The sequence below is a fragment of the Aegilops tauschii genome, chromosome 2 (assembly GCF_002575655.3).
Source record: "Aegilops tauschii subsp. strangulata cultivar AL8/78 chromosome 2, Aet v6.0, whole genome shotgun sequence".
Classification (NCBI taxonomy): domain Eukaryota; kingdom Viridiplantae; phylum Streptophyta; class Magnoliopsida; order Poales; family Poaceae; genus Aegilops; species Aegilops tauschii.
The window spans coordinates 49,964,833-50,036,921 of NC_053036.3; the positions used below are offsets into that span (position 1 = coordinate 49,964,833).

General features: G+C 46.1%; 1 pseudogene; it reads left to right on the top strand.

Annotated features, from left to right (window-relative positions):
- Positions 1-10,182: 10,182 nt before the first annotated feature.
- On the top strand, positions 10,183-34,893 carry LOC109761866 (mugineic-acid 3-dioxygenase-like; annotated as a pseudogene).
- Positions 34,894-72,089: the final 37,196 nt, after the last annotated feature.

A 72,089-nucleotide genomic window follows, 5' to 3' on the forward strand; every position in this document is an offset into this window, starting at 1 on the left:
GATCTCGTTTAATTCGAGATGGCTACTCATTTAAATCCGAGAATAATGGTTGTTCTATTTATATGAGAGATATGTTTTATGGTTATGCCCCGCTGGTTAATGGTTTATTCTTAATGAATCTCGAACGTAGTGTTACACATATTCATAGTGTGAGTACCAAAAGATGTAAGGTTGATAATGATAGTCCCACATACTTGTGGCACTGCCGTCTTGGTCACATTGGTGTCAAGCGCATTTAGAAGCTCCATGCTGATGGACTTTTAGAGTCTCTTGATTACGAATCATTTGACACGTGCGAACCATGCCTCATGGGTAAGATGACCAAGACTCCGTTCTCCGGAACAATGGAGCGAGCAACCAACTTATTGGAAATCATACATACTGATGTGTGCGGTCCAATGAGTGTTGAGGCTCACGGTGGCTATCATTATGTTCTCACTCTCACTGATGACTTGAGTAGATATGGGTATGTCTACCTAATGAAACACAAGTCTGAGACCTTTGAAAAGTTCAAGGAATTTCAGAGTGAGGTTGAGAATCAACGTGACAGGAAAATAAAATTCTTACGATTAGATCGTGGAGGGGAATATTTGAGTCACGAATTTGGCACACACTTAAGGAAATGTGGAATAGTTTCACAACTCACGCCGCCTGGAACACCTCAGCAAAATGGTGTGTTCGAACGTCGTAATCGCACTCTATTGGATATGGTGCGATCTATGATGTCTCTTACCGATCTACCGCTCTCATTTTGGGGCTATGCTTTAGAGACTGCCGCATTCACTTTAAATAGGGCTCCATCAAAATCCGTTGAGACGACACCGTATGAATTATGGTTTGGGAAGAAACCTAAGATGTCGTTTCTAAAAGTTTGGGGATGCGATGCTTATGTCAAGAAACTTCAACCTGAAAAGCTCGAACCCAAGTCGGAAAAATGCGTCTTCATAGGATACCCTAAGGAAACCATTGGGTATACCTTCTACCTCAGATTCGAAGGCAAGATCTTTGTTGCCAAGAACGGGTCCTTTCTGGAGAAAGAGTTTCTCTCGAAAGAAGTAAGTGGGAGGAAAGTGGAACTTGATGAAGTACTACCTCTTGAACCGGAAAGTAGCGCAGCTCAGGAAGATGTTCCTGTGGTGCCTGCACTGACTAGAGAGGAAGCTAATGATGATGATCAAGGTACTTCGGATCAAGTTACTACTGAACTTCGTAGGTCCACGAGGACACGTTCCACACCAGAGTGGTATGGCAACCCTGTCCTGGAAATCATGTTGTTAGACAACGGTGAACCTTCAAACTATGAAGAAGCAATGGCGGGCCCAGATTCCGACAAATGGCTAGAAGCCGTGAAATCCGAGATAGGATCCATGCATGAAAACGAAGTATGGACTTTGACTGACTTGCCCGATGATCGGCGAGCCATAGAAAATAAATGGATCTTTAAGAAGAAGACAGACGCGGATGGTAATGTGGCCATCTATAAGGCTCGACTTGTCGCTAAGGGTTATCGACAAGTTCAAGGGGTTGACTACGATGAGACTTTCTCACCCGTAGCAAAGCTGAAGTCCGTCCGAATCATGTTAGCAATTGCCGCATTCTATGATTATGAGATATGGCAAATGGACGTCAAAACGGCATTCCTTAACGGCTTTCTTAAGGAAGAATTGTATATGATGCAGCCGGAAGGTTTTGTCAATCCTAAGAATGCTAACAAGGTATGCAAGCTCCAGCGCTCCATCTATGGGCTGGTGCAAGCATCTCGGAGTTGGAACATTCGATTTGATGAGATGATCAAAGCGTTTGGGTTTACACAGACTTATGGAGAAGCCTGTGTTTACAAGAAAGTGAGTGGGAGCTCTGTAGCATTTCTCATATTATATGTGGATGACATACTGTTGATGGGAAATAATATAGAATTCTTGGGAAGCATAAAGGCCTACTTGAACAAGTGTTTTTCAATGAAGGACCTTGGAGAAGCTGCTTATATATTAGGCATCAAGATCTATAGAGATAGATCAAGACGCCTCATTGGTCTTTCACAAAGTATGTACCTTGACAAGATATTGAAGAAGTTCAATATGGATCAGTCCAAGAAGGGGTTCTTGCCTGTATTGCAAGGTGTGCAATTGAGCACGGCTCAATGCCCGACCACGGCAGAAGATAGAGAAAAGATGAGTGTCATCCCCTATGCCTCGGCCATAGGGTCTATTATGTATGCCATGCTGTGTACCAGACCTGATGTAAACCTTGCCGTAAGTTTGTAGGAAGGTACCAAAGTAATCCCGGCATGGAACACTGGACAGCGGTCAAGAATATCCTGAAGTACCTGAAGAGGACTAAGGATATGTTTCTCGTTTATGGAGGTGACGAAGAGCTCGTCGTAAAGGGTTACGTCGATGCTAGTTTTGACACAAATCTGGATGACTCTAAGTCACAAACCGGATATGTGTATATTTTGAATGGTGGGGCAGTAAGCTGGTGCAGTTGCAAGCAAAGCGTTGTGGCGGGATCTACATGTGAAGCGGAATACATGGCGGCCTCAGAGGCAGCACAAGAAGCAATCTGGGTGAAGGAGTTCACTACCGACCTAGGAGTTATTCCCAATGCGTCGGGCCCGATGACTCTCTTCTGTGACAATACTGGAGCTATTGCCCTTGCCAAGGAGCCCAGGTTTCACAGGAAGACCAGGCATATCAAGCGTCGCTTCAACTCCATTCATGAAAATGTTCAAAATGGAGACATAGATATTTGTAAAGTACATACGGACCTGAATGTAGCAGATCCGTCGACTAAACCTCTCCCTAGAGCAAAACATGATCAACACCAGAACTCTATGGGTGTTCGATTCATCACAATGTAACTAGATTATTGACTCTAGTGCAAGTGGGAGACTGTTGGAAATATGCCCTAGAGGCAATAATAAAATGGTTATTATTATATTTCCTTGTTCATGATAATTGTCTATTGTTCATGCTATAATTGTGTTATCCGGAAATCGTAATACATGTGTGAATACATAGACCACAACATGTCCCTAGTGAGCCTCTAGTTGACTAGCTCGTTGATCAACAGATAGTCATGGTTTCCTGACTATGGACATTGGATGTCATTGATAACGGGATCACATCATTAGGAGAATGATGTGATGGACAAGACCCAATCCTAAGCATAGCACAAGATCGTGTAGTTCGTTTGCTAGAGCTTTTCCAAATGTCAAGTATCATTTCCTTAGACCATGAGATTGTGCAACTCCCGGATACCATAGGAGTGCTTTGGGTGTGCCAAACATCACAACGTAACTGGGTGGCTATAAAGGTGCACTACGGGTACCTCCAAAAGTATCTGTTGGGTTGGCACGAATCGAGACTGGGATTTGTCACTCCGTATGACGGAGAGGTATCTCTGGGCCCACTCGGTAATGCATCATCATAATGAGCTCAATGTGACCAAGTGTTTGGTCACGGGATCATGCATTACGGTACGAGTAAAGTGACTTGCCGGTAACAAGATTGAACAAGGTATTGGGATACCGATGATCGAATCTCGGGCAAGTAACGTACCGATTGACAAAGGGAATTGTATACGGGATTGATTGAATCCTCGACATCGTGGTTCATCCGATGAGATCATCGTGGAACATGTGGGAGCCAACATGGGTATCCAGATCCCGCTGTTGGTTATTGACCGGAGAGTCGTCTCGGTCATGTCTGCATGTCTCCCGAACCCGTAGGGTCTACACACTTAAGGTTCGGTGACGCTAGGGTTGTAGAGATACTAGTATGCGGTAACCCAAAAGTTGTTCGGAGTCCCGGATGAGATCCCGGACATCACGAGGAGTTCCAGAATGGTCCGGAGGTGAAGAATTATATATAGGAAGTCCAGTTTCGGCCACCGGGAAAGTTTCGGGGGTCACCGGTATTGTACCGGGACCACCGGAAGGGTCCCGGGGGTCCACCGGGTGGGGCCACCTATCCCGGAGGGCCCCATGGGCTGAAGTGGGGAAGGGAACTAGCCCCTGGTGGGCTGGTGCGCCCCCCTTGGGCCTCCCCTGCGCCTAGGGTTTGAAACCCTAGGGTTGGGGGGGGGCGCCCCACTTGATTTGGGGGGCAAGTCCCCCCCCTTGGCCGCCGCCCCCCCTTGAGATGGGATCTCTGGGGGCCGGCGCCCCCCTAGACCCCTATATAAAGAGGGGGGAGGGAGGGCAGCCGCACCCAAGCCCCTGGCGCCTCCCTCTCCCTCCCGTGACACCTCTCCCTCTCGCTGAGCTTGGCGAAGCCCTACCGAGATCCCCGCTACTTCCACCACCACGCCGTCGTGCTGCTGGATCTCCATCAACCTCTCCCTCCCCTTGCTGGATCAAGAAGGAGGAGACGTCTTCCCCAACCATACGTCTGTTGAACGCGGAGGTGACTTCCGTTCGGCGCTCGGTCATCGGTGATTTGGATCACGACGAGTACGACTCCATCAACCCCGTTCACTTGAACGCTTCCGCTCGCGATCTACAAGGGTATGTAGATGCACTCTTTTCCCTCTCGTTGCTAGAAGACTCCATAGATTGTTCTTGGTGATGCGTAGAATTTTTTTTAATTTCTGCAACGATCTCCAACATCAAGCTCTTTGCATATGCGTTTTCTTCCATATGCAACTTTTCTTCGCCATTATATGCATCGATATGACTTAAGTTTTGGCCAAGCTGGGTTGCCTGGCTCCTGTGCTTATGCCCTACATTCCCGTTAGTTCGGCTAGGGCATAAAGGGAGCACCTCTGCGATTGTTACTGCCGGGTCATCCGGATGTGTACCTCTGACTGGGTGAAGCCGAAAGCTAGCGTTCTTAAGGGAATATTCGGTCGGTGAATTAAAGACGTTTTTTATTCCATTACGAACCCCCAAAAGTTACATACATTGTGATTTTCCCATCACAATTCGGACATGTACATTAAATGCATGCATACCCAGGGAAAGGAACCCTTAACGAAACTATTCTCTCTGGAAGATGTTTCTTACAATATCAATGTAATATAACATAGCTAGCCGGATACATTTTGTCTGTTCAAGCAACTATGACCCCTACGCCTAGTCTTCCATGCATACCCCAGCCTATTCGGCCGCGACGGTATTCGGAAACACCCCGCACCTGCGGGTCCGGAGGTTGAAGCAAAAAGGTCTGCCATGAAAAATGATATACAATTCCGCTAGAGTCCCACATGACGAGGAAAGTACATAGTCACTTAGACTCGAACAGTTCCTCCTCTACACCATCCAACAGACAGTCTAACTTACAATCCTGTTGGGAATGTTTGGCGGCCACCTCTACTTGGTCATATACTAAACTAACGGGAATTTCTTCCCCATTTGACCCTAGCGGTCCAACCCGGGGCATGTGATTAGGATCCAGCTTGGTATATCGCGTTTTCACCATGGCCCAGGCCTCTCGCGCACCCACTCGGCAGGCCGGTATCTTCCATAGTCGGATACGCCGCCGCACTCCCTTGAACAGCTCTACAAGCTCCTCCATAGTTCCTGGAGGGGAGGCGGATGGCCATAAGGCCTTGGCAACACTCTGCATGGCCAGCCGAGCATGCTCGTGCACTTGCGACAGTCTTTGCAGCAGATCACTTGATGATCCGGACACCTCCTCTTCAGGACGGCCCGTCAATATACCTACAATCGTAACTATATCAGTCCCATTTATCTCCGAACTACTCTAAAAATAGTTCGGATACATACTGAATATGCCGCCCCGCAGCTTCTTGTTCTCCTTCACGAAGTCGGCTAGCTGGGCCCGCACATCTTTCAACTCTTCACCCAATGTAGTGTTGGAATCCTGTAGCTTGTTTTTCTCGTCCCTGATGCGGGTCAGCACACGCTCGCCTGTGGCGTGTAGCCTTTTTGCCTCTCTTTCTCCCTCTTGGGTGATCTTCAACTTCTCTTCAAGTTGATCAGGCGATCCTATTATGCGATCAGCAACAGTATTAGCACAGTTGATATAAAATTGTTGTTCCTCGATGGAGGGGAACGTTACCGGAAGACGCCTTCTTGAAGTTTTCCAGTTCGGCGGTAGCAGCATTTAGCTGCGCCTGACACTGCTCCAGCTCTTGGGCTAGCAGGCCATTCTTCTCGGTAAAGGCCTAGTCATACAACGATCCTTAAATCAGGTTTACCAACTACTTTCAGTCTCGGGGGCTATGGGCATACGGTCATTCTCTTTTGGACAAAAATACTTACCTGCACATCTGTCAAATATTGCTTCGTGGCTTCTCTAAGTCCATCTCGAGCAGCTCGGATGTATGCATCACCCGAGCTGAAGGCATTGAATGCCTCTTCCGAGAACTTGGGGTCTCGCAAGACAGCCCTGCAGTGCCTATGATTCATGGCGCTCTCTACTTCCGAGTTGGTGACGGACACGTCTTCCGAACCCTCGGTTGAAGGACATTCTGGCGTTGTTCTCATACCGGCCCCCGCCTCTCCGGCAGGACCTGAACCCCGGTTGTCAGGAACACGGCTGGCCGGGCCCCCGGACATAGTCTGACGGACCCTTTTCCTGGAACTAGACAAACGCACAAAGTCACAGTCGAGTGCGGCCGCTGAAAAACATATTTATGGATCCGTACCTCTTCGATGAAAGCCTGGCTGTGTCCTCGCCGGCCTTCCTCTTTGAAGGCTGGCCCGGTGTGGGAGCCGATCTCCTCGGAATCACCGAACGCCTCCTCTTTGGAGCACAAGACAGTACGGTGGGTAAGGTAGAATAAGAGCACTCTTTTAAAAGGAGGTGTCTCTTGATTACTTACGCGCGAAACGGGAAGAAGGCCAGGGTAGTCGGCGGTGATGGCCACTTCTGTTCTAGCGGCGCATTGATGGCGAACCAAGACGAGGCATCGATGCAGGGAGAAGAAGTCAAGCACGGGCGAGCTCCTGGACAACGTTTGAGCTCGGGACAAGGAGGGAGGAGACGAGCATAGTGGTCGGAACAAGCCAGAGCACGCGTTCAGCTATAACGCAAGCATGATCACCACGCGCACTGGTGCAAGAGGCGCACTTTGGCGTGGCCGACCATGTCCAGTAGATAGACCGTCATGTACTCAGTCAAAACGAGGAAATAAATCGGTCCAGGGGCAAAGAAGAGATTTGCACTTAGCTCCAAAGTAAATCAGTAAGAAGGTGTTTGTAAATTGCTGGGGTTAAACCAGCTTGGTAACGTGGTAAATAGTTTGTCTCGAGATGATCACACACTAAGGTGATTTTGATCACAAAAACTCAGACTAAGAGGAGGAGTTTAGATGAGGGTTGCTGTAGAAACCACTATAATGGCCAGAATTAGAGATTTGGATGATGCACTCACATGAAGCATCAACTTGAGCTCAAATTTGGCAAGGCTTAGTTATTTGGTCATAGTAAGAAGCTGTAAAAATTTCATACCAATTAGATTCACCAAAATGGTACTTCCTTCACAGCTATCTTCACTGACCAGAAACTTGCAAGAATTCTAGAGAAATAATGGCTCAATGAAATGGTGCCAAATTTGGTGGAGAGATGTTATTTGGGTAGTAAAACAATCTGGTATTTTCTCAGAATTAATGAAGCAATATAAAATGCACTTGCTTCACAACCTGAAAATATTGCCAGAATAAAAGATTTGGTCCTGTGCTCACATAGATCAAGGGATGGAGCTGAAATTTGGAGGAGGCTAATTATATGAGCACATGAAGAGGCATGCAAAATTTCAACTCATTTTGATAACCCTAGCTAGCACTTCATTCACAATGCCTTCTGACTGACAGAAAATTTGAAAAATTGCTGAGGAAGATTGGCTAGGCAAATAAAGTTGAATTTTGGCATGAGGCAATTATTTGGACATAAAAGAATTCCCAACAAGTTTGGGTGCAAACAAAATTGGATAGGTGGCACTTCCTTCACAGAAAGGCACACTAGACAGAAATGAAGATTAATTATTGGGGGATTATTCTTGGTCTAGGACCGGAAAGTTTGGGCATATTTGAGCAATATATGACCCAAAGGAATTATGAGAATTAATTGAGATTTTTGGGAGTGACAGAAATATAGGTTGCTTCACAACCTAGGGCAGATAGGATTATTCCTTTAATAGAAAAAGGAATATTCCTGAGAAAAAGAAATTAGGGTTTGGTCAAGGAGTGGAGTGAAATGATCTTGGCAAGGTTTTGAGAATCATGAGTCACTTGGGAGAGGAAATGAAGATGATTTCCCAGGTGACAAGGCCACAGAACCACTCCAAAAAAGAAAAACAGAGCAAAAACCAATTAAATCAAAAGAAAAAGAAAAGGGCCAAAATCCAGGCTGTTACATTCGGTGACCTTTCGCCAGTGCTGTCATAACAAACGGATTTGAAATTTATCAAAAGTAATCCGGCAAGGGAAGGAGTGAAACAGAGGGGTGGAGGCTTACCCAACTGGGAGGATCATACATAGAATACCCATCTCTGCGCTTAATGCGAAGAAATTCCTCTTCCTCCCCTTTAAACAGCTCGGCCAATATCTTGGCCATAGCGGCGGGGGTATCCGGACCTTTCCGGCCACAGCGGGAGGCGTCATCCTCTCCATTATAGTGCCACATTGGCAGCCCTCTGTATTGTAGCAGCTGAACCCCTCGCACTATGGAGGTCGCCATTACCTCGATTATTGTGAGTCCGGACTGAGCGAGCGTCTTTATCTTGCTCAATGAGCTGACGAACTTCTGCACTGTCATCCTCTTCATGACTCCAGGGACTTCAACTGTGGCGTTTCTTCAGCGGAACACTCGCGAATTCAGGAAGACCCTTTCGAACTGGGTCAGGAAGTGCGACGTCCTCAATATAGAACCATTCGGATGGCCATTCGTCAGACACCTTCCTTGGTGTGCCGGACAGATATCCGGTATCGGCAATGCGCCATACTTCGGCTCCACCCACTTCAAATATTGACCCCTCATGATTACGCGGGACAAGGCAGAACAACTTCCTCCACAGCTCAAAATGGGCCTCGATGCCCAGGAATAATTCGCATAAAGCAACATAACCCGCAATGTGCAGAATGGAGGCAGGGGTGAAGTTATGCAGCTGGAGTCAATAGTATTCCAGAAGCCCTCTGAGGAACAGATGGATGGGAAATCCAACGCCTCTTAGCAGGTAGGGGATGAAACATACTCGCTCTCCCCCGGATGGATTGGGAAAGTCCTCTGCCCGAGTCTCACCATTGAAGGAGTCTAGCCCCGCTCGAACATGGACTAGATCTGCGGGGGGAAGAAATCCCTGCGTCTGCAACTTCGTCAGTTGACTGTGGGACACTGAACACCTCTCCCACTCGCCTTTCTCTGGGCCGGAACGGGTGGAGGAGCTGGGGACGCTAGCCATGCTGGAATGGTTTCTCGTAAGCAGTCTTCGGGGATTTTTCTCTGCGTGGCACCGAATGGATCTAGGATCCAATCTCTTTAATAGGCGCTCTTCCTTGCATGGATGGGGTGTTATCTTCAAAAATACCCTGACTTTCCACCTTCGCTCGACACGTGGAAGACGAAGTTATTTAACGCGCAGAAGCCGAGGGGAGCGACATTGGATCAATGGTCGAATACATTACTTGGAGATAACTAAAGGAGGAACCCGCCTTGCAATGCCGAAGAAAATTTGTGTGCCGAACACCTCACTATTGAAGACTGGTTCGGGGGCTACTGAGGGAGTCCTGGACTAAGGGGTCCTCGGGCGTCCGACCTGTTATCCATGGGCCGGACTGATGGGCTGTGAAGACATGAAGGCCGAAGACTGTACCCGTGTCCAGATTGGACTCTCCTTGGCGTGGAAGGCAAGCTTGGCGACCGACTATGAAGATTCCTTCTTATGTAACCGACTCTATGTAAACCCTAGATCCTCCCGGTGTCTATATAAACCGGAGAAGTTAGTCCGGAAAGCATATACTCATTACCCTAGTCATACAGGCTAGGCCTCTAGGGTTTAGCCATTACGATTTCATGGTAGATCAACTCTTGTAATACTCATATTCATCACGATCAATCAAGCAGGAAGTAGGGTATTACCTCCATAGAGAGGGCCCGAACCTGGGTAAACATCGTGTCCCCCGTCTCCTGCTACCATTGACCTTAGCACACAGTTCGGGACCCCCTACCCGAGATCCGCCGGTTTTGACACCGACAACGCCGCGCTAAAGCCAATCCTGATGAGGCAGAAGAAGCTGCGCAAGGCTAAGCTTACGGCGGGCATGGTCGTCGAGGAGTTCCTCTGCCGCCGCATCGCACCATTGCAGAAGCGCTCCCACCCGGTGTGGGAGATCACCGGCCCAGCGGACCGGATACGGCTGGCGTGGAAGTCCCTCCCTGACGAAACCATGGGCGACGCCTGGAAGTTCAGTAACATGTTTGTAGAAGTTCGCAACCATGTTCAAAGCAGTTCAAGTGCTTTGTTTTATTGGGACGAAGATTCTACGTGTGAGATCCGACTGCCGAAAAGGTTGAGAATTTTTTCCCAAAGTGAAATCTCACAAATTTTGAAGTTCATTATATATAATTACGAAGTTCACTGATGAAAACAACAAGAAAAAGGAATGTTCTTGTCAGGACCCCGATCCTAAGTCACACAGATCTAGCATGTAACACATCATATCACTTTGCGGCCTCACGCAAGGTAACCCACGACTGTAGCCTTACCGTGGCCGAGACCGTTTGCGTTTATTGTCTCACGTATATAATTATGTCGCTAGCATCCACATGACAGAGAACCCGGGTCGACATGACTAGTCATAAACCAAGGTGGCACAAATGTACAGCGACATGCATACATAACCCAGCAATGCACGTGTCGGCCAGCAGCGAGTGTAACCAAGTCGTAGCATGCTACAAGGACTTCGGTAAACACCACGTGACATTTCCTCGTAGGGACAGACACATGAGCAAAGAAGGATACATGCCGGTCAATCCATTTGTTTCGGAGCAGTAGCGAACTACCAAGGCTCAGTGGAAGAACTAGGAGGCATTTCACAGTAGGAGAGGCTACCAAAGGCACATGAATAGGTGTCGAATCCCACACAAACCAATGCATTTAAAACACACACACAATATGCACGATATGTGTAGATACAACATGGCATCACAATATAACTCTACAACTCAAAGTACTTATTTAAGTGGCTCTAGAGAGCTTTACATAACATGATATTACAAGCATGGGTCACATGACCCAACATAAAAATTACTGTCGAGCAATTGATAGAATTGACCATAGTTATGAGAATATCTAGGTATGATCGTGTATATAGGCATCACGTCCGTGACAAGTAGACCAACTCCTGCCTGCATCTACTAATATTACTCCACACATCGACCGCTATCCAGCATGCATCTAGAGTATTAAGTTCATAAGAACGGAGTAACGCTTTAAGCAAGATGACATGATGTAGAGGGATAAACTCATGCAATATGATATAAACCCCATCTTTTTATCCTCGATGGCAACAATACAATACGTGTCGTTTCCCCTACTGTCACTGGGATCGAGCACCGCATGATTGAACCCAAAGCTAAGCACTTCTCCCATTGCAAGTGTAGGATCGAAAGTATGTCTAGAGGGGGGGTGATTAGACTACTTGACCAAATAAAAATCTAGCCTTTTCCCAATTTTAGTTCTTGGCAGATTTTAACAACTTAGCACAAGTCAAGCAATCAACCTACACATGCAATTCTAAGAGTATAGCAGCGGAATGTAAAACAATTGCATATGAAGGTAAAGGGAGGAGTTTGAGGGAGCAAACACAATGTTGACACGTAGATTTTTTATCGTGGTTCCGATAGGTGGTGCTATCGTACATCCACGTTGATGGAGACTTCAACCCACGAAGGGTAACGGTTGCGCGAGTCTACGGAGGGCTCCACCCACGAAGGGTCCACGAAGAAGCAACCTTGTCTATCCCACCATGGCCGTCGCCCACGAAGGATTTGCCTCACTAGGGTAGATCTTCACGAAGTAGGCGATCTCCTTGCCCTTATAAACTCATTGGTTCAACTCCACAATCTTGTCGGAGGCTCCCGAGTGACACCTAGCCAATCTAGGAGACACCACTCTCCAAGAAGTAACAAATGGTGTGTTGATGATGAACTCCTTGCTCTTGTGCTTCAAATGATAGTCTCCCCAACACTCAACTCTCTCTCATAGGATTGGATTTGGTAGAAAGAAGATTTGAGTGGAAAGCAACTTGGGGAAGGCTAGAGATCAAGATTTATGTGGTTGGAATGGAATATCTTGACCTCAACACAAGTGTAGGTGGTTCTCTCTCAGAAAATATGTATTGGAAGTGTAGGCATGTTCTGATGGCTCTCTCCACGAATGAAGAGTGGGTGGAGGGGTATATATAGCCTCCACACAAAATCTAACCGTTACACACAAATCACCAAACTCGGTGAGACCGATTCAGAGAACTCGGTCAGACCGATTTGGTTCATAATGTGACCGTTAGGTGTTTCGGTGGGACCGATACGTCAACTCGGTGGGACCGATATCATTAGGGTTAGGGCATAACGTAATCTCGGTGAGACCGATTACACAAACTCGGTGGGACCGATTTCGGTAATAGTCAAACAGAGAGTTGGTCAGGCAAACTCGGTGGGACCGATTCGCTCATCTCAGTTGGACCGAAACGTTACGAAAAGGAAACAGAGTGTTTGCATTGCAATCTCCGTGGGACCGATCGCTCATCTCGGTTGGACCGAAACGTTACGAAGGGAAATAGAGAGATTACAATCCCATCTCGGTGAGACCGATATCCCTATCGATGAGACCGAAAAGACTAGGGTTTCTGGCAGTGGCTATGTCAACTGAACTCGGTGGCGCTGGATAGAAAGAATCGGTGGGGCCGAGATTGACTTTTGGTTTGGGACATATGTGGATATGAGAAAGTAGTGGAGGGTTTTGGAGCATATCACTAAGCATTTTGAGCAAGCACCTCATTAAGCAACACCTCATCCCTTCTTAATAGTATTGGCTTTTCCTATAGACTCAATGTGATCTTGGATCACTAAAATAGAAAATGTAGAGTCTTGTGCTTTGAGCTTAAGCCAATCTTTTGTCCTTAGCATTTTGAAGGGTCCACTTTCTAATCCATGCCATGCCAATCATTGAGCTTTCCTGAAATATTTATCTTGAGATAGCATTAGCTCAATGAGCTATATGTTGTTAGGAATTACCAAAACCACCCAGGGATTGTTGCACCTTCAATCTCCCCCTTTTTGGTAACTGATGACAACATATAGATCAAAGCTTCGACAAATGATAAATAGTATTGAAACATATAGTCTCTTTGAGAAGTATGTGATAAGCAAGAGCTCCCCCTAAATTTGTGCATTATTTAAAATTTGCTTTTGAATGCAAATGCACAATCGATTAGGATCATGGGTTACTCTTCCATGTCACATACATCTTGATGGAGCGCTCAAAATGATAGAAGTTAAAGCAAGAACTCATCACCAAAACAAGTGAATGATCATCTAGGATATAAGAGATATATCATCCAACAAGCATTAAGGGTAGCATATGATCAAACACAAGATCAAACAAGTATCTCACAAGTAGCTCACACAAGCACGCAATAAAGTTTCAAATCAAACCAAATAAGTGCAAAGAGAGATAAAAACCAACACTCTCTCTCTCGAAGCCTATGATCTATACATTTTTCTCCCCCTTTGGCAACAAGTTACCAAAAAGTTTGAAAATGCATAATGCTAAACGACTCTCAGGCTTGATCTTCGGGAGGTGGTGTTGAGAGAACTCCAAGGATGAAGGCTTCTGATGAAGTAGCTGGAGCTGGTGGAGTAGCTGCTGGAGGTGGAACTGGAGCTGTAGCTGCTGGTGCTGATGCTGTGGCTCTAGTGTCTGTCACTGGCACTGCAGCAGATCTCTGTCCTCTGGGCACTCTGGCAAAAGCATCTGTGGTAGACTTTCCCTTCTTCTCCTCTGCTTCCTCCTGAAGTTGCTCAACTGCAGCTTGGATCTCTGTCACCTTGACATCAAAGTCATAGAATTTTGTCTCAATAATCCTTTCCAAGCTCTCCTGGTTCTTGGTCAGGGTGGCCAAGCCCTTTTCAATCCTCAGGGTGGATTGGATCAGATATCCAAGCTGATCTTGCTTGATCTTCAAGAATACCTGAGATGCCTCCTCTGCTGTTGGCATCTTTGCAGCCTTCTCTCTCTTTTCATGTGCTTGAGCTGAAGATGGTTCATTCTCATTCATCACAACTGTGTTATCTTCAAATTTAGGATAGATGGGCAGGTGCTCCTTATCCAAGATGTACTTGCCTTTGCCCATCTTTGAGTTGATTAGCTCCTGAATGTGTGGGGCATACCCACAACTTCTCTTCTGATCAACTGCAGTCCTCTTGATTGTTTCAACAATCAGGCTCATGACTTTGAACTTCTATGGGACATCAAATATGTGCAGCAAGTTTAGCATGTCCTCTGATCATCTTATGGTCACCTGACTTGGGTAGCAGTGTGTGCCTTAAGATCCAGTTAATAGTTGGTAGACCAGACAACAGGTAGTGAACTGATCCAAACTTATGTGTATTCAAAGCAGCATCTGGGATCTCGTTGTACATGTTGGCCATACTGTTGTGGTCCTTCTTCTTCTCTGCATAAATGTCCAAGTCATCCTCATGTTCCTCAGGAGCATTTCTAAGCTTGGCCCACTCATCAACTGTAGATTGGTACCTAGTACCCTCAGACATCCATACAATCCTTCCATCTGGATAGAAGTGGGCAGTGGAGTAAAACTGCATGATGAGCTCATCATTCCACTTGGTGAGCTTCTGGGCAACAAAAGTATCGACTCCACATGCCTTAAAGCTGTCAAGCACTCCAAGGAAGTGATCCTCATTCTCCTTGATGAATTCCCAGTCAACCCATCTCATATCACACACAATGGGCTTCTTGTCAAGCAAAACAGTCTCATAGAAGTCCTGCTGTTCCTTAGTGTGGAATCTGTAGTCCACATCAGTCCTTCTCCTGATAGCATAGGGATCAAACTCTCTCCATAGTCTCAATCCTGCATCCTTCCTGATTTTCATATTCTCTGCAACTGGGTGTGCATCAGTGTGGTCAGGGATCTTGGGCTTCAGCTTCCTCAACACAACAGAATCATCTTCTTCTTCTTCAACAGCTTGAGGCACTTGGGCCTTGTTCTTCTCTTCAGCAGGTATGTTCCTAGTGCTCCTTTTGGCTTTTGGCTTTGGAGCTGGAGCAGCAGACTTGGGAGCAGCTTTGGGCTTTGATGGAGCAGCCCCTGATTTGATTGCATCTCCCATAAGCTTTTGTGCTTTGGGTGCTGGTGCAACATCCTCTTCCTCTTCCTCTTCTTCTGAATCTCTCATCATTGATGGCTTCCCAATAACTCTGGCAATGGTCTTCTTGACCCTTTCTTTTCTCTTCTTGCCATCTCCAGTTTCCTTGGGTTCAAGAGTGAACTCCATTGTCTCTCCTGTGGCAACTTTTCTTGGCTTAGACATGGGCTGTCTTCTTGCTGGCATCTTTGTTTTTAGACCTTGCTTAGTTGCAGCAGCTGAGCCATACTCTTTCTTCAGCACTTTCTTCTTCGAAGTGGCTTCATCTTCAACAGCCACATAATCTTCATCTTCAGAGTCAGAATTCCTCTTCTTCCTTGTCCTTGTGGCAGCCTTTGGCAAATTGCTTGGTGTGCTCCTGCTACCTTCATCATAGCTGCTAGAGGGATCTGAACCCTCACTCATCTGCACTTGTTGCTCAGACCTGTTCTGACTATCACTATGGTCAGACATCTCTGCCACCGATGAGTTGCAAGTGGAATTAGAGAAGGTTAGGCATATTACACCAGGAAACCATCCTGATAATGGTAGCGGGAAAAGGAAGCGTGGCAGGGCAGAAGAGAGATTATTGTTTAGCCGCAGGCCCACTTTGTGGGACTTGGAGTATTGGAAAGATTTGGATCTGCGGCATAATCTTAATGTGATGCACATCAAGAAAAATATATGTGACAACATTATCGGCACACTTCTTAATATTGAAGGAAAGACGAAAGATACCTTAAAATCTAGGATTGATTTGACACACCTGGGTATCAGAAAGGATTTGCAGGTGCAAGATGAAGGTAAACCACGAGATATGGCACCAGCTGTGTACGTCTTGGACAAGGTAAAAAGAAAAGAATTCTGGAAGGTCCTGTCACGTGTGAGATTCCCACATGGATTTGCTTCCAACCCTAAAAGGAGAGTCAGTGCAGATGGAGACAAGGTACAAGGGTTGAAAACTCATGACTGCCACGTCCTACTTCAAAGGGTTTTACCTGTTATCCTTAGAGGATTGGGCCGCCCTGACTTATACAGAGCAGTTGCAGAGTTGGGACAATTCTTCAGGGAACTCTGCAGTAGAAATATCAGGATAGATGCTTTGGAGCGTCTTAGAGACAAGATACCAACTATCCTATGCGACCTTGAGAAGATATATCCTCCAGCCTTCTTTGATGTGATGGTGCATTTGGCTGTTCATCTACCTGATGAGGACTACTTAGAGGTCCAGTACAGTATGGCTGGATGTACCCTATTGAAAGGCGGCTAGGCACTTTCAAGGGCTATGTTAGGAACAGAGCTATACCCGAGGGTTCCATTGCAGAGGCCTACATTGCTACAGAAGTGTTGACATTCTGCTCAAAATACATTGAAACAGCTGATCAGCTTAGCAAAGACGTGGATGAAGACAATCCCGGGCTCAATGTTTTCGATTATTCTGTTCGAGTTACAGGGAAGAGTCGACAAGAGGACAAACCTAAAGATTTGGACAAAATGGTTTGGTATGTGTTGAATAACTATCCTAAAATACTACCTTATATCAAGTAAGTGCTAAGTACTGCAGCTTATACATCGTAATCTACTAAACTTGCAGCACATTCTTATATATTTAGATGTTTGACGCGATCACTATGTTGTGCAGCATCTAAAAAAAGGAGTTACTGCTGCAAAATCCAAGAAACATTGATAAACTGGTTATGGCAGGATTTGCGAAATGGTTCAAGAGCCATGTAAGCTTTTGAATTGCACTGTCAGTTTTTAAAATATATTGAGTACATAAGATGATCAGCTTGTCTATTTTCTAACCATAGGTTAAGAAGATGCGGGAGGATGGGCAGGCAGTTGATGATGCCCTTTACTCACTAGCAATGGGTCCTGATACTCGGGTAAGACATTATGAATCTTGCGTTGTTGGAGATGTGCGCTACAACACCCTTGCACGAGACGAAGGCAGGAAGACACAAAACAGTGCCATCATGAGCACGGATACGTATGACAAAGAGACAACTGAAATGTATGCTAACATAACAGACATTGTTCAGTTGTAGTATGTCTCCAGTTTCGAGGATCATCGGTGTGTGGTTCTGTTTTGCTCTCGTTGGTATAACCTGTTTTCCAGGAGTGCAAAACCCAGAGCTGATGATTCTTTCAAATCCATCAATGTCAAGGCGGTGTACCAGACCAACGAGCCTTTTATTTTGGCAAATCAAGCAACACAGATATTTTTCTTGGAAGACACATTTGCACATAGCGATGACTGGAGAGTAGTGCAAAGGTTTGAGCAGAGGAATTCGTTTAATGAGGTTGCACAACAAGATGATGCTTACACTGCTCCTGATGTACAAGATAACACATATGTCCCTAATATCTTTGAGAACCATCACGTCAATGACGCCGGCGAAAAGATTGCCTGTCGTGCTGTGGACATACAAGAGTTGATCAAGAAGAAGCCAACGTTCGAGGACATTGAGGACGAAGAAGAAGATGACACCATGGGGAATTATGATTCAGACTGATACACATGGCGAAGATGTTGACGCTGCTGCTGCGGATGATGATTACATTGCTTTTTTCGTATTTGCCTGTCAAAAGACATTTTTTTTATCTACTATGTGAAATTGTGTTTGCTATGACAACTGAAACCTGATGAACATGTTGTTTAGTATTTTCCTGTGAGAACATCACTTGTTATGTATGCTGATTTGTGTTTGGTGATTGTATGATGACTAAAACATGATGACATTGTTGTTTAGTTGTACTCATATTTGGCTGTGAAACTTGAATTTAATGACATAGTTTGTTGTTGGACTGCAATTTGCTCGACGTCTTCGAATGAGAACAAAGCTGACCCCACAGGTCCTCTGCTAATTTATGTATTTACTACCAAAAGGGCCTGTGCTATTTATTTATTTATGAGCAAAAGGGGATACCCCCTGATTTCGGTTAATAGAAATCATTAGATGTTCACAACACTACGCCCAACCTGCTACACAGGTTTCATTCATTACTAGTTTCAGCATGTCATAGGCACTGAATACATCACGAGTGCTACATACACTGCAAATAAAGAGACAATCATCCTACAGAGCACATCGATTTTGCCCATTATCTTCACAAGCTCTTTCATCTCCTCATTGCTGTCAAGGCCGTTCAGCAGCTGTTGCTTGGCCATGATCAGAGGAACTGCATCTTTAACCTTCTGCTCTGCATCTTCCTCTTCTGCCGTTCCTTCAGTTACTTGTCCAACACCCCAACCTGCTGGTCTTGGGATTCCTCGGCTAACAAAATAATCAGCGTAGTTGCACTCCCCCACATCAGCAACTTCCTGGAAATACAAATCACACGAATCTTCCCTTTTCTGCACGAATCAAATTGGAAGATCATCAACCAAACTATTAAAAAAATCAGCAACTGAAAGCAGCAGAACAACACTTAAACATATTATTACCCCATGATTCGGGCATTTGTAGAAGACTCGGCCAGGGTTGAGGATTGTGGTTGAGACGCGACGGATGACTCTGCGTGATTTGCAGCAGTGGCACCACACCAACGGCAGTGGGTTGCGATGAGCAACCGGCTGCGGTGCGCGTGCCGGCGGGGGTGTGATGAGACCCACAGGCAATGGTACAGGTGGCGACCTGGCACATATTTGGTTGTTGCCTGCTGAAGACCAGGTGGACGAGCAGCCAGCGGACATGGTTGCTGCGGCCAGAGCTTCTGATGCTAGGCAGAGTAAGTAGAGAAGAGGAGAAGCGAACGTTGGATATGTCAGATTCATTACTTGCAGAGTAGCATAGCACCATATATAGTCATAGTCTAGGTTTGGATTCGAACCAGCTACAGGAGCAGGTCTCTCTTTTTTCTAAAACTCAGCAACGTCTCTTTACTGGTACACTAGCTTGTTCTGTACGCCTTCTCAAGTCTTTGATTCCTCCACCTGACATCTGGGACCCACCGGAAGGGTCTCTGTATTTCGCGAAAAAAACATGCCCCCCGCTGACAGGTCGGACCCACCAGGTATCTTCGCACGCAAGGAAGTGCCTCCTTATTACGCACAAAAAAATGAATACCCCCCTGCCAGCTGGAACCCAGCATCGTGGGACGCTGACTTGTGGGCCTACCAAGTTGACGGGGACGGAGGGCTTTGTCAACTTAGTCAATATGAACGATTCTAGCTCCAGTTACCGTACGATGTTCATCCAACGGCAGTAGTGCTTCTTCAACCTCTGGTCTTCTTGCTCCAGCCGCCCAAACCAGCGCCGGTCGTGCCGCGTGCTCCTGCCTCCCGTGGCCGGCTGTGATGCCGCGGAGGCCACACCGCCCCTAATACTCCCACCGCTCAACAGGCCATCCCTCTACTCACCCACACCCCCTGTTATTCTGCGGCGACGACAGCCTCACACCGCAGCCGAACTAGTGAACCCTCGTACTCCTCTCCGCCTGGGCATCCACTGCCGCGTCTTCCCCGGCTCTGCGTCGTCCCCTTCCTAGGCCTCGCCGTCATCCACCGCCTTGGTGCTCTCGGTGCGGCGTGGTCAATGTGGTCAATGAGCGACTTCTATCGGAAGAGTACTGTACGTGGAGAGGCTGACAGCTGGGTCCACGGTCGCAGCTGGGTCCATGGCCACAGCCCAGTCTTTTTGTGATTTGCCAAGTAAGTCGCTTTGTCAGGCCTGTTGGGCTGCAAATCTTTCAAGACGAGGAGAGCTTCATTCGGCTGGCCGAGAAAATGGCCTATCAGTAATGAGAAATGGGCTGTACATTTTTAAAACACATCAAACTGGCAATTAGTTTCAAATTTCTTTTTTTATTTCGAGATTTTAAATTGCATTAATTTTTATGTGTGGACAATTTGTTGGATTTTTATATTGATATACATTTATTTTTAAAATCAGTTTGAATGTGACTCGAAATTTCGGGATTAAAAACAGTTCGGACCGCACCGAAAAATGCAAAATTTTGTATAATTTTTTAACCGTGGCCACAATATGAGCTGTAATGCTAACAAAAAGAATATGGGCTCCAAAAAAAACCTTAAGAATTAGCAAATGGGCTGTACATTATTAGAAATAATGGCAGATGGGCTGTATGCTGTTTTCCACAGATTTGAGGCTTTCCTAAAAAAAAGGTTGACGCACAAGCAATGACCATTGCATGTCCATCCAACGGCCGTCGTGCTTCTTCAATCTCTGCTCTTCCTGCTCCAGCCGCTCAAACAAACGCCGGCAGGACTGCCTGCTCCCTCCTCCCCGCGGCCGGCTATGCTGCCGCGCAGGACCGCCCCACCGTACTCCCATCACTGGCCTAGCCATCCCTCTACTCACCCACACCTGCTGTTATTCTCCGGCGACGGCAGACGAACCAGTAAACCCTCATACAGTTGTACTCCCCTCCGCGTGGGAAACAACTGCCGAGTCTTCCCTGCCTCCGTGTCGTTCCCTTCCAACGCCTCGCCGTCGTCCACCGCCCTGGTGCTCTCGGCGCGGCGTGGTCAACGTGGTCAAGGAACGACTTCCATCGGAAGAGTACTGTACGTGGAGAGGCTGACAGCTGGGTCCACGGCAGCCGCAAGGAAGTGCCTCCTTATTACGCGGAAAATAATTATTCCTCCACCTGACAGCAGGGACCCATCGGACGGGCCACCGTATTTGCCAAAAAAAGTTTCCCCCCTGACTGCTGGGACCCACCGGACGGGCCACGTATTTCGCGAAAAAAACGTTCTCCCCGCTGTCAGCTCGGACCCACCAGAGGTGCCTCCTTATTACGCACAAAAAAATGAATACTCCCCAGCTAGTTGGGACCCACCTTGGTGGGAGGCTGACTTGTGGGCCTACTAAGTTGACGGGGATGGAGGGCTTTGTCAACTTAGTCAATATGCACGATTGTAGCTCCAGTGACCGTACGATGTCCATCCAACGGCCGTAGTGCTTCTTCAACCTCTGGTCTTGTTGCTCTAGCCGCCCAAAGCAGCGCCGGTCGTGCCGCATGCTCCTGCCTCCCGTGGCCGGCTGTGCTGCCGCGGAGGCCTCACCGCCCCTACTATTCCCACCGCTGGCCAGGCCCTGCGGCGACGGCAGCCTCACAGCGCAGCCGAACCAGTGAACCCTCGTACTCCTCTCCGCGCGGGCTTCCACTGCCGCGTCTTCCCCGGCTCTGCGTCGTCCCCTTCCACGGCCTCGCCGTCGTCCACCGCCCTGGTGCTCTCGGCGCGGCGTGGTCAACATGGTCAAGGAACGGCTTCCATCGGACATGGACTGTACGTGGAGAGGCTGACAGCTGGGTCCACAGCCACAACAAGGAAGTGCCTCCTTATTACGCGCAAAATAATTATTCCTCCACCTGACAGCTGGGACCCACCGGACAGGCCACCGTATTTCGCGAAAAAAACGTTTCCCCTGGCTGTTGGGACCCACCAGCTACATCTTCGCACGCAAGGAAGTGCGTCCGGGCAAAAAAAAAAACGATTCGCCCCGTGACTGCTGGGACCCACCAGCTACAGCTTTGCACGCAAGGAAGTGCCTGACAGTCGGGATCCACCTGGTCGAAGCGTACGTAGGGTTGTCATTCTGGTCGCGAACATGTACGTACATACTGGTCGATGTAGAGGCGCGCACGTGTCGTAGTAGAGGCGCGCACATAGCATGTACACGTACATACAGCGGCCAGGGTGCAAGAAAGTAAATACGGCCACGTACGTATATATGGGCGGGGTCTCGAACGCCTACTCACGCGTATGTACGGCCAGGGCTCGTGTACATGGCTGGGTCGGAACGGAGAAACAGCGTCGTCGCCGTGTTCATGGGGAGCCAACCGGCTGGGTCGGAACGGAATGCGTCGTCGTGTTCATCGGGAGGGCTTGGACGGAACAGCCGATGGAAATGAGGCCTGGCGTACCGCAGAACAGAGGAAACGGCCTTGTGTTCGACCGGCCATGTTCGAAATGGGATCCTGTTCATCGGGAGGGGTCTGTCGTACCGCAAAACGGAGGAAACAGACCTCCTACGGTCGAAACGGGGGTCCTGTTGATCGGGAGGGGTGTGGCGTACCGCAAAACGTAGGAAACAGACTTGTGTTGGAGCGCTACGGTCGAAACGGGGGTCCTGTTCATCGGGAGGGGTGTAGCGTACCGCAAAACGGGACTCCACGGGATACTGTTCATCTCCACCATCGATCCCCTCCAGCCTCCACGGGCTACTGTTCATCCACCATCGACCTCCTCTAGCCTCCACCTGCGACTATTCATCCACGGGCTCCTGTTCATCCAGCCTCCACCGTGCGCTACTCCACGGGCTACTGTTCAACCAGCCCTCTCCACGGGCTCCTGTTCAACCACCCCTCCACGGGCTACTGTTCATCCAGCCCTCCACCGTCTATTGTTCATCCTGCCGTCCACGGGGTGGTCCTGTTCATCCTGCCCTCCATGGGGTCCTGTTCATCCAGCCCCAACCGGCTCAAACGATCGGGGTCCTGTTCATCCACCCCCACGAGAACTGTTCATCCAAACCCCACAGCAATGCTCACTGTTCATCCAGAGGCAACGCCACGGGGTCCTGTTCATCCACCCCCACAGGGAACTGTTCATCCAAACCCCCCCGCAACACTCACTGTTCATCCAGAGGCAGCATCGATCGGCTTCAGTTAGCAGCAGTAGCGAAGGAATCGCTCGATCGGGTTCAGTTAACAGCCATCGATCGATCGCTCGGGTTCAGTAACGCGTAGCCTGCAGTGCAATTGCTCGGGTTCAGTTAGAGCCCAACGCCTTGCACACACGCGCGTACGTACGAGAGAAACGCGCATCGCTCGGCCCCGACCACCCACCGTAACCGGGGACTCCCCGATATTTTCCGCGTCGTCGCTGCTACCATGGTTTTTTCCGTCATGGACGACCCAAAGAATGTCATGCAGCTGCGTCTCCGGCCCGCCTAGAACGAAAAACCCATTTTCTGTCATGATTTTTTGTCATAGAAGTAGGACCCCACCACATCTATGATGATACCGGGTTTTGTCACAATTATCGTCATAGAAGTGTCATAAGTATGACAGAAAAGATTTCCGTTCGGCCCAAAATGTCACGGATGTGTCTTTTTTTTATAGTGTACTTTGGCTTCACCAACAATGATGATGATATTCAATATTTCTATGAATTTATTAAACCGCATCCGAGGCATTCGTTTAACCAAATGAGTTACCATTGCTACAAGCATAGAGCCAGTTCCATTGATTGTACCGCTATTCGATATTTCTATTATGTTATCACTAACTCATTGCAGGTACAAGGAAATGTTTCAAAGGTGAATGAAGAGAATATGCTAATTCTAGGGAAAGCAGCAAACCTTGACATTGGTAATTCACCCAACTTAGGGGCAATACTTTTGTTCCACCTTGCACACCAATAAAATTGTGCACAAGGAGACATCGTGTGTCGCAAAGTAATCACCATGTTGGCCAACTCCCTTGGCCTCAACTTAACCATCTTCCTCCAATTACCAGTAACACCCTTGTCAATACAAGTGTTCTTACTAGTGTTGAATGGTAGTGGTTCGCCATGGAAATCATTGCATTCGTATTCCTGGAGTGGATCACTTCCTACCCACTCCTATGCCTAACCGTTTCTCATTAGAGGAAATAATTTTGCATTATGTGCCACAGGAAGGAGATGCAGCGTTCGACCAAGAGGCCCCTCAACCTAAACAAGTTGATGAAGAAGAATTCAACATCGACGAGGAAGAGGAGCAGCCCCAAGAAGAAGCACCAGTAGAATAGGCCTACATCACCTACCCAAACATCTACAGTCTTCAGGGCTCCATCAATGACATGAGCAACTGATACGTCTCCAATGTATCTATAATTTATGAAGTATTCATGTTGTTATATTATCATTCTTGGATGTTTTACAATCATTCAATAGCAGCTTTATATCATTCTTTTGGGACTAACCTATTGACCCAATGCCAGTTGTTGTCTTTTGCTTGTTTATTACATCGCAGGAAATCAATATCAAACGGAATCGAAACACCGCGAAACTTTTTGTGAACTAGAAGACATCCAGTGGGCCAGAGAAGGACCTGGGGGTGCCCCGAGGGGGGCACAACCCACCAGGGCGCGCCTGGGGACCCAGGCGCGCCCAGGTGGGTTGTGCCCACCTCGGTGGCCTCCCGCACCGCCTCTTCGCCCTATAAATCCCCAAATATTCCAAAAACCCTCGGGGTAACCCTAGATCAGAGGTTCCACCGACGTAAGCCTCTGTATCCACGAAAACCAATCTAGACCCTGTTCCGGCACCCTGCCAGAGGGGGAGATCATCACCGGTGGCCATCTTCATCATCCCGGTGGCCACCATGATGAGGAGGGAGTAGTCCACCCTCGGGGCTGAGGGTTTGTACCAGTAGCAATGTGTTTAGTCTCTCTCTCTCTCTCTCTCTCTCTCTCTCTCTCGTGTTCTTGAGATGTCACGATCTTGATGTATCACGGGCTTTGTTAATATAGTTGGATCATATGGTGTTTTTCCCTCTCTATCTTGTTGTGATGAATTGAGTTTTCCCTTTGAGATTTCGTTTTATCGGATTGGATACTTTTATGGATTTGAGAGCACTTGATATATGTCTTGCATATGAATACTCGTGGTGACAATGGGGTATCATATTGATTAACTTGATATATGTTTTGGCACTCAACTCGCGGATTCCCGAGGTGACATTGGGGTAATCTATGCATAGGGGTTGATGCACGTTCTTGTCTTTGTTTCTCCGGTAGAAATCTTGGGGCACTCTTTGAAGTTCTTTGTGTTGGATTGAATATTACGAATCTGAATTTGCTTTGGTGTTATTTTAGTATGAACTCTTGGTTAGATCGATCGGAAAGAATAGCTTGGTGTTATTTTAGTACGAACTCTAGGATAGATTGATCGGAAAGAATAGCTTTGAGGTGGTTTCGTACCCTACAAACAAATCCGTCTTATGTTCTCCGCTAGATAGGAACTTTGGAGTGATTTCTTCATCGCACTTTGAGGGATGGTTATATGATCCAATTATATTAGCATTGTTGAGAGATTGCACTAGCAAAAGTACGGACCCTAGGCCTCATTTTCAAGCATTGAAATACCGTTTGTGCTCACTTTTATCGTTCGCTACCTTGCCATTTTTATTTATTCAGATTATAAAAATATATTTCTACCATCCATATTACACTTTTATCACCATCTCTTCGCCGAACTAGTGCACCTATACAATTTGCCATTGTATTGGGTGTGTTGGGGACACAAGAGATTTCTTGTATTATTTGGTTGCAGGGTTGTTTGAGAGAGACCATCTTCATCCTACACCTCCCACGGATTGATAAACCTTAGGTCATCCACTTGAGGGAAAATTGCTACTGTCCTACAAAACTCTACGCTTGGAGGCCTAACACGAGTCTACAAGAATAAAGTTGCGTAGTAGACATCAGCAACCTCACCGAGTCCCTTCGACACACGTCAATGTACATGAATAGCAGCTTCTCCGAGTGGAGCCAAGGATGGGCTCTGTACCAGCTGCCATGCTACTTGTGATCTGCGTTGCTTATTTCCCCGAAGAGGAGAGGATGATGCAGTACACACGAGGTAAGTAATTCCCTTAGTTATGAAACCAAGGTTATCAATACAGTAGGAGAACCAAGCAACACTATGTAAACAACACCTGCACACAAATAACAAATCCTCGCAACCCAACGCTACAAGGGGTTGTCAATCCCTCGAAGTTTACGTGCGAGATTAAATGGTATGGTGACAGATAAAAGATAGATCGGTAGATGCAAAATAAAGATAAAATATTTTTGGGGTTTTGGATGTATAGATCTAATGCAAAAAAAGTAATCTTGATTGGAAAAGCAAATGATAAGGTAGATCTGAAAGCAATATCTTAAAAATAGACCCGGGGGCCATAGTTTTCACTAGAGGCTTCTCTCTTGGAGATAACATACGGTGGGTAAACAAATCACTGTTAGGCAATTGATAGGAAAGCAAATAATTATGATTATATCCAAGACAATGATCATGTATATAGGCATCACGTCCAAGATTAGTAGACCGACTCCTGCCTGCATCTAATACTATTAATCCACACATCGACCGCTATCCAGCATGCCTAGTGTATTGAGTTCATAAAAGAACGGAGTAATGCCTTAAGAACGATGACATGATGTAGACAAGATAAACTCACGTATGAATAAATCCCATCTTGTTACCCTTAATAGCAACGATACAAGCGTGTTTTATCTCCTTCTGTCACTGAGATTGAGCACCGCAAGATCGAACCCATTACAAAGCACCCCTTCCCATTGCAAGATAAATCAATCTAGTTGGCCAAACTAAACCAATAAATCAAAGAAGAAATATGATGCTATAATAATCATGCATAAAGGATATCAAAGAAACTCAAATACTTCCATGGATAGATCTAATCACTAACTCACAATTCATCGGATCCCAACAAGCACACCGCAAAAATTCATTACTTTGAATAGATCTCCAAGAACATCAAGGAGAACATTGTATTGAAGATCAAAGAGAGAGAACAAGCCATCTAGCTACTAGCTATGGACCTGCAGGTCTGTGGTAAACTACTCACGCATCATCGGAGGGGCAGCAAGGATGATCAAGAACCCCTCCATGATCGTTTCCCCCTCCAGAAGAGTGCCGAAAAAGGCCTATAGATTGGATCACATGGTTTTGTAACTTGCGGCTGCTCGAAAAGTGTTTCTCGACTCCCCAAGGGTTTTTGGGATTTTAGAATATTTATAGAGGCAGGGGGAGGCTATGGCGGTTCCCGTGAGCCCCACTACCCACCAGGGCGCCAGGGGCCTCTGGCGCGCCCTAGTGCCTAGTGGGCCTCATGAGCATCTCCTCGGACCTCTCAGGAGCTTCCAGGGTCTCTTTCCAGCAGAAAAAAATCTACGAAAAGTTTCGGCGCATTTGGACTTCATTTGATATTGATTTTCTGCATAGTAAAAAACAAGCAGAAAACATCAACTGGCACCGGGCTCTGAGTTAATAGGTTAGTCCCAAAAATGATATAAAATGGCTTGTAAATGAATATAAAACATCCAAGATTGATAATACAACAACATGGAACAATCAAAATTATAGGTACGTTGGATATGTATCACGCCACCACAATGATCTCACCGGTTTGGGCTTGCAAAAGTGAAAGCTTGGGGGAGGTCACTACCATGTCTCCATCAAGATGTGGTGGTGTTATTTTAAGTAAGTTGTAAAGAGGTTGTACTTTAGCTCGCTGAACTTCAAACACTCGTGTTTGTTTGTTCCAACACTTTGCTTTTCATTTGGTTCGCCTTTGTTTTTCATTTTTCTTCTCGCCGGTTGCAATCTTTTGTTTGCAAGGTTAGCTTTCAAAAACGCAAAAACCAAAAATAGAATAAGTTTTGCTTTGCTCCTTTTTTTGCCCTTGGATCTCATTTGCATTCTTGTTTATATTTCAGAGGAGTTTATCGATGCCGGACAATGTGGAATGCAATCTTAAGGAAGAGAAGTGTGGGAATTCATGATCGTGAAAGTATGTCCTACAACTTCCATCTTTTGCACTTGAATTACCTAGAAGAGTTGTAGCAGTAGTATGTGTGATGTATTCAGGTGGGAGTAAGTCTTGATAGTTAAAACAAAGATTTCGTTCTAGTAGCTAAAATACTTTAGTAACCTTTGTTCAATTTAATCTAGATAAGCAAGACTTGCCGTGACAGTTTTTTTTCTTAAAAGTGATGTTAACAAAGAATAATCGTGCATAATAGAATTATCAAAAGACTTGGGTGTTGAGAAAAATTGTAGATAAGATGATGTTAAAGATACTCAACCCCATAGTGTTAATCTTAATACACTCAATAGCCCTTGTGGATAAAGTTGTCCAGAGGAACTTAGTTGATAGGTGATGAGATTATGCCAAAATTTGTGTTGCATTTTTACATGGTGCTCCAGCTTCTCGCTGGTGTCATGGCCTTGTAACTCTATATGTGTTCACGTGTGTAAATATGGCTTCGTCACCTTTCTGGATGTTATGCTGTAAATTCCACTGGCAAATGAACGATCCACTAGATTTTTAGCTCGGATTTCGGCTATGTGTTTGTTACCGTACGTAGTGAGAACACTAAATCGAATATTATACAGCTTTCTCTTGAATAGGTGTGTATGTGGTAATAACTGAGTACTGACCAGAAGAGCTCGAATGAGACGACATATTGGTCCATAGCACTCAAACTTAAGCCACCGGGAATCCTTATGCATAATCATTTCTTTCGCATAACTCCGTCACCAGAAAACAAAAGTTTCAGCAAGCAATGATTGAAATAAAGTGCTTGAGAGCCTTGATGATGAGACACTCAAGGGTCTATTAGCGAGTTACTCTAGAATCATGTTGTCTTTACATACCTTTCACTCCCTAATCAATGTTTTCATTGCTCAAGAATGAAAATCTTTTCCGTGCGTTCCTGGCAAGCAAGTGCTAACTAGAGTGAATAGAACAAGAGCTAGTTTGTTATTTTGTCTAGTTGAGAAAGAGCTTTATGTTGATTATCTTTGCTTCACTAACACTTGCAAAATAACCATGCCACCGCTACAGCTATACCAAGTTTTCAGGTCAAGAGGCGGAGGGCTATCTAGGCATACTGATCGTAAGTGAACTAAAACCTTCTTGTTATTTCGGTTTAAACAACTAAGTTCCTTACGGTTTGGATTTTTGTCTATGTTGCTCAAGGACGATCAAGATTAAGCTTGGGAGAGTTGAGTGTTATTTTGTCCCTCATCACACCTGAGTTTAAGCCTGATTATTTTATAAAAACCGAGATATCCGCTCCGATATTGCTGCTAATGACTAATGAATACAAAAGATTACAAAATCCTATCTTTAATTCGTTTCCATTGAAAATGGGACTAAACATGGACAAAATCAAGAACATATATGGAAAGGACTAAAGATGAGATAAGGAGAGCCAAAGTGGGAGGTGCGGGAAGCCACCAGAGCGCAAGACGGCGTCTCATACGAGTGCACGATCTGGTATGAGCGCTCATATGAAGTGCCAGCGGTGCCTTTTCATCCACCCCAACAAGTTTTATAAATGGGCTAGGACTAGAACGGCGACAGAATATCGTCGGGACCTTCCTCTTTGTCATCAACAACAACGCTAGCCACCACCATTTTCCATCTCCATCACCATAGCCATCTCCACCACCATCATTGTAGTCTCCTAGTTAGCCACACCTTGTGATCGTGTATCACATCCGGCAACTATTGTAAGACATATTATCAATCAATAAATCTTCTTGATGTCTTCTTCAATGGTTCCACCTTGCTCCATGTGTGTCATGTAGCAAAGACCACCTCTCCAGAGGCTCATGCTCTATCCACTGCTCGAAGGTTTTAATCAACCTCCCGAGCCTTCTCCTAGTACCAGGTGGGTCAAAGCCTGGCAGGTCACATAGCCCAACAGGCTCCTCCTCCACGACCGCTGTTCCTGTTGCCAACTGTGCAGCTACTGCTTCAACATGTGCCCTCACCGCTGCATCTCTTGCAGCTTTCCTGTCCCTCACGTGTCTCTGCATGCACACATTAAGTCCGTCGCGTATCAAATTGTACTTCCATAACTGGTTCTACTTGCAGAGTTTTTTGAACAGATTCATCAGGTTCTTATTTCTAAACTGCGAGAAGAAATTAGCCCCCAGATGGCGCATGCACCAACGGCTCTGCAAGTCCTGCCATGGAACTTGTTCCTCAGGGCCTGGGTTTGTCAGTGTCCTTATCGCACTGAGTATACCTACATGCCTGTCATGAAGGATGCACACATTGGGCTTCTCCTTCACAACTGATATTTTCAACTGCCTGAAGAACCATGTCCAACTTTCAATGTTCTCACTCTCCACAAAAGCAAATGCCAGTGGGACGACTTGATTTTGGCCGTCTTGACCTATGGATGTCAGGATCTGACCCTTGTACTTGCCTGTGAGAAAAGTACCGTCAACACATATCACCGGTCGGCAATGCTTGAAAGCTTCGATGCATACACCGAAAGAGAAGAAGAGACGATGCAACACCCTCACAGTTGGGAACTCTGGCATGAACATGTCTTGGATATCGATATAGGTGCCTGGATTCCGCTGCTGCAGGGTGTGGAGGAGGTGGACAATAGAGTCATATGCATCAAAATAAGAACCAAATCTCCTCTCAAGCGCCGCATGCTTAGCCCTCCAAGCCTTGCCATAAGAAATTCTGTACTTGAACCTGGCGAAGACTTTTGTCTGGACTGCCTTCACTTCCATAGCTTTGCCCTGCACTATCTCATCGTAAAACAATCGAGCAATAAGCATGGATGAAAGGTTGGCATGATCTTGAGGGATGCAGGGAATAAGACAAGTGTGATTAACTAAGTCACTTATCACCCAACTTGTGCCATACTTAGGGAGAAATCCGTGCACCCTGGCGGGACAATCTGCGTTCTTGCATACCATCGTCAGGAATTTCTGACTGGACACCTGAGCTGTGAAAACCCTTTGCGTGGACATTGCCCAATTAATTATTGCATCCTTCAGGGCTTGCTTGTTCGGATACATAGCACCCATCGCAATATTGTTCTGGTGATATTGCCAGGCTGAATCATGTCCATCATTCACGGTCATTGCAGATGTGAAGTCATGATTCCACCATGCAGGATTCGGGACCTCCTCTGCATTTTCTTCTTCATCTGACTCGTCAGAATCATCGGCATGGCCCCTTTCAACATCGGTGTCTTCTTCCATCTGGTTCTGCATGTGCCCATCTACCTCGTCAGCGTCCACCTCGCCATTGTAATCACCATCGGCATTTCCTCCTTCTACCTGACTACTCTGCCCTGGTTCATAACCATAAGCATTTCCTCCTTCTACCTGACTGCTCTGTCCTTGTTCGTAACCATAAGCATTTCCTCCTTCTACCTGACTGCTCTGTCCTTCGTAGCCACCCTCGCCTTCATGTGCAGTGACCTCCTTAACGACGGGAAGCACTAAAGCAACATGATTGCATCCCCTTCGTTCACAACCTTGTAACCACCGCACCCAATCGGAGTCTCCCTCTATTGGCCTCAAATAAAAGTAAATTATTGAACTTGACCGTGTCCACAATGCATGAACACCGACGGTGTGTGTTTCAGTATCAAGACCTAAACTTGCCGCAATCCATTCTTTCAACTGACTGACAGACCATGTTTGTGGTGCGCTCATTGGCACCTCTATGTGAGTAAATTCACTCAGATCTGCTCCCATCTCAGTTGTTTGGACAGTACCAGGACCGTAGTAAAATCTGAACTTCACTACATCGGACATCTCGACTCACCTATTTTTTTTTCAACAACGAAATACAAGTATTAAGCAACAACTTAATATCCCCACTAACAAATATTAGACATGTCTATATATTACCTAGCTATATATTACAGAATATTTTCGGAGCAACTAATACAATTCACACACCTACAAGTATATTACGAATATTTGCCGTAGCAACTACAAATATTGACAGATTAATATATTTGACTGGACTGCCTATATTACGGACCTTTTTTCAGAACTACTACAAATACTGACACTCCTAAATACTTGACATCCACATATAGTACGGAATATTACCGGAGCAACTACACATTTTTACACAACTAATTAGTTGACATCTAAATATATTTACGTATACTACCGGGGAAAATAACAATAATCGCACACCTAATTTATTTCACATTGAAACATATTAACAAATACTACCGGAGCACCTACGAAAAATAAAATGTTTGCTGAAATGTACCCTTGAAGCGTGCGTGCGAACGAAGAACGACGAACGGCGGCCACCAAACTGCCGGTGCTCCGTCTCCAACGAAGAACGACGAACGACAGCTTCACCTCCACCACACTGCCCCAACTTCACCACCACCACACTGCCCCAACTTCACCACCACCACCTCCACCAAAATGCTCATCACGACCACCACGAGCTACCCCATCAGTAGATTGAGACCTCTGTTGGCTGCCCTAACTGAGTTGAATCCATTCACGGTGCCAAAATCGCGAAAAACTTGCTCATTTAGGTGTATAAATTGGTGGCATTTTTGTGTAGAGAGAGGAGAAGGTAAGAACAGAAGAAAGAAGAAGAACAGAAGAAGAAGGGAGGAAGGGAAGGATAAGGCCGCAGGGAGCAGCCGGCCAGCCGCGTGCGAGGTGGGGCCGCACCCTGTCGGCCAGCAGCTGGCCGATCGGCCCGCGGTAGGCCGACAGGGGCACGCCCGCGCCGACAGCTCCCTCCCTCCCCCTCGCGACGTGGCCAGCCCAATCCGAGGCCGACGCGTGCCAGGCGGGCCAGCAGTCGGCCAACAGCAAGCCGATCGGCCTGCTGTGGGCCGATTAGGTCCAGTCGGCCGGCTGAGGGCCGACGGTGTATTATTTGTGAAAAATATTTTTTCGGCGTAATATTTGTGTAATTTAATAAAAAATGTATTATTTAAAAAAAATGGCGAAATATGTTAGGATCTGAGTGCCGCGTGGGCATCATCATGTGTGTGTGGGCGTTGGAGAGTTTGCCCACACGCCCCCAGCACGCGTTTTGCCAGCTGCGCTGTGTGGGCGAACTAGTTTCTGCCCACATAGCCATCACCTAGTCCACGCGCGTGTGGGCAAAATGCTTTTCGCCCACACGACACTCGTACGTTGTTGGATGGCAACTACAGTTGCCCGTACGTGGCAACTAGGTAAACACACATGGCAACTATGATTCGTTGCTAGACGTCAACTGCAGTTGCGCGTACGTGACAACTAGATAAACACACATGACAACTGTGATTAACCATAATGGCAACTATGTTGGACCACACGTAGCAATTAGGTAAACACATATGGCAACTATTGTTTGACCATATGTGTCCAATAGTTAATCACACACGGCAACTATGGTTTGATTACACGCGGCAACTACCATAAATTAGACATGACAACTATAGTTACCAAAACAGAGAGAGTTGTCATGCTTTTACAGCTACATTTGCCATCCGGGATAACTACATCTGCCATCCCGAATGGCAACTAAATCGTCATCCCGCGGGTACCTAACGTAGATGCGCCAGGACGTGTGGGCATATTTGCTTCGTGCCACACGCGCGAGGTGAGGATGAGTAATACTTGTTGGGCGTGTGGCACGAAGTAGCTGCGCCAACACGTGTGTGCAATTGTAATGCTCGCCCATACACAATCCATATGGGCTGCCTCCTGCTCACGCCACACACGGTATGTGAACGGATGTCTAGTATGCCACACGTGCGGGCGTTGTCAGGACCCTTGTTTATTTAAGAACCACATATTTGCAACACATCATGACACAAAGCGAAGGCACTTTGATTTGTCAAAAAACGAAGGCCCTTTGATGCAAATCCACAAGATGGGAAGAAACAACTCAAAAATAAGAGCCACATATTATTTATTTTTTGCGAGGAATTTTTAACAGTCTAGGGTGTTCTTTGTTCCCGATTTGAAGAAAAGAAAGTCAAGAGGATGGTCCAGTCAGTACAATTACGTACATGATGGTCTAACGCTCTGAGGGCATATATATACAACGATTGATAAAATAGTCTCTTTCTATAGAATATTTCATGGCATTCATGAGGCAAATAAATATATTATACAATGGATTATCACTTCTAGTTATCACTATGAAATAATGTTTGTGTGCTCCTAAAATATGACCATGTAACCCTCACAAAAACAATATCACCATCGTACGTACCAGAAGAAAACGAAAAAAAAATCTATTTGGCAACCATTGGTTTGTCTCTACTTTATTATGGGTTAATTTGTTAGAATGCATACGCATGCATGCAGGGAGCGTCTTACCAACTACTCGGTAGCGGTGCAGGAGCTGGCGTGGAGGCTCCTCGGGCTGATCGCCGAGGAGCTCGGCCTGGATGACCGCAATTTCTTCAAGGGCGACCTCACCGGTGGCGAGACACTGATGAATGTGCACTACTACCCACCCTGCCCTGACCCGAGCCTGACAATGGGCGCTCGTCCACATTCCGACCGCTATATCATCACCGTCCTATCACAAGGCGATCGACGTCGGCGGCTTACAGGCCAAAATAGGGGGGTGCTGGATCGGTGTCAAATCGATACACAACGCCTTCGTTATCAACTTTGGGCTCCAGATGGAGGTCATATCGCACCAATTATATTAATCCTATGGATTATGGATAGTATGCGTGGGGCAACTAACTAACAAAATATGTTTTGATGTTTGATGTAGATTATAACCAACGGGCTGCTTGCAAGTGTGGAGCACCGGGTGGTGACCAACTCTGCTAAGGCGAGGATGTCGGTGTCGTCACTCGTCAGGCCCAGGGTGGACTGCAGGATCGGTCAAGTACCGGTGATGGTCGACGAGGAGACGAACCCTCCCAAGTACAGGGACTTCACATACAGTGAGTTCACGGAGGCGTACGAGGCCACTTTGGGCAACAGGGAGGCCGTGCTTGACTTCTTCAAGATCCAGGCCAGCACATCCAATGGAGCTAAGAATGAATGATTGAGCATACGTACACACAGATTCGATGATCTCCTTTCATTACTTTACCGTGTATTGTATTACTACGTACTCTACTCCCAATAATATCTTTCTTGGCAGCGCTTCTCTTTTCCTTTTCCAGTTATCATATGTTATTGTAACTTCTGTGAACTTCTTTGGGATCATGTAAGGAAATGTTGGCCGCCGTTCCCAGCTGTTCGGCTTGTTTTCTATGGAAAGCAAGACCTTTTCAGCCTTCTACCTAAAAATAGTACTAGCTGTTGAAATGTTTATCCCGACTTGTGTTTTGCTTGTTTTTGCATTTTGATATTGTTGCTACTTTGTACCAACTAGAAAGAGAGTTCGTGCGCTTGTACAGATACAAAGCAAATAAATACTATATGTGTCTAGAAACCTGGAAAATAAATTTACCACTCAAACTACTTTGCAAGTTGCAAAACAATATTGGAAATACTCAAAACTACCGAAGGTCATTATTAAAAATAAATCGGTTTTCATATAAGTGCCCATGACTCTGTTTAGCAGCCATTTCCGGCTCTTTGCAAAACCCTAAAGATTTCAGAACTAGTCATTTCCTTTTCTTCTTTTGCAGGAAAGATCTAGTCATTTTCAAGTTGTCAAAAGAGGACAGAGCCTAAATTATTTCAGGGAAATGATAGTGAAGGGGCATAAATAGTGAAATACAGCCATTGAAAGGTCGCACGGGTGGTGGCAATGAGATTGAATGATAGGGCGCTCACTCATTGGAGCACTGTCCTTGACCCTCAGGAACCTCACATCCAGAAATAAGAGAAGAGTGTCTCACCGAGCTCTCACAGCGATTAGGGACTCTCGGCCATCGGATCGGTTTGCTTGATGCGATTCTGGACGTTGGATCGAGAGTAGAAGGAGCTGGGCCGTCGGATCGAACATGAGCTCCTGTAGGAATGAATATATAGTTACCTCCCGTTGTAAAAGATCTCGTGCCACCGCACGTAAATCACGCGCCCCGCCGAGGGCAATCTCGTCTTTTCACGTCCTGCCTCTTCGTGCGTGTTGGGCGCTGGTTGGCCCGTGGTCGGATGAGGCAAGGAAGGCGCCGATTGGGTGAGAACCCTAGCCTCCACCCCCTCCCTTCCCCCCCTCGCGCCGCCTCCCCCATTCTCTCCCGTCGCTGCTGCTCCCCCTCGCGCCGCCTCCCTCATCCTCTCCCGTCGCTGCTACTCCCCCTCGCGCCGCCCCCAGCCTCCTCACCTAGACACGGCGACCATGAGCGCCAGCGAGAGGAGGAAGCACTGGTGCAAAACCGGGCTTTAGCGCCGGTTCGTAAGGGCCTTTAGTGCCGGTTCTGCAACCGGCACTAAAGAGTGGAGACTAAAGCCCCCCTTTACTACCGGTTTGGAACGAACCGGCGCTAAAGTGACACCACGTGGCACGAGCCAGGCTCGGGTGCTGGTAGACCATTAGTACCGGTTGGTAGCACCAACCGGTACTAAATGTTTGGGGGGGGGGGTTTGGTTTTAATTTTTATTTTTCCATTAATTTTGTGTTTTCCATTTAATTCTTTTTTGTTTGCTGGTATTTTACGATACTACATATTGTACACGTTATGCATATATATAAATAGATTTTCTCGTAGAACCGATCATATATATATATATAATCGAATGTCTCACAACCACCATTAATTATTCACACACACACATGTATATATATACAATTTCTCCTACATGTTGCCTTGTGCCTTCGGAGCACGATGACAAGTGGTTCATGGGGGCGGTAGCGGGTAATAGTATTCTCCTTTGGGATCTATGACCTGGTCGAGCAAAAATCCCGCTATTTTCTCTTGAAGTGCTCGTATGCGCTCCTCTGGTAGGAGCTGGTCCCGCACCTCTTTGAACCGTTAAGAAGGAGATCAATATGCATGTGTATTAGTTGTGTGACTAGATATCGACAATCATGTAAGATTTGTGAATAGTGTTCTGGCAAACGTACCCAGTCCTGTCTATCAGATCTGCTTCTTTCGGACGCCATCATGCGAATGTTCTCGCAAACATAGTATGCACACACTTCAGTCCCCGGCGCCTGCTTCAGGGCCTTTACGAGAATAGAATTTAATCAGATAATAATTAATCAAGCATGTTAATTAATTAATGGTATTGAAACAAGAATTAAAGAGATGGTAGCTAGCTAGCTAGTACTACTTAATTACTTACCTTGGGTCAATACCAACATAGCTTTTGTCGCCATTTTCCTGGAGTCACCTTGATATACTTTGCCCAAGCCCTACCCGCCGGCAAAGAAAATTAATAAAGGGGTTATTAAAAATAGTTCATATCAGGAAATGACGAACTAAATAGGCCGAGATATAGTTAATAATGATTGAAATAACCTGTCGACTATCCCCTTCACGATGCTGTAGTCACTATCTTTTTTAAGTAGTGAGTCCAATACTTCAACTTTTCCTTCGTCAACTTTAATGTCTAAAAAGATCCGGTGGAAGCTGCATGCGCATACGTTTGCATGTATAAATTAAGCGGGCATGTGCATAACACTAATCAACTATAACCCTAAACCATATACACTTATTAACATCTAGCTAGTAAGCAAAAACAGAATTTGTAGTACAAGACAGTGTGACTCACTCGAAGTTGTAAGGAAGTAGTATATCTTCATTGCTATTGAGGCGCTTCAAGAACTCTATCATGTTTTTCTCTACATCTTGTCTACACCATTCCAATTTCCATGTGTATTCATTAACGGTATTTGGGTCAATGAACCCAATGCCATAGCGTCCAGCTTTTTTTATTTCATACATCTTCATCCTGCATAATACCACAGAAAAGAATATATAGTGAGGATATATAATTACAGGTAATTAATGATCAATCAATGAGCACTAGAGCTAGCTTGAGACTTAAATTACAGAAAGAAATCACTTACAGACAGTAGCAACTGACGATAGATTTGTCGAGTGCATCTTGATTGAATAACTGAAATAGTTCTGAATACTCAACGGACAGAGCTTTCTTATTGAAGTAATGATCTTCCTCGACTTGCACCATGAGGGACTCTCGATTGGAAATCTTGGTAATTTTCATGTACTAATCATGCAATTCATACATTCTCGTTGGGAGGTTCTTGACCTCCTCGGGCTCGACCAAAGGTTGGCCTCGGACATATTTCCGTTTTATTTCCTCCTCTCTAAGCGGCGACATGGGCTCGATATCGAGGAGTTGTCCAACAGTGATCTTGAGCATTTCAGCCTGCATTATATGCTCCTCGGTTATTACCACATCGCCCAGCTCGGGAACGTAAACGGTTTGCCCACAATAATATTGGGCGCGTGTATTCTCATGTGTTGTTGGCACAACAAGCGAGGGGGGGGGGTCGACTGCGCCGCCTGTTTTCCCAGCTGGGAACGGTTTTCCCGCATTTTTTGACAGCTGCTTGTTGGCTCGAGCTCGAGCTCGCTTCTTTCTATAGTCGTGCTTGATGTGCCTTCCTGATTTGGCGCTCATAGTCTGAGTCAACAGGCTTGGGAGCTGGTGGTCTAGCCACACGAATGAAGTGGTCAATCTTTTCCTCAGGCACTTTCTCCCTCGGCGGCGTTGCCGGTTTCGGTCCAAAATGAGCGTCCACTTCGGCCTGCACTATTGCATCGTTTTGCTCCCCGGTCCTGTCGTAAGGCCTCTGAGGAAGAGGAGCGAGGCTGCTTGGACCATATTTATATCGCTTTCTCTGCCTGTACTTCATGTACTACCTCGACTCGTACCGCTACGCACCATAGCTACGGCGTGTCTCTTCTGCGATTACTTAGGCGCCGGAGACAACTGACGTGGCTTAGTTGGAGCAGGAGGAGTGGCCTGACGCTGTCTCGGACTTGAAGCAGGAGGTGTGGCCTGACACGGTGTCGGACTTGAAGCAGGAGGTGTGGCCTGACGCTGTTCCGGACTTGAAGCAGGAGGTGTGGCCTGACACGGTGTCGGACTTGAAACAGGAGGAGTGGCCTGACGCTGTGCCGGACTTGAAGCAGGAGTCTGCTCACACGTTCGTGGACTTGGAGGAGCGGGAGTCTGCTGACACGGTGGCGGACTTCGAGGAGGAGTTGGCAGACGCGGTGTCGGTGGACTTCGAAAGATGATGCAATCCTTTCTCCATAGGATGATACGATGTATGGTCTCTCCCAGTGTGTGCTCATCGTCACCTCCAGGAATGTCAAGCTCTAGCCCCGAATATGGGTCCACCACCTCATCAACCAAGACACGAGCATAGCCCGCTGGAATCGGGGCACAATGGAAGGTTGCTTCGGGGGTAATTGTAAAAGCAACGACGTCCGCCACCTTCATGGATATGTTCTTCATTTTGAAGTGTAGCTCACAGTTAGTGTTCTCTATGATGTCATCCACAGGGTATGTATCCAGCAGTGCGTCGCCCGGGGCGGAAGCAACACTGCTTCTCGGCATGGATGGGACGGTGCTATCCAATGCTGGATGATCATCCGCTTGCTGCTGCCGCTGCTGAGACCCCCTTTCCTGGCTAAGTGAGTCGATCTGCTGCTGCTGCTTCTGGAATTTGAGTGCCAAGTCCGTGTGCCTTGCTTCTAGGCCTTGAAGGCGTTCTGCGTCCTGCTTCCTCTGCTCCTCCTCCAGCTTCCTCTTCTTCTCCTCCTCCATCTTCTTTCTTGCACGGGTCCTGTAGTCGTCGTTCCATTCCGAAAAGCCCTCATACCAGGGAATAACGTCCCTTGCCTCGTGTTCTTCCCGGGTGTTCAGGATTTCCCAGGGCGCGCGTAAGCTCGTCGTTCTCTCTGTTGGGCGTGAACACCCCCTTTCGAGCATCTTCTATTGCGTCAAGTAACTTTTGTTCTGCTCCTTTTAGACTTTCCTTCTTCGAAACCAGGCCTGTCTTCGGGTCCAACGCCCCCCATGCGGATAGAACCAAGTTCTGCACCTGGGAGGCCAGCTCCTAGTAACCGGAGTGACCCCTGCATCCTCCTTCTCTTGCTCAGACTTATCCCACTTAGGCATTGTCACCGCGTAGCCACCTGGACCCAGCCTATGGAACTGCGTCTTTTTTGCGGCATTGGCCTTGTTTTTTCTCGACCATTCCTTAGATAATTCTGATTCCTTGAATTTCACGAAAGCGGGCCAGTGTTCTCTTTGCTTCTCCAGTGTTCTCTTGAATTCTGGAGTCTTCCTTTCTGCAGCGAGGTAGTTGGCCCACACAGTTTTCTTGTGGGTGTTGAATGCAATTGCCATCTTCTTAAGAGCAGCGTCCTTGACTTTCTGCACATCCGCATCAGTGAAATAATCTGGTAGGGTGAAATGTTCCATCAGAGATTCCCAAAGCTTTTGTTTTGCTCTATCGTCGACCCAAGTAACATCTGGGCGTTTAGTTTTTGGCTCTTTCCATTCTTGAATGGAGATAGGGAGTTGGTCCTTCACAAGAACTCCACACTGACGAACGAACTTGTTCGCAATGTTCTTAGGCGTGAGGGGTTCGCCACTAGCTTTGATGGAATCGATGTTGTACTTTACACCCTCCTTCAGCTTTTTTCCCGGGCCGCGCTTTGTCCTGCTGGCTGTAGAAGCAGATTTGCTCGATCCGGAGGGCTTAAAGAAGAAAGATCGATTCGTTAATATATCTTCAAATAAAAAAACATGTGATGATCACTAGATGCCTGCTTATATAAATATACCTCGCCGATAGTCTTTGTTATTTCAAGATCAACATTGTATTCGTCATTATAATCATTGTCCGTGTCATCATAATCATAATCATAGTTCATGACTTCATCAGCTCGGTCGTCGAGATCGAATATCTTATCATCACCCTCCCCGGTATTGTTCAGATATTGGGAGCCGTCATTTGCTTCATTCAGATCATCTCGCCTGTTAGGGCTGCGTATGATCTCGAACAGGGCCTCTTCTCCCTCTCTGCCGGTATTGTCCGCCATAGCTTTTATTTAACTAATACAGAAGAAATATAAAACAATTTAGTATTCAAATTAAAATGCATGGATGCAATCAATAAGGAAAAACTAAATCATATAGTACATAATATGCATCGTCTCGAATAATATATAATCTCGAATACATCGTCTCGAATAATATATAATCTTGAATACATCATTGGCTAGGTAGCTAATAAAGATCGAATACTATAGAAGAATCTAGGCCACTCGCGGTTCCTGGGGCGCGGGCGGTGGACACCCAAAGACAAGGAACCATCACAGGATCATATCTCCGATCATCTACCCAAAGAACCTGCCAGGTATTGAAGAACCTGACGTCCATAGCAGCCATGTAGCGATGGGCGTGCTCGTCCTCCTCCTTGACACGACGACGCACCACCTCCGGCGCGGCCGGCTCCCTCTGCACCGAATGTGGCCCTCGCGAACGCCACCAAAGGAGATCAGGGTCGACGACGGGACCCGAGGCCGGGTTCCACACCAAGCGGCGCCCCCCTCCAGGTAGCACCTCCCACTGCCAGCCCGGCGGAGCCCAATCCCGGACATGGGTCAGCCGGACGTCGTCGCGAACGGGTCGACGGCGAGGATGCGGGCCGGGCATCGTCGAGAACAAATACTATATGCCCGCAAAAAGTAACATCTTTTAAATGATTGGATTGTGATAACTAAAATTCTATATGCAAATTCTAACAATTTGACACTAATCTAATTCATCTAACTAAAACTAATTCTAAAATTTCTAACATTTCTATATATATAACTAACATTTCTATAACATTTCTAATATTTCTATAACTAAAAAACAGAAAAATTGCTAACATTTCTATAAATATTTCTATAACTTAAAAACAGAAAAATTTATAACATTTCTATATAACTAACATTTCTAATATTTCTATAACTAAAAAACAGAAAAAATTCTATAACTAAAAACCTAAAAAACTATATGTGTGTGTGTGTGTGGACATGGCGGCCGGGGCAGGAGCTCACCGGCGAGGCGAGGCGACGAGGGGCGGCGACGGGCGGCGACGACAGGGATGGGGACGGGGCGGTGACGACGGGGACAGGGACGGGCCGGGACGACGGGACGACGGGGCGGGGCGCGGCGACGACGGGGACGGGGCGGGCGGCGACGGGGACGGCCGGGGCGGCGACGACGAGGACGGGGCGGCGATGGGGGCGTCGACGAGGGGTGGCGACGGGGGCGGCGACGGGGGGCGGCGGGCGACGGGGCAGAGGAGAAGAAGCAGATGAGAAACTGAATTTTTTGAAGTGTTTTCTTTTATAGGATGGGCCTAAAGGTCAATTTTGGCCAGGCCAAGCGGCGGGAAGTGCCCACCTTTAGTACCGGGTGGTGGCTCCAACCGGTACTAAAGACCCTCCCTTTAATACCGGTTTGAGCCACCACCCGGTACTAAAGGTGGTGCGCTAGCGCAGGTGCGGTGCGTCATGTTTAGTCCCACCTCGCTAGCCGAGGGGCATCCGCATTGGTTTATAAGCCCCAGTGCGGTAGCTCTCTCGAGCTCCTCTCCAAAGCAGGCCTACTGGGCCTAAATGTTCTGTGCTGTCCTGTGGGCCTACTGGGCCTTTGCGGGCCTGCATCCTGGCCCAACAACAGGTTTTATTTTCTTATTATTTTTGCTTTATTTATTTTTGAGTTGTTTTTTGATGTATTTAGAGTTTCTTTGTGAATATTTTTGCTTTAGGTACAAAAAATTACAAACTTTCTATTAGTGTCGGTAGTTTACGAATTTGAATAGTTTACATTTTGAATTATTTGAAATTTGTGTGAATCACTAGTTTGTGAATAACTTAACATTGAAAATAGATTTTTCAATGATTCTTTTTTCTTATGTTTTAATATTAGTGTGTTTTATCATTATATTCAATTTGGTAATGCTTAGGTTATTTAAAAAATGAAATGCCTTTGTAACGGATGAGTTTTCGTCCGAAATCCTGATACTTCGAAAGAGATTGTCCATTTTGTACACAAAGTGCATCCAGTTTTTGCGATAACCCTCTCTACTTTTTTGCACATGCTATGTGGGTGAAATTATGATACCATGCCAACTTACAACCTTTTCTGAGTTCATTTGAAATGCTTTTCAATTTCAGGGTCATTTAGCTGAAAAAATCAGTAAATGCATGAAAGAATTTGTTTTGCACATAAAATTTCTTCGCGTTTCAAATGCCAAAACACATAACTCCCCTAACTATTACAGAGATTCCCTCCTGGGTGTGAAACACAGAAGAAAGTGATGATAGTGAAGCCGATCACATCCCAGATCTTTGGGTGTGAAACTTTTTCTTGGCGTGTGTCCCTTTGCGCCGTAGCCATGGAAAATCTTCATCATTTAACTGGATGCTCGGGTCAATATTCACTGTGAATGGAGCAATTTCATCAAACTTTTCATAATCTTCTGACATGTCTGTCTTGTCATCCACTCCCATGATGTTTCTCTTCCCAGAAAGAACTATGTGGCGCTTTGGCTCATCGTATGATGCATTCGCTTCCTTATCTTTTCATTTTCTCGGCTTGGTAGACATATCCTTCACATAGAAAACCTGTGCCACATCATTAGCTAGGACGAATGGTTCGTCTGCATACGCAAGATTGTTGAGATCCACTGTTGTCATTCCATACTGTGGGTCTTCCGTTACCCCGTCTCGTGTCATATTGATCCATTTGCACCGAAACAAAGGGACTTCAAACCACGTCCATAGTCAAGTTCCCATATCTCCTCTATGTAACTATAATATGTTTCCTTTCCCGTCTTGGTTGTGCATCAAAGCGGACACCACTGTTTTGGTTGGTCCTCTTCTTATCTTGGGCGATCGTGTAAAATGTATTACCATTTATCTCGTACCCTTTGAAAGTCATTATATTCAAAGATGGTAACTGGGACAGCGAGTACATGTCATCTTCAATAGAGGCGTCATGCATGGTACGTGTCTGCAACCAGCCGGCGAAACTCCTGGTTTGTTCACGTGTAATCCAGTCATCAGACCGCTCCGGGTGTTTGGAGCGTCGAAAATTCTTGTGTTCGTCCATATACGGAGCCACCAAGGCGGAATTATGTAGAACTGTGTAGTGTGCTTCACTGAGAGAATATCCGTCCATACGTATTTTTGGATTCCCTCCTAGCGTGCCTTTTCCATCCAGTCTGCCCTTATGCCGCGATTCAGGAACACCAATCGGCTTAAGGTCAGGAATAAAGTCAATACAAAACTCAATGACCTCCTCATTTTCATGGCCCTTGGAGATGCTTCCTTCTGGCCTAGCACGGTTATGAACATATTTCTTTAAGACTCCCATGAACCTCTCAAAGGGGAACATATTGTGTAGAAATACAGGACCCAAAACATTAATCTCTTCGCATAGGTGAACTAGGACGTGCATCATGATGTTGAAGAAGGATGGTGGGAACACCAACTCGAAACTGACAAGACATTGCACCAAATCATTCTCTAACCTTGGTATGATTTCTGGATCGATTACCTTCTGAGAGATTGCATTGAGGAATGCAAATAGCTTCACAATGACTAATCGAACGTTATCCGGTAGAAGCCCCCTTAATGCAACCGGAAGCAGTTGCGTCATAATCACGTCGCAGTCATGAGACTTTAGGTTCTGGAACTTTTTCTCTGCCATGTTTATTATTCCCTTTATATTCGACGAGAAGCCAGACGGTACCTTAATACTGAGCAGGCATTCAAAGAAGATTTCCCTCTTCTTTGGTAAGAGCGTAGCTGGCATGACCCTGATGTATGCCGTATTTTCCATGCATACGTTGCTGGTCCTCCCGTGCCTCAGGTGTATCTTTTGTCTTCCCATACACGCCCAAGAAGCCAAGCAGGGTCACACAAAGATTCTTCGTCACGTGCATCACGTCGATTGCAGAGCGGACCTCTAGGTCTTTCCAATAGGGCAGGTCCCAAAATATAGATTTCTTCTTCCACATGGGTGCGTGTCCGTCAGCGTCATTCGGAACAGGTTGTCCGCCAGGACCCTTTCCAAAGACTACCATCAAATCCTTGACCGTATCATGTACATCAGCACCAGTACGGTGGCGAGGCTTCGTCCGGTGATCCGCCTCACCTTTGAAATGCTTGCCTTTCTTTCTTACGGGATGCCTGCTTGGAAGAAATCGACGATGTCCCAGGTACACATTCTTCCTACAATTGTCCAAATATATACTGTCGTATCATCCAAACAGTGCGTGCATGTGTCGTATCCCTTGTTTGTCTGTCCTGAAAGGTTACTGAGAGCAGGCCAATCATTGATGGTCACGAACAGCAAGGCCTTTAGGTCAAATTCTTCCCCCATGTGCTCATCCCACGCACGTATACCTGTTCCATTCCACAGCTGTAAGAGTTCTTCAACTAATGGCCTTAGGTACACATCAATGTCGTTGCCGGGTTGCTTAGGGCCATGGATGAGCACTGCCATCATAATGAACTTCCGCTTCACGCACAACCAAGGAGGAAGGTTATACAAACATAGAGTCACAGGCCAGGTGCTATGGTTGCTGCTCTGCTCCCCAAAAGGATTAATGCCATCTGCACTTAGACCAAACCATACGTTCCTTGCGTCATCTGCAAACTCCTTCCCGTACTTTCTCTTGATTTTTCTCCACTACGACCCGTCAGCGGGTACTCTCAACTTTTCGTCTTTCTTACGGTCTTCTCTGTGCCATCGCATCGCCTTGGCATGCTCTTTGTTTTGGAACAAACGTTTCAACCATGGTATTATAGGAGCATACCACATCACCTTGGCAGGAATCTTCTTCCTGGGGCGCTCACCCTCGACATCACCAGGGACATCACGCCTGATCTTATAGCGCAATGCACCGCATACCGGGCAAGCGTTCAAATCCTCGTACTCACCGCGGTAGAGGATGCAGTCATTAGGGCATGCATGTATCTTCTGCACCTCTAACCCTAGAGGGCAGACAGCCTTCTTTGCTTCGTACGTACTCTCGGGCAATTCGTTGTCCTTTGGAAGCATATTCTTTATCATTACCAGCAACTTTCCAAATCCCTTGTGTAGCGACCAGACCTCAAATAGTCTGTGCTGCTGTGCACCAGTGTCATCCCTGGATCAGTAATGCTGACACGCACAGTACAAATGGAGGATTTATAACAGAGTAGCAATCACACACTTATTACAACGAATATCTCCAAAGAGAATAAGTATGATAAATATGGCTTAAGGCCATCTAAAAACAATAACAGCGGAAGACTTGGAAGATAAGTGAGTCCATCAACTCCAGCGGCATCACTGAGTATAAGACCACTACCTAAGGCACCTTACTCGTCGCCTGAAAAGTCTGCAACATGAAACGTTGCAGCCCGAAAACGGGTCAGCACATGGAATATGCTGGCAATGTAACACATAGAGAATAATGAACAGTAATAATACTATACTACATGCATATATGGCTGGTGGAAAGCTCTATGGTTAAAGTTTTTGCGGAAAGCCAATTTTTCCCTAATGCAAAGGAATAAATTTTATTTAACTATCATGGTGGTTGTTGAACATTGAGATGGTTGACAGCATCTCAATCCCAATTAAGTGTCATCAATAACCCAACAAAATTAATTAAAAGTAACATGGTGATGAGATTCACATGATAATCCAAGTACTAGATACTCAAGATGTCCATAACCGGGGACACGGCTAACCATGATTAGTTTGTACACTCTGCAGAGGTTTGCGCACTTTTCCCCACAAGACTCGATCTCCTCCGTTGGATTACTCGCACTACCTCGTGTTTGAGTAACGGATGACCGAGACACAGTCTTTCAGAAGTGTTTGCACCTTACGTATGGGTAGACAGTTACACCTACTTTCCCCTACATCTACTAGGCTACCACTGTAAGAGTTCACACAACTTAGTCAACTATGCTAGAGCCCATAATAGCTTGTGGCTGCACACGGAAGTTTCTAGCATGAATAATCTCATGATCCCTTTGAACCTGGGTGGCGGTCCAAAAGAAAAACAGGCAATCCTGGAATACCCAGGTACCTCAATCCACCCAGATGTGAGTTTTAGTTGCCACCTTAAGTAAACCATTATTAACAATCTCACATCTGTCACGAATATCACTCAAACCCAATCCACGTCTACGAGCATAGCATGGCAATATAATAGCAAACGTAGAAGTAACTCCCAAGGGTTTGATAAAAGAACAGGTAATAGGTACTACCTCAACTACTTCCCAATACCCACAATTTAATTAGATCCTAATCATGCAATGTTTGAGGAATAGATCTAATGCAATAAAAACTGGGTATGGAAGGTATATGATCAAAGTGTTACTTGCCTTGCTGATGATCCGCGAAACCTAGCGATTCGAAATAACAAGCGGCACACTCCGGGTACTCTATCGCAAACAAACAAGCAAACAATAAGTACTCATCTAATGCACAGGTAAAACTCGAATGAAAGATCCAACCAGAAAGTTCAACTTAAGAACTGCGGTTTGCCAAAAAGAATCAACTCGAACGAAGCAACGAAAGTCAAACGGCGAAAGAAACAAACTTCGTTTACTAATCTGGATCTAGGTCAAATTTTACAGTAGCAAAAACTTGTTTGAGTACGTTAACCGGAAAGAGAATTTCGAGACGAAACTCTAGGCGCTTGAATCGCCTGATTCCGATAAACGAGCGAAAAGTTAAGCAGAAACGAAGATTCGATATGAAATCGAGATCTGAGATAATCGCGGAAAAATCCGATGAAAAAGAAAAACGGACGAACGGTTAAAGAACGGACCTTCGTTAACAGAGAAAATCCGATGAACGCGTTCGTTAAAACGAACGGGTCGATGAACGTTCACAAAATAACAAAACCAAAGAAATAAACCGATCTAGGGGTATTTTTAAACAAACGGTTTTTTTTAAACAAAACCGGCAACGACGGCGAGGTATACCTCGTCGGGGCAGGGCTCCGGCGGGGCTCCGGCTGGCTCCGGCGAGGGCGGCGGGGTGCGGCGGGGTGCGGCGGGGCTCAGGGGGCTCGGGGGTGGCGAGGGGCGGCTCCGGTGGCGGGGTTCGGCGAGCGGCGGCGGCCTTCGGGCTCCGGCTCAGGCGGCGGGGTGCGGGTCGGGTGCGGGGCGGCGGCGGGGTGAGAGGGAGGGGCGGCGGCGGGGTTTATAAAGAGGGGGGGAGGGGTGCTTGGAGGAGGGGGCAAGGCGCGGCGGCGGGGTGTCCGTGGCAGACACGGCGGCGGCGCCCGGCGTGCTCGCGGAGGAGAACGCGGAGATGGGCCGGCGGCTCGGCTGGGCCTCGGCCCGGTCGGGCGCGGCGTGATTTTTTTTAAACGTTCCGCCGAAAAATTCGTAGAAAAATAAATAAAAATCCAAAAAAGATAAAACAAATTTCCCCCGTCTAGTTAGAATATTTAGAACAGGGTGAACATTTTTTGACACAAAAATAAATTTTTGAAAACATGCAATATTTTTTTAATGCAATTAAAATTGCAAATAAAATCCAATAAATGATTTTAACATTTTTCCTCCAATATTTCAATTGTTTTGGAGAAGTCATATTTTCTCCTCTCATTTATATTTAATGAAATATTTTTCCGGAGAGAAAAATAATTAAAACTAAAATCCTCGTTTTATTATTTGATGAAAATCAAATATGAAAATTCGAGAAAATCCCCAACTCTCTCCGAGGGTCCTTGAGTTGCTTAGGATTTATCGAGGATTTGTCGAAATGCAATAAAATATGATATGCAATGATGATCTATGTATAACATACCAAATTGAAAATTTGGGATGTTACAAACCTACCCCCCTTAAGATGAATCTCGCCCTCGAGATTCGGGTTGGCTAGAAAACAGGTGGGAGTGGTCCTTCCGTAGATCTTCCTCTCGCTCCCAGGTGGCTTCATCTTCCGTGTGGTGACTCCACTGGACTTTGCAAAACTTGATAACCTTACTGCGGGTAACTCGGCTGGCATACTCAAGAATCTTAACTGGTTTCTCCTCATAGGTCAAATCACTTTCCAGCTGAATCGCTTCCAGCGGCACAGTATCTCTCAGTGGTATCTCAGCCATCTCTGCGTGGCACTTCTTCAACTGGGAAACGTGAAATACATCATGAACTCCAGACAATCCTTCGGGCAATTCCAGCTTGTAGGCAACTTCTCCCATACGTTCCAAAACTCTATATGGTCCGATAAAACGGGGCGCTAACTTTCCCTTAACTCCAAAGCGCTTCACTCCTCGAAGTGGTGATACTCGAAGATAAACTCTGTCTCCAACTTCATGAACTGTCTCCTTTCGTTTAGAATCAGCATAACTCTTCTGCCTGGACTGGGCTACCTTGAGCCTATCGCGAATCAACCTCACTTTCTGTTCAGACTCCTTAATCAAATCTGGTCCAAACAACTGACGGTCTCCAACTTCGTCCCATAACAACGGTGTTCTACACCTCCTTCCGTACAAAGCTTCGAAAGGGGCCATCTTCAAACTGGTTTGATAACTGTTGTTATACGAAAACTCTGCATATGGTAAATTGTCGTCCCAACTAGATCCATAATCTAGTGCACAAGCTCTCAACATGTCCTCCAAAATCTGGTTGACTCTCTCGGTCTGTCCATCTGTCTGTGGGTGAAAAGCTGTACTAAATTCTAGCCTGGTTCCCAAAGTTTCATGTAACTGCTTCCAAAACTTCGAGGTAAATTGGGTTCCTCTGTCTGATACAACGGTCCTCGGAACTCCATGCAAACATACGATCCTGGTCATGTATATCTTTACCAACTTAGCACTGGTGTAAGTGGTCTTCACTGGAATGAAATGAGCCACTTTCGTCAAACGGTCGACTACAACCCATATTGAGTCATAGCCTGAACGAGTCCTGGGTAATCCCGTGATAAAATCCATGCCTATTTTATCCCACTTCCATTCGGGTATCGGCAATGGTTGTAGCAATCCTGCTGGCTTCTGATGCTCTGCCTTCACTCTCTGACATACATCACAAACTGCTACATACTCTGGAATATCCTTCTTCATTCCGGTCCACCAGAAAGTATTCTTCAGATCCAAATACATCTTGGTATTTCCTGGGTGAATCGAGTACGGTGAATCATGGGCTTCTTGCAAAATCAACTTCTTGATCTCCGGATCTTTTGGCACATAAACGCGGTCCTCAAACCATAAGGTATCGTGCTCATCCTCACGAAATCCCTTGGCTTTTCCTTTGCTCATCTTCTCCTTTATCTCTTCAATCTCCTTGTCTGTCTTCTAAGCTTCTCTGATCCTTTCCATCAAGGTAGACCGAATCTCCAGTGTCGCTAAATAGCCTCTTGGGACTATCTCCAAACATAGTTCGCGAAGGTCCTCGGCTAACTCCTGAGGTAACTCTCCTGTCATGAGGGTGCTGACATGACTCTTGCGGCTCAACGCGTCTGCTACTACGTTAGCCTTTCCTGGGTGATAATGCAATCTCATATCATAATCCTTAATGAGCTCCAACCATCTCCTCTGTCTGAGATTTAACTCCTTCTGTGTGAAAATATACTTCAAACTCTTGTGATCCGTATATACCTCACAATGGTTTCCGATGAGAAAATGTCTCCATGTCTTCAACGCATGCACCACGGCTGCTAACTCCAAATCATGTGTCGCATAATTCTTCTCATGGGGTTTAAGTTGTCGTGAAGCATATGACACAACTCTTCCTTCCTGCATAAGCACTGCTCCAAGTCCTCGACGAGAAGCGTTGCAATAAACTTCATAATCCTTGCGTTGATCTGGCAGAATCAACACTGGTGATGTAACCAATCGTTTCTTCAACTCTTGGAAACTAGCTTCACAATCCTCAGTCCAATTGAATTTGGTGTCCTTTTTCAATAGCTCAGTCATGGGCTTAGCAATCTTCGAGAAATTCTCGATGAATCTCCGGTAGTATCCTGCAAGTCCAAGAAAACTCCGGATTTCTCCAACTGTCGTGGGTGATTCCCAACTTGTCACTGTGTCAACCTTGGCAGGGTCTACTGCTATTCCTTCTCCAGAAATAACATGTCCAAGGAATCCAACTTCCTTCAGCCAAAATTCACATTTCCTGAACTTGGCATATAACTGATGTTCTCTGAGCTTCTCAAGTACCAATCGCAAATGCTCCTCATGCTCTTCCTCATTCTTGGAAAAGACTAAAATATCGTCAATGAACACCACGACGAACTTATCCAAAAACTCCATAAACACTTTGTTCATCAGGTTCATAAAATAGGCAGGTGCGTTAGTCAGACCAAATGACATAACGGTATACTCATATAATCCATATCTGGTGGTAAAAGCCGTCTTAGGTATATCCTGCTCTCGAATCTTTAACTGATGGTATCCTGATCGTAGATCGATCTTGGAAAATACTTTAGCTCCTTGTAGGCGGTCAAACAAATCATTGATCATCGGCAGTGGGTACTTGTTTTTGATGGTCACTTCATTCAATCCACGGTAATCAACAACCATCCTCAGCGATCCATCTTTCTTCTCCACTAGAAGTACTGGTGATCCCCAAGGTGACGAACTTGGACGAATATAGCCTTTATCCAGTAACTCCTTGATCTGCTTCTTAATTTCCTCCAAATCTTTTGCGGGCATCCTGTACGGTCTCTTAGATATTGGCCCTGTGCCTGGCAAAAGTTCAATCAAGAACTCAATGTCTCTATCCGGTGGCATGCCTGGCAACTCTTCTGGAAATACATCCTGATAATCCTTCACCACTGGTACTTCCTCCTGTACAACTCCTGATAAGTAATTCACTTGAGTCCTCTTCGGCATATGCCAGGATACATACTTGATCCTTTTTCCTTCTGGGGTGGTAAGCAAAATCGTCTTGCTGGCACAATCGATGTTTCCTCCATACAACGATAGCCAATCCATTCCCAAAATCACATCCAAACCTTGCGACTCCAAAACTATTAGGTCTGAGGGGAAAACATGCCTACCAATGGCCAATGGCATCTGAAAACATCCTTGGCTTGCCATATACTCTGCTCCTGGCGAGGTTACTAACATAGGGGTTCTGAGAACTTTGGTGGACAGCTTAAACTTATTCACAAATCCCCTTGATATGTATGAATGTGATGCACCAGTATCTAAAAGAACGGTTGCAGTAAATGACTTCACCAAAAACTTACCTATTACTGCATCAGGCTGTGCTTCAACCTCCTCCACGCTCACGTGGTTCACGTGTCCTTTGTTGAACGGGTTCGGCTTCGTCCCAGAGGTTCCATTGCCATTTCCATTTTGGGCTTCAGGACATTCATTGGCATAATGTCCAGTCTTCTGGCACTTAAAGCAAGTGACTTGGCTCAGGTCCCTCTTGGCTGGGGTAGATGGGTTGGTGTGGTTCTGTCCGTTGCTTCCTCCATTCCCATTACCATTTTTAGAGCCATTATGGTTGTGCGAACTACCTCCTCCATGGGTATGCTGAAACTGTCCTCCCGGCTTCGGGGCAAAACGTGGTTTCTGTTGAGCTCCAGAGTTATACTTCCCTTGTCCATACTTCCTCTTACGGTTTTCAATCTGCTGTTGCTTCCCTTCAATCATGAGAGCTCTATCTACCAACTCCTGGTAGTTGTTGAAGGTTGCTACCATCAACTGCATACTCAGTTCATCATTCAGTCCTTCCAAAAATTTCTCCTGCTTGGCTACATCTGTAGCAACGTCATCTGGTGCATAACGTGCTAACTTACTGAAATCCTCCACATACTGGCCTACGGTGCGTCCTCCTTGGCGTAGGTTGCGAAACTCACGCTTCTTCATAGCCATAGCTCCTGCTGAAACATGAGCGATACGGAAAGCTTGCTGAAACTGGTCCCATGTGACAGTGTCAATAGGGTGTGTGGCGGTATAATTCTCCCACCATGATGCTGCGGGTCCATCAAGCTGATGTGCGGCAAAACGCACTCTTTCAGCATCTGTGCATCCTGCAGTGGTCAACTCCCTTCCAACTTTGCGGAGCCAATCATCTACAACAATCGGCTCGGTGCTACTGGAAAACACCGACGGGTTTAGCCTTAAGAAACGGGCTAAGTGATCAACAGGTGGTGGTGGCGGTGGGTTGTTGTTGTTGTTGCCTTGGTTCTGCACTAACACTTGCATCAGGGCATTCTGTTGCTGAATCAACTGGGTGATCTCTGGTGGGAAAACAAATCCGGGGTCGCGTCTCGGAGGCATCTGATGGGTTAGAAAAGATGAGAGTTAAGAATAGAATGAGGTCTAGAGGAAAACACTACCCATATGCTCATGAGACAAATACAATCAATATCACTCAATCAATTCAAACAAGGCATAACAATCGATCTAACTAGCGTTACAAAGTGCTTGAACTATACTATTAAATGGGGGAAAACTACTACTGATATGGTGGTCTACTTAGAAATTCTGATCAGTTGAAGACTCCATGATGTCTGCTCCAGCTTCATCAACAAAGTCATCTTCTCTTGGTTCCGAGTCGGTGTCGTCGATGATGATGTAGTTATCCGGACAAGTGCATTCGTCATCCTTTGCTTTTGGCACTGGATTTCCCATGAATACTCCAATCTTCTTCTCCAGGTCGTCATTCTTCCCTACTAGTGCGACAATTTCCTCCAAATAATCCTCGCGTGTAGCCTTGAGTTCTTCCTCCAGTTCCTTGATCTTCGTCAATGCCTTCTTCAGTTCTTCCTTGTCCGTGCACATCCGGTTCTCCTGGCGACGGATATGTTGGTTTTGCTCCTGGATGAAAGCTGCAATTGATCCATCCTTCTTGGTTCTGATCATCTCCCATTGCGCGTCTCGGCGTCCACAAATATGATAAATTGTATCTTTAAGCTCCCTGTGGTAGACTTCTCCAATGCGTCCCATAGCGATGTGGGCTGCCATGCTCTTCCCTAAACTCCAGGTTGGTGATTCGAAAACCAATCTTATGGGTTCAGTAACTGGCACAAACGTCCTTCCTGGAATGTGAACTTGAATCTTCCAGCTCTCCTCTTCGGGTAATGTGGCGTTGTAGGTTCCGGTGATGCTTGGTATTCCTATGTTCAAGTACTTGGTGACTTCCTTCAAGTGTCGACCAAAAGGCGTGTCTTCATCTGGTTGCATGAACTTGCTCCTTGTATCCGCCATTCCTAGAAGAGTAGAAAGTGGAGAGGGGTCAGAAATGAGAAGAGAGAAGTGTTCTAGGGCTTAAGCTTAGTGGTCGTGTCCTATAGTCAGCGTGTGCTCTGATACCACCTTTGTAGCGACCAGACCTCAAATAGTCTGTGCTGCTGTGCACCAGTGTCATCCCTGGATCAGTAATGCTGACACGCACAGTACAAATGGAGGATTTATAACAGAGTAGCAATCACACACTTATTACAACGAATATCTCCAAAGAGAATAAGTATGATAAATATGGCTTAAGGCCATCTAAAAACGATAACAGCGGAAGACTTGGAAGATAAGTGAGTCCATCAACTCCAGCGGCATCAATGAGTATAAGACCACGACCTAAGGCACCTTACTCGTCGTCTGAAAAGTCTGCAACATGAAACGTTGCAGCCCGAAAACGGGTCAGCACATGGAATATGCTGGCAATGTAACACATAGAGAATAATGAACAGTAATAATACTATACTACATGCATATATGGCTGGTGGAAAGCTCTATGGTTAAAGTTTTTGCGGAAAGCCAATTTTTCCCTACTGCAAAGGAATAAATTTTATTTAACTATCATGGTGGTTGTTGAACATTGAGATGGTTGACAGCATCTCAATCCCAATTAAGTGTCATCAATAACCCAACAAAATTAATTAAAAGTAACATGGTGATGAGATTCACATGATAATCCAAGTACTAGATACTCAAGATGTCCATAACCGGGGACACGGCTAACCATGATTAGTTTGTACACTCTGCAGAGGTTTGCGCACTTTTCCCCACAAGACTCGATCTCCTTCGTTGGATTACTCGCACTACCTGGTGTTTGAGTAACGGATGACCGAGACACGGTCTTTCAGAAGTGTTTGCACCTTACGTATGGGTAGCCAGTTACACCTACTTTCCCCTACATCTGCTAGTCTACCACTGTAAGAGTTCACACAACTTAGTCAACTATGCTAGAGCCCATAATAGCTTGTGGCTGCACACGGAAGTTTCTAGCATGAATAATCTCATGATCCCTTTGAACCTGGGTGGCGGTCCAAAAGAAAAACAGGCAATCCTGGAATACCCAGGTACCTCAATCCACCCAGATGTGAGTTTTAGTTGCCACCTTAAGTAAACCATTATTAACAATCTCACATCTGTCACGAATATCACTCAAACCCAATCCACGTCTACGAGCATAGCATGGCAATATAATAGCAAACGTAGAAGTAACTCCCAAGGGTTTGATAAAAGAACAGGTAATAGGTACTACCTCAACTACTTCCCAATACCCACAATTTAATTAGATCCTAATCATGCAATGTTTGAGGAATAGATCTAATGCAATAAAAACTGGGTATGGAAGGTATATGATCAAAGTGTTACTTGCCTTGCTCATGATCCGCGAAACCTAGCGATTCGAAATAACAAGCGGCACACTCCGGGTACTCTATCGCAAACAAACAAGCAAACAATAAGTACTCATCTAATGCATAGGTAAAACTCGAATGAAAGATCCAACCAGAAAGTTCAACTTAAGAACTCCGGTTTGCCAAAAAGAATCAACTCGAACGAAGCAACGAAAGTCAAACGGCGAAAGAAACAAACTCCGTTTACTAATCTGGATCTAGGTCAAATTTTACAGTAGCAAAAACTTGTTTGAGTAGGTTAAATGGAAAGAGAATTTCGAGACGAAACTCTAGGCGCTTGAATCGCCTGATTCCGATAAACGAGCGAAAAGTTAAACAGAAACGAAGATTCGATCAGAAATCGAGATCTGAGATAATCGCGGAAAAAACCGATGAAAAAGAAAAACGGACGAACGGTTAAAGAACAGACGTTCGTTAACAGAGAAAATCCGACGAACGCGTTCGTTAAAACGAACGGTTTTTTTTAAAACAAAACCGACAACGACGGCGAGGTACACCTCGTCGGGGCAGGGCTCCGGCGGGGCTCCGGCTAGCTCCGGCGAGGGCGGCGGGGAGCGGCGGGGCTCAGGGGGCTCGGGGGTGGCGAGGGGCGGCTCCGGCGGCGGGGTTCGGCGAGCGGCGGCGGCCTTCGGGCTCTGGCTCAGGCGGCGGGGTGCGGGTCGGGTGCGGGGCGGCGGCGGGGTTTATAAAGAGGGAGGGAGGGGTGCTTGGAGGAGGGGGCAAGGCGCGGCGGCGGGGTGTCCGTGGCGGACACGGCGGCGGCGTCCGGCGTGCTCGCGGAGGAGAACGCGGAGATGGGCCGGCGGCTCGGCTGGGCCTCGGCCCGGTCGGGCGCGGCGCGAATTTGTTTTTTTAAAAACGTTCCGCCGAAAAATTCGTAGAAAAATAAATAAAAATCCAAAAAAGATAAAACAAATTTTCCCCGTCTAGATAGAATATTTAGAACAGGGTGAACATTTTTTTGACACAAAAATAAATTTTTGAAAACATGCAATATTTTTTTAATGCAATTAAAATTGCAAATAAAATCCGAATAAAATCCAATAAATGATTTTAACATTTTTCCTCAAATATTTCAATTGTTTTGGAGAAGTCATATTTTCTCCTCTCATTTATATTTAATGAAATATTTTTCCGGAGAGAAAAATAATTAAAACCAAAATCCTCGTTTTATTATTTGATGAAAATCAAATATGAAAATTCGAGAAAATCCCCAACTCTCTCCGAGGGTCCTTGAGTTGCTTAGGATTTATCGAGGATTTGTCGAAATGCAATAAAATATGATATGCAATGATGATCTATGTATAACATACCAAATTGAAAATTTGGGATGTTACACCTTGTCAGATACACCATTCTCTGCCTTCCATTGCAGCAATTCCAGTGTGGTGCCCAACTTTTTCTTATCAGCTTCGCAATTCGGGTACAACAATTTCTTGTGATCCTCTAACATGCGCTGCAACTTCCTCTTCTCCAAATCACTTGCGCAGTTTCTCTTTGCATCGGCAATGGCCCGACCTAGATCATCAGCGGGCTCATCTGATGCCTCTTCTTCAGCTTCTTCCCGCATTGCCGGCTCAGCTTCTTCCCCCATTGTTGTATCATCGTATTCAGGGAACCCATGGCCAGGATAGCTGTCGTCGTCCTCTTCTTCTTCATTGTCTTCCATCATAACCCCTCTTTCTCCGTGCTTGGTCCAAACATTATAGTGGGGCATGAAACCGGACTTAAACAGGTGGACGTGAATGGTTCTTGACATAGAGTAATTGTGATCATTCTTATAGACTAAACATGGACAAGGCGTAAAACCATCCGCCCGCTTGTTTGCCTCAGCCGCAAGCAGAAAAGTTTGCATGCCATTAATGAACTCGGGAGAGCATCGGTCATCGTACATCCATTGTCGGCTCATCTTCATTACACAACACCGAAAAGACCAAATTAATACAAGTTCATACATAAAGTTCATACAAGACTTAAATGCAACAAACAAATAACTCTCTAACTAAAGAATTTAAATGCAACAACAAATGCGATCAAGATCGCAACTAAGGTAACAATTGATCCAACAGCATAATGATACCAAGCCTCACTATCAATGGCATATTTTCTAATCTTTCTAATCTTCAAGTGCATTTTCTCCATCTTGATCTTGTGATCATCGACGACATCGGCAATATGCAACTCCAATTCCATCTTCTCCCCCTCAATTCTTTTCAAATTTTCTTTCAAATACTCGTTTTCTCTTTCAACTAAATTTAACCTCTCGACAATAGGGTCGGTTGGAATTTCCGGTCCGCAAACCTCCTAGACAAAAATATCTATGTCAACTTGATGGGCATAATTTGTCATAAACACGGAATGCAACAACTAGTTTTAAAAGAGAATATACCACATCTGAATCATAACAAGGACGAGGGCCGACGGGGACGGATATCAAAACCATGGCACTATGTATAACAAACAACGTACGGGTAAGATAATTATACGAGTAACTATATATCCAAATCACACAAACATCAATTTGGTAATGTAAAACATTCATGAACAAGAGGCTCACCACAAGGTGGTGCCAGCGACGGAACGGTGCGGGCGATCGACTGTGGTTACGACGGAGATTTAGAAGGCACTAAGTAAACCACACCTACATATGCAAACTAAGTGTTATTTTTGACCTCAAATTGCATATAAATCAAATACTAGCACATATATTTCCTCCCAAATTACTAAACTCATAAATTAATCACTATACAAAGCATTGCAAGAGCTAATCTAGCAATGAGAGATGAAAGGACAAAGTTGTTAACCTTTGTGATCATTTGAATGGATGGGGGCCTTCAAATCTTGACAAATTTTGGGCAAAATGTGTGATGAGCTCGAGAGGAAGAGGGGAAGAACAGAGAGGAGAGGGGAAAGGGGGAGAACAGAGCGAGCTCGGGTGGACGAAGGGTTTATGTAGGACGACCTTTAGCACCGGTTCGTGCCACGAACCGGTACTAAAGGTGCTGGAGGGGCCCCGGACTGACAACATCCTGCCACCACTCACTTTAGTACCGGTCCGTGGCACGAACCGGTGCTAAAGGACGGCCACGAACCGGTACTAATGAAAGCGGCCGGCTAGCCGTTGGAACCGGCACTAATGCATAATTAGTGCCGGCTCAAAAGCAAACCGGCACTAATGTGCTTGACATTTGACCCTTTTTCTACTAGTGAAGGCTGGCGACTGGGCGCTGCCGTCCGAGGGGCCCGGCGGCCACCTCTGCGCGTGGGACAACTTGCGGGCGTGCCATCGCCGTCACCACCGACGCCGGGGCAAAGGCCACGGACACGCATCGCCATCGCCGTAATTCCAACATGGAGAGCTTTTCTGGGCGCGTTGGTGAGCGCGGCGGCGGTCGTGGCCGAGCTCGAGCCCGGGCCTGCGGCGACCACAGCTCCTTCCTCCTCCACCACGAAGCACCGTAGCCGCCGCCAGAGACCCTAGCGAGCCGCAGAGCTCCACCCATTGCGCCCTAGGTCAGATCCCTCCTCCCCTCGTTTCTCTTCTTCTTCTTCATCTGGTTTTCTTTCTTCTTTCTCTGATGCGTGTGTGCAATGTGCGGTGTTGGCGCCGCCTCCTCGCGGCGCCACTCTTCTTCTACCTCGAACTGACTCGCACAACTCTTTCTCTTGTATCACACAAGAACACACACACACACTTCACCGTGGAGAAAGCCAGCTTAGCTATGTTGCGCCCGGTGAGAACACACATGCTACATTGTTTTCTCCGGCCCTCACGGCCTTTACTCTTTTCATTAACTCAATGCAGGTATATATACACCAAGGGTTGGACACGCCCACTAACCCGGCCATCACGAACTTCAAAAAAAAAAAAAAAAAAACCGGCCATCACGCTTGGCCACTAACCAACCAATTTGCTCCATGCACTAACAACCCATCGCATGCACGCCCACGTCCACTACATGCGCAGCGTCCTCTCAACAGCTACACGATCTGGACATGCAGCTAACAAACTTGACCACATCTAATACTAGGACCTCTTCTCAAGGCCAGAACAGACTTGCTGATCCACTCGGCTGGACTCCTACTGGCCGCTGGCTCTTATCCTTGTGCAGCCGCTTCACACGGCACTTTGGCATCTCGCCTGTTCGCCGCCTCACACGGCAATAGCATCTCACCATGCACGCTTTCTATCCTCCATCGCGCCTTGCCGCATCTCACGGCGTTGCCGTATCGCACAGCAGCCCGACGTCTCGACTTCTTCGCGCACTCAACCGAAGCTTCTGCGGCTAGCTACTCGCCTACTCCTAGACCATGCTACATGCATAACGAAAGCAAACTATGCTGATACATGAACATGACAAGATTAAACCTAACATGCAGGAAGGAAGCTTCTACCCTGCTTGTGTCAAGGAAGGAAGGGGTCCCATCCATGGAGAAGCTGCGGGTGTAGATGGTATAGCGACCAGAGAAGAGGAGGTGGAGCAGCAGCAGCAGCAGCAGGCCAACATCCAGCACCCAACACCTCTGAACCTGAATATATACCAACAAACATACAACGGACAGAGCAGTCCAGTCACATCTTCTGCAGACCAACGTGGTGAGCTTCCCTTCGCCATCTACCCCACATCTCTCTGGATGCTTAAGTTTCAGATGTCATCATGTTTTGGCTCATCACGTTTGAAGCAAAATCATGTTTTGGTACAGTTTGGGATGATTGAAACGCAACCAAATTGTGTGTGTATGCATCCATTCTATGCAGGCACTACATCTTTTTCTTCTAATAACTCGACAAGACGACGGCACTCTTGTACTTTCAGATTATATTGCCTTGAAAATACTATGGTTGCTCTTCAACACACTGATTTAATTTGTTAGCTGCTCAAGTGAAGTGTAACAACCGAGATAGTATCTTCCAATCTACTCCTACCAACCAAGAGATACTGGTATCTATTTGCCAGTTGCTTGCATTCTTAAATTAAATAAATTGATTTCCTCTACTGGATGCTCATGTGATCTTCTCCTCTTGTGTTATAAGAACACCTAGAGCATCTATTCTGTCATAGATCTACAACCACAAATTGTTGCTGTTGATGGTGGCATGGTGGCGCACAATGTCTTTCAGAAAAAGAAGAAACTTCTCAGAATTCAAGGTTCATTCTTGCTTGAGATATTTGTTTCCCTCTGGATGACATGTTTTATTTTCACCTGTCTATCTAAACTGATTAATAGAAGAAACAAAATTACTGAAAGCGAATATTTCCGCAATTTTCTGGACTTGGTGCTCGAAGTCAGGGCGGTGGTAAATGATTTTTTTTACTTAATGTAGGAGGAAAGAATTTCAGTTGATATGTTCCTTTAGTACTTAGCTAGCTTCTGCTTTGTAAAGTTCCTTGCCCACTTTTACGTTTACACTTTTGGGAGGCATAGTCAAATGGTAGCATAAGAGAAACTAATTACATTTATTCATACGGTATGGTTTGGACTCTTTCACTTTTAGCATGCTCGCAGAATTTTTAGGCCATTAACTAATTTTGTGTTAACGTTCATCTAGAAGTTCGTTCTGAGAGTAAATTGATATAACTCTTCAACCATTCTTGTGTCACTGTACAAATCAGCTACTGTTCAGAGAAAATGCATTTGCGGCAGTGTTCTATATGCGAGCTTAGATTTAGACATTTAGTACTTCACCCTCAAATTGATACTTTTAAGTTTTGCTATTCATCTCAATGAATATAGTAGTCTGTGATATGGGATGTGGTATGTATTTTGAACCAGTAATAGAAGTCTGAACATGTATGTTCTATGGGTTTTATTGTCTCTACAGGAGGAAATATGAACTGTCCTGCACCTACGTTTTCTTGCTGAGAGAAGCTACACTGGTAACTGCTATATAGTGCTATGCTCTTATGGAAAATGCTTTCTAGATGACATGTAAATTATCTGAGGGGTTTATTTCCAAGCTAGATTCATGGGGATTCGACAGTTCCTGGTATGAGGAAACATGCAATTTTTCTTTGATCTCGATATAACTTAAGTAGTTCTTTTATGTGACGCTCCAGTAGCTGGAGCGGTGTGAACTATCCATTTTCGTGATATGGGTACTTGTGTTGCCAACAGGTTAGGCTACTTGAGCCATTATGTCCACTTGAAAAGAATATTACTAAAAGAAACAAGTGGTTTGGTGTCCTCATCTTAGCATGTCTTATTTCTATACATGTAGACGCTCTCAGAATTTATCTATACAGTAGCTTCAGATTATGGTACAATATGATCATGCTTATATATTTATCTATAATTATGTTTTTCTAAATCAGCCATGCGACTTCTTGCTATTGACTTGAATTGACCCACTCCCTACATACGGAACTGTAATTTGATCACACACACTGAAATAAGCAACCACAATCTGTCCTAAAGGTGACTGCCCTATCTGTTTAGTGGAGTAATGGTTGATGATATCTTGGTTTTGCTAAAAAGTTAAATGTAAAAATAATGTCCGACAACCAATGCCTGAGCCCCTGTCAGTTTATTTTGAGTGGCCAATTCCTAAAATGCCAAGTACTCCGCATCTTTCTAAGAATTTTGATTACTATACAGAATTAGGAACTAAATCAGTAATACTTTTACCCTCATTTTGAATATGCCATTGTCTTTATTTGTGACAATAGCGGACAATTAGCACAAAAGCTGCAACCAGTGCATACATGACCAGGTTTTCTTCTTTTATAATTGATTTTCAAGATTCATTTTATACTATTATTTTTTTATTGCTTCTGTCTTCATGTACCGTGACTGACAGCGGTGATTTTTTCTGTATTAGGACAGAGTTGTTGTAAGGGATGTGTTTCCATGCTTCCACCTCGACCTTTAGGACTGGTAATTTGTTAATTTAATATATCTAGAATCGTTTTCTACATGAAAATCCATGCTTAATTAGTACCCCCGTTCTCTTTATTAGTTCCCCATTTCTCTTCCCGCTATGATCCTGACTTAGGCTGCCCCCACTTGGTGCTCGGCAGGAGAGGCACAACCTCCACCACACCGAAGAGACGGATGATGGCTTTCATGAAGAAATTCATCAAAGTGACTGCCGATGACCCACAGGTCTGTCTATCTCTCAATCTTGATTTCCTTGTGGGCTGAAAGCTGAGATGCCATGTCTTTGTGAGATGCCAATGACATGATAATTTGATGCCTGTAGCAGCTTTTTTATTTTCATTGAAATGATTTATGCATTGTTCATGTTGAAGCAGAGTATGATGTTGTCTGTGTATCAACCGACAGTGTCGGGTCCTGGCTGAAACTAGGACCTGCTTTATGCATTGTTCATGTTGTGTTCTTCACCTTTTTTGAGTTTTGCACACAAGTTTGTCCAGTTACAGACTCGAAAGGATCCGTTTGCATGTAACAATGTTCAGAACCTAATATAACTAATGTATGTTGCCTGCTCAGTACACTCTTTCAAAGTTGTGAGCAAAAAATTTGTGATCATAGAGAGTAGAATTTGATTCATTGCCTAATGTAGGAAGGCAGGGTCAAAGTGCTTTTTCAGCTATGGTAATCACCATGGTATTATTTTTGGCTTCTTATGAATAAGCTCTTATTTAAGTTTTCAGTGTTACCCAAACAGGGGAATATTTATGCTAGCAATTGTTTCACCTTATGACGCTAGCTTTTAGTACTCCCTCCGTAAAGAAATATAAGAGCGTTTAGATCACTACTATATGCTTTTGATACTGGACAGAATAAGATCACATGCACCTAAGCTCCTTCTCCTGGTAGCATAAAAGTAGAACAAGATTTTGTCGCCTGCGAATGAGTACCTCGCCTACATGCTTGATTGAATGAAGTGTGCACTAACATGAGTGCCCGTATGATCATTTACCAAATAGATTGCATGCACATCGATACCAATATATTCAAGGGAACTACTCCATCCATTCACTTTTGTAAGACGTTTTAGACATTTAAGACAACACCCAAAACAGTTCAATTTTAGCTGTCTAAAACGTCTTACATAAGTGAACGGAGGGAGTACCTTATTATTATTATGCAAAAATACCAAATAAACAGTACATATGTAGATGTTTCTTTCATATGCATGAATTATCTAGAGTAGGAGGCAGAGAGGGAGATGGGGTGGTAAGAAGAGAGGGTGAGGAAGGAGGAATAGGAAATCCTCCCGGCACTCACGGTGGTCGCCCAGATCTCCGTGGGGATGGCAGTCCATGACCAGAGCTGGGCGGCCGGCGACCCCATCATCTCCACACCACCCCGAGGTATTCAGATTCTTACCTTGCCCCCTCCCCGAAGCCCAGTGCCTATCCTCAAAGGCAGTAGCTAAAATTTGTGTGCTTCGCGACTTCAAACCAAAGGATCCATGCTATAGAAATAATTTCTCTAATTCATGTGTTGTATGTCATTCTTTAACTGACTACAAATCAGTGTTCTGTAGGAGTATATGCCATGTTACACAAAGAAGGTGCTCAAGTTTGAACATCTTTTTGTGCATTTTTTGTTAGTTCTCGGATTCATTTACTTTTAGTAACCTTTGTAGAGGAACTTTTTATTTGTGTGTATATGCATGGTAGTAAATAGTGTCCATTTCAGTGTCTTAGTTGTGAATTTGCTAGAAAAGAAAAACATTGTTTGCATAAACATAGCCAAACTTTATGTATTTTCTTTTCTTTGGCAGCTTGATGGTTGTGTGAGACAATTAATTCTGGAGGTTGGTAAAGACAATGCCAATTGTGGCACCAATGTACGGAATGATGTGGTCTCAGTCGGACAACTTCCATCATGCAGACAACCCTTAGAACCAAGACCTGCAAATCCATCTGACAACCGAGCCATGCAAGCAACACAAGTCGAACATTTATCAAGGTATTTGGCATTTCTGGTTTGAATGTTGCCTGACATGTGCTTTGCTTCTGACCAAAGTGTCTATAGTTTAGGTTTTACTTGCTGTTGGGCTCTGTAGATATCAAGAAATATACTAATGCGCACCAAAAAAGATGAAGAAGATCTGGACATGTTAGCTTTCAGTTTATAATATTAGTCTCTAATGCCTGGGAACCATTGAATTGGTACTGATGCAAGTGGAATTTCTATTACAGTTTCTTAAGATTGTTTTTTTACCTTTCGTGAAACTCATGTTCCTGGCTTTAGCACTATTCTTAGAACAATGATTTAGCTAATTGATGATGAAGATTTCCAGTTGATTGTAAGGACCACACATTTCAGATTCTGGAAAAGTGAACACTAATGCTTATGTGCACTCATAATAAGAAATAACAAGTGTATACGTCAGATTATGATCTTTTCCACATGATATTGACACTATCAGCATGCTAATTTGAAGTGCGTATTTTTGTGGTTATTACCATGTGCCTGTAAGAATGTTGTTGTTCTTTTGTGATGGTCCATGGATAAAAGACAATACAAAGTGTTTTCTGCTTTTACTGTTATTTTGAGACCCCATCTAAAACTGCCCTTGTATTTTCTGTTGTTTAACAATAATGAAATTTGCTTCGTAAAAACAGTACAAAGCGAGAAGGCGAGACAACAGCTATGTATCAGACGACGAGCTCCACGTTCCGTTCTGGCCTCAGGTTAGCCCACTTGCTGATGATCCGTTGATTTTTTTATGTAAACCTTCTCTACATTTGTGACATGGCTGATAATTTTTTTATGATATATCTTCTCAAATAGCTCTCTCCACGATGTGTTACCAAAGCCGACAATATATTTTGGATTTGGCTCTAAAGAGGCCTGGGCTTGCTGTAGAAAGCACCAAGGTGACTGATACTGAAGATGGGGAGTTGTATGCATCCATTTCTTTGCATTTGAGTGTGCAAAAGAGTACACATATGTCAGAGCCAGAGGTGTTTCATGGGGAGTTGTGACGCCCGAATAATTAAGCTACAATAAACCTCCATTAATGATGCCACGTCACCACGGTTACTGTTGCTAATCTCGCGTTAGTTCGAAATCGATTCAAATTCAAATTCAAAAGAAAAGCAAACAACAAAAGTTTTCAAAACATTAAAACTAAAATGTTCGGGTTGTTGCAAATAAATCGTAAGCAATTATGGTGGAGAAACCAAGATTTTATATAATGCTTAAATGAACTATAAGGATTTAAACAGTAGCAGAAACAATTAATTAAATGCCTTTTACAATTAATAAATTACTAAACTATTTAATTTTGTCACCAAACTTTTTGTGGCATTGGGGTATTTTGTAACACTAATTTAGGTACTACTTATATATTTTATAAAACAAAAATATATAGAAAATAAAATAGAAAACTAATAAACAAAAAACAAATAAATACAAAAAAAAGGAAGAACCCCCCGGGGCTCCGGCCCAGCAGGCCACCGGCCCAACTGAGCAAAGGCCCAGCCGGCCACTCCCCCACTCCTCCTTATCCACTCCCCCCCCCAAACCCTAGCCAACCGATACCCCACTCCCCCCACTTTCGCTTTCCCTCCCCCCCGATCCAGTTCTAGATCGGGATCGAGCCCGGCTCCGCCCCCGCTGCTCCCTGGCGCCTCGCCACCCGACGCCGCCCCGCCGCTCGATGCCGGACCTCCCCACCGGCCTGCCTCCTCCACGCCGCCGTCGTCCACGTCCTCCACCACGAGCACCACTGCCCTAGACCCTACTAACCCGTCGTGAGCCGCGCCCCTCCTCTCTCTCCCTCGCCCCGTGTGCTGGTGCTGCTGCACTACGGCCGCCCCCGCCCGAGCGCAACGCCACTCGCCCCGCTCGCCCCCGCAGCCACTGCTGCCCTGCTGCTCATCGGCTCCGCCCCGCCTTGCTCGCGGCAGCGCTCGCCACCGGCCGCTGGTGTCGCGCCCGCCGGAGCCCTGCCTCCGCCCGCTGTTGCTTCGGCGACTGCCGCGGCCCGACCAGTTCCTCCCGCGCCCGTCGTTTCCCCCACTCCCTTGCGTGCCAGCACCAGCAGGAGCTCCCGCCTCGCCGGCTATCGCCCACACCCCCGCCGCATCCCCGAGCTGCTGCTCACCGCTGCTTCCTGCGCATCCCCGCGGCGCCCGCGCTGCCGCCCCTGCGTCGTCCCCGCCACTCACAGCTCCCCGCTCCGCTTCGCCTCACTCCGGCCGCCCCCCTCCCCCGCGCTCACCTGGCCCGCACCCGGCGACCTCTGGCCACCCCGTCGTGGCTGCGCCCGTCGCTCCGTGTCCGCCCCGACGGGCGCCTACGCCCGCACCCGCGCCCGTGAAGCCAACGCCTGCTAAGGCCCTAGGCCACTGCCCAGTGGGGCCCCCAGCGCCCTGGCTTAAAAAGAAAGAGTTAAAAAAAATAAAAAATATTAATTAATTAATTAATTAAAGAATTAATTAACTTAATTAATTTTGTACTAGATTAACCTAATCATTTAGTTAACTATTTAACCATGTTTAATTAACCGGAGGCTATGACGAACGGGCCCCACGTGCCAGGGTTGACCTAGTCAACCTATAGACCTGCTGATGTCACGCTGACCCAATAATTACCTTTTCTAATTAATTAAAATTTGTTAATTCCAAAATTGAATTAAAACTTTAAAAATTAATATAAAATAATCCGTAGCTCGGATGAAAATACTTTGTACATAAAAGTTGCTCAGAACGACGAGACGAATCCGGATACGCAACCCGTTCATCCGCCACACAGCACTAGCATATCGAACACGCAACTTGCCCCCTCCGGTTCATCTGTCCGAAAACGCGAAACACCGGGGATACTTTCCCGGATATTTCCAAGAGTTATAACATTGGTCTTTTATGACCCGGTAAGGTGATGTCATTCCTAGCACACCTGGCCGAAGGACCTAGTGTTATAGTTTCCTTTTTAACAAGGTTAACCATTTTTCCATGAGGAAATTGAATGCCTTGTTTAATAAGTTTATCCTGATGGATCCTTTGTGTATCCAAAGTCCGACCTTTGCTTGAAGACCATGTCAATGCTATCTTGAAGCATGTCTGTGGTACTCCGATCTTCAATAAGAACATTTGAAGCACCATGCTAAATTTTCTTTATCAATTATCCAAACACCGTTGTATGGCTAATATCATGAGATTCCCCCCTTACCTAATGGGTTTTCTACTTTGTATCCTGTCATGGATATCATGTTCTGTTTGTCCTTGGGAAGGATATACCCCCTGAAATTTGTGTTTAAACACATTTTCCTTTCCATTGTTCTGTTTAATATGAAGATCACCTTTTCCTTTCCATTGTTTTGTTTAACCTTTCTGGTGATCCATATGATCTAAGCAGTAATGTTCTTCTGCTTATGTAAACACCTTGGTGTACAACCGTGTCAGTAAGACCCTGTTCCTTTTGTTGATAGCATTCCGGTAACAACCGATGGACGAGAACTTTGCCTATTGGTCCGCCTCGTTCAACGAGCAGGAAAATGGTTCTCTTCGTCCCTCGCCCTTGGTACCGACGTTGTTGCCGACATAATCGATAGTCTATCCTCTGACATGCCTTGCTTGCATGATCACGCAAGACGTCTCCGCCCTGCCTACCTTTAACCCACATGGTGGGCCCATAACCCACAGTTCCACAGGATCGAAACCTGACTCTCCGGCACACCCCCTGTTTCCAAGGTTATTCCTCGCGCGTGGCCTCATATGTAATTCACGAGCCACCTTCCGAGAGATCATCAATTCTGGTATCAGACACAATACTTATTCCCATTGCTCCGAACCCCTTTTCACGCCCTATTGCAGGCATCGAACGATTGCCTGTCCGCTCGAAACTTCTCATGGTACCTTCTTACTTTGCTCTCGACATCTTCTTAAGTTTCAATTCGAGAGATACTTATGCTTCTTCCCCTAAGTTAACCGTCTGATGCTCGATCTAGTTAGAATCCGTCCTTATAGGGTTTTCCCTTCTCACCCCATTCGTAAGTACGGTGAAGATCCTGAAGGAAGGACGACAACTTCATCATGATGACCTGAAGCAGAGAAATGAAGACATCAACATAATGGATCGACCTCTTCGAGAAGACCAACCAAGACCGAGACGATTCGTCAGAAATTCGTAACCAGAACTTCCCCCCTTACCGAACCTCTTAAATCTCGGGACGAGATTTCTTGTAGTGGAGGAGAATTGTGACGCCCGGATAATTAAGTTACAGTAAACCTCTGTTAATGATGCCACATCACCACGGTTACTGTTGCTAATCTCGCGTTAGTTCGAAACCGATTTAAATTCAAATTCAAAAGAAAAGCAAACAACAAAAGTTTTCAAAAAATTAAAACTAAAATGTTCGGGTTGTTTCAAATAAATCGTAAGCAATTATGGTGGAGAAACCAAGCTTTTATATAATGCTTAAATTATCTATAAGGGTTTAAACAGTAGCAAAAACAATTAATTAAATTTCTTTTACAATTAATAAATGACTAAACTATTTTATTTTGTCACCAAACTTTTTGTGGCATTGGGGTATTTTGTAACACTAATTTAGGTACTACTTGTATATTTTATAAAACAAAAATATATAGAAAATAAAATAGAAAACTAATAAACAGAAAACAAATAAATACAAAAAAAGGGAGAACCCCCCGGGCTCCGGCCCAGCAGGCCACCGGCCCAACTCGGCAAAGGCCCATCCGGCCACTCCCCCACTCCTCCTTATCCACTTCCTCCCCACAAACCCTAGCCAACCGATACCCCACTCCCCCACTCTTTTGCTTCCCAACCCCCCGATCCAGTTCTGGATCGGGATCGACCCGCCCCCGCTGCTCCCTGGCGCGCCTGGCCACCCGACGCCGGACCTCCCCGCTGGCCTGCCTCCTCCACGCCGCCGTCGTCCACGTCCTCCACCAGGAGCACCACTGCCCTGGACCCTACTAACCCGCCGTGAGACGCGCCCCTCCTCTCTCTCCCTCGCCCCATGCGATGCTGCTGCTGCACTGCGGCCGCCCCCGCCCGAGCACAACGCCACTCGCCCCCGCAGCCACTGCAGCCCTGCTGCTCGTCGGCTCCGCCCCGCCTTGCTCGCGGCAGCGCCTGCCATCGGCCGCTAGTGCCGCGTCCGCCAGAGCCCCGCCTCCGCCCGCTGTTGCTTCGGCGACTGCCGCAGCCCGCCCAGTTCCTCCCGCGCCCGTCGTTTCCCCCACTCCCTCACGCGCCAGCACCGGCAGGAGCTCCCGCCTCGCCGGCTATCGCCCACACCCCCGCCGCATCCCCGTGCTGCTGCTCGGCGCTGCTTCCTGCGCGTCCCCGGGATGCCCGCGCCGCCGCCCCTGCGTCGTCCCCGCCACTCACAGCTCCCCGCTCCGCTTCGCCTCACTCCGGCCGCCCCCCCACGCTCACCTGGCCCGCGCCCGGCGACCTTTGGCCGCCCCGCCCGGTGCCCCGCCGTGGTTGCGCCCGTCGCTCCCTGTCCGCCCCGACGGGCGCCTACGCCCGCACCCGCGCCCGTGAAGCCAACGCCTGCTAAGGCCCTGGGCCACTGCCCAGTGGGGCCCCCAGCGCCCTGGCTTAAAAAGAAAGAGTTAAAAAATAATAACAAAATATTAATTAATTAATTAATTAAAGAATTAATTAACTTAATTAATTTTGTATTAGATTAACCTAATCATATACTTAACTGTTTAACCATGTTTAATTAACCGGAGGCTATGACGAACGGGCCCCACGTGCCAGGGTTGACCTAGTCAACCTGTAGACCTGCTGACGTCGTGTTGATGTCACGCTGACCCAATAATTACCTTTTCTAATTAATTAAAATTTGTTAATTCCAAAATTGAATTAAAACTTTAAAAATTAATAAAAATAATCCGTAGCTCGGATGAAAATACTTTGTACATGAAAGTTGCTCAGAACGACGAGACGAATCCGGATACGCAGCCCGTTCGTCCGCCACACACCCCTAGCATATCGAACACGCAACTTTCCCCCTCCGATTCATCTGTCCGAAAACGCGAAACATCGGGGATACTTTCCCGGATGTTTCCCCCCTTCATCGGTATCACCTCCTACCGCGTTAGGGCACACCTAGCACCGCTCATTGTCATGCCTTGCATCGTCATGCTTATGTTTGCATTATATTTATTGTTTCTTCCCCCTCTTCTCTCGTTAGACACCGAGCTCGACGCCACTGCTACCTAGTACGACTACGGTGTTGACGATCCCTCCTTCTTGCCAGAGCAACCAGGCAAGCCCCCCCCCCTTGATCACCAGATATCGCATATTCCTTCTCTATACTGCTTGCATTAGAGTAGTGTAGCATGTTACTGCTTTCGGTTAATCCTATTCTGATGCATAGCCTGTCATTGTTGCTACAGTTGTTACCTTTACCTGCGATCCTAATGCTTAGTATAGGATGCTAGTGTTCCATCAGTGGCCCTACACTCTTGTCCGTTTGCCATGCTATACTACTGGGCCGTGATCACTTCGGGAGGTGATCACGGGCATATGCTATATACTTTATACTGTTACATTACTTATGGTACTGTTCGGAGATGGGGGCTGAAGGGGCAGGTGGCTCCATCCCGGTAGAGGTGGGCCTGGGTTCCCGACGGCCCCCGACTGTTACTTTGTGGCGGAGCGACAGGGCAGGTTGAGACTACCTAGGTGAGAGGTGGGCCTGGCCCTGGTCGACGTTCGCGGTTACTAAAAATAACACGCTTAACGAGTTCTTGGTATTTGACCTGAGTCTGGCCACTGGCCTATACGCACTAACCAACTACGCGGGAACAGTTATGGGCACTCGGCGTCGTGGTATCAGCCGAAGCTCTTTTTGACGTCAGCGACTGAGCGCCGCGCGCCGCATTGGACCGTAAGCTCGCGCTTGTATTAAGGGGGCTAGGTCTGCTTCCGCCCGCGTACGCAACGTGCAGGTGTGCAATGGGCGATGGGCCCAGACCCCTGCGCGCATAGGATTTAGACCGGCGTGCTGACCTCTCTGTTGAGCCTAGGTGGGGATGCGACGTGTTGATCTTCCGAGGCCAGGCATGACCTAGGAAATTGTGTCCGGCCAAATGGGATCGAGCGTGTTGGGAAATGTGGTGCACCCCTGCAGGGAAGTTTATCTATTCGAATAGCCGTGATCTTCGGTAACAGGACGACTTGGAGTTGTACCTTGACCTTATGACAACTAGAACCGGATACTTAATAAAACACACCCTTACAAGTGCCAGATATAACCCGGTAATCGCTCTCTAATAGGGCAACGAGGAGAGGATCGCCGGGTAGGATTATGCTATGTGATGCTACTTGGTGTTACCATCTACTCTCTTCTACATGCTGCAAGATGGAGGCTGCCAGAAGCGTAGTCTTCGACAAGACTAGCTATCCCCCTTTTATTCTGGCATTCTGCAGTTCAGTCCATCGATATTGCCTCTTTACACAGATACCCATGCATATGTAGTGTAGATCCTTGCTTGCGAGTACTTTGGATGAGTACTCACGGTTGCCTTTCTCCCTCTTTTCCCCCCTTTCCATTCTACCTGGTTGTCGCAACCAGATGCTGGAGCCCAAGAGCCAGACGCCACCGTCGATGGCGACTCCTACTACACCAGAGGTGCCTACTACTACGTGCAGGCTGCTGACGTCGACTAGGAGTAGTTTAGGAGGATCCCAGGCAGGAGGCCTGCGCCTCTTTCGATCTGTATCCCAGTTTGTGCTAGCCTTCTTAAGGCAAACTTGTTTACTAATGTCTGTACTCAG